The sequence below is a fragment of the Lepidochelys kempii genome, chromosome 1 (genome assembly GCF_965140265.1).
Source record: "Lepidochelys kempii isolate rLepKem1 chromosome 1, rLepKem1.hap2, whole genome shotgun sequence".
NCBI lineage: Eukaryota > Metazoa > Chordata > Testudines > Cheloniidae > Lepidochelys > Lepidochelys kempii.
In genome coordinates, this window is record NC_133256.1 from 219,352,873 (window position 1) to 219,424,961 (window position 72,089).

A 72,089-nucleotide genomic window follows, 5' to 3' on the forward strand; every position below is an offset into this window, starting at 1 on the left:
CTGGTTTTGCCTGATTTCTGAATAAAACCACTATATTTCATAAACTTTCTCTCCGAAACCATAAATCAGCCCCAGACTCCATATTTACTCTAAATTTAACTCAGAATTTCTGGAAATGTGAGCCCATTTCCTTCACTACTGAGCTCAAGTTCCTCAGAAAATACAAGACCTTCAGTGAACCTAACTTGAGATTCAAGCTTGTAACTAAATCTGAACAAAGATGAATTTTGTCTGGTTTTGAGTTTTATTCTGAGGCTGCTCCCATCTCTTCTTATATTTACCTTTGGTCAAGGCACTAGAGTTCAGGTCTCTCTTGACTAGCCTCTTATAGTCTATATAGATCATCAGCAGTTCCTTAGCTATTTAGTCAGGTTATTTGTCTTGATACTAGCAACCCACATCCTCATGCTTCAGTCTTACAAACCCCACTGATCTTGGGTAGCGTTCATGTGGCTGACGTGGTCTGCTGTGTTCAGAGCAATGACTCTCAATCCAGATGGTTGCAAGTTTAACAAGGAACTTATTCAGAGCTATGTACAAATCATATTGTTGTCTCTTAGATGGAATGGAATCAACAACAGCATAATTGCAAACCCACCCACCTACATTCCAGCGCTGCATGGTCACCAGGGAGGATCACAGAATGTCCACCTGTCACACACAGCTCTGCCATGCTACCTAATTTTATAGCCTGTAGCAAGTAGAGATAAGATATTATTATTTTATGTAATAATACCTAGCTCTTATATAGTTCTTCTTATCAGCAGATCTCAAAGCAGGTCAGGAGGCCAGTATCAATAGCCCCATCTCAAAGATGGGGAAACTGAGGCACAGAGAAACAAAGTGACTTGCCTAAAGTCACACAGCAAGCAAATGGCAGGAGCTAGGAATAGAACCCAAGTCTTCTGAGTACCAGTCCAGGGCAATAGCTGCTAGGCCAGTGGTTTTCAAACGTTTTTTCTGGGGACCCAGTGGAAGAAAATTGTTGATGTCCATGACCCAACAGAGCTGGGAATGAGGGGTTTGGAGTGTGGGAGGGGCTCAGGGCTAGGGCAGAGGGTTGGGGTGAGGGCTGCAGGGTGGGGCCAGGAATGAGAGGTTCAGGGTGTGGAACAGGGCTCAGGGCTGGGGCAGGGCATTAGGGTGCAGGAGGGGGTCAGCGCTCTGGGCTGGGGGTGCAGGCTCTGGGGTGGAGCCAGGGATTAGGGTGCTGGGGTGCATGAAGGGATTCTGGGTTGGGGGGGTTCGGGGCTGGGACAGGCGGTTGGGGTGCAGGAGGGGGTCAGGGGTCTGGGCTGCGGGTGCAGGCTCTGGGGTGGGGACAGGAATGAGGGGTTCAGGGTGTGGAACGGGGTCAGGGCTGGGGCAGGGCATTAGGATGCAGGAGGGGGTCAGGGCTCTGGGGTGGGTCCAGGGATGAGGGATTTGGGGTGCAGGAAGAGGTTGCAGGTTTGGGAGGGCTCAGGCCTAGGGCAGGGGATTGGGGCACAGGGTTGGGGTGCGGACTTACCTCTGGTGGCTCCTGGTCAGCAGCGAGCCATGGTTCAGAGGCAGGCTTCCTGCCTCTCCTGGCATTGCGAACCGCACTGCGCCACGAAAGCGGCCAGCAGTGGGTCCCGCTCCTAGGCAGAGGCGCGCAAGTGGCTTTGCATGACTCTTACCTGCAGGCACCGCCCCCCACCCTCCAGCTCCCATTGACCAGTTCCCGGCCAATGGGAGTGCGGAGGCAGTGCTTGGGGCAGAGGCAGCACAAGGAGCCCTGTGGCCCTCCTGCCTAGAAGCCAGACCCACTGCTGGCCACTTCCAGGGTGCAGCGCGGTGTCGGAACAGGTAAGCACTAGCCTGCCTTAGCTGGGCAGCACCGCCGACAGGACTTTTAACATCCTGGTCGGCGGTGCTGACCAGAGCAAGGTGACCCAGTACCTGACATGTTGCGACCCAAAACTGGGTTGCAACCCACGGATTGAAAAACACTTTGCTAGGCAGCACTGACTTCCCATGTAGCAGTTTTTCTACGTAGATCTCCAAGCCCTTTACAAAGGTAGACAAGTATCATTATTTCCATTTTCCAGTTGTGGAAACTGAGGGATAGAAAACTAAAATAACTTTCCCAAGGTCTGTGATCAAATCTCTTGACTCTTAGCCCCAATACCCTCCCCACTGGACTATGCTGCAAAAATAATTTGAGATAATAATTCCATTACTGTATTTTTTTCCTCTTTTTCTTTCCCAACAAAGTTGTCGTGAGTTGCTTCAGGTTTTCTCAGGTGTGTTATTTATTTTATTTGAAATTTAGTTACTGAAGGATTTTTCTGCATTATTTTTGAGCTCTGAGATGCTCATCAGTAGGTAACTATGTGCCTCCAACATGTGGTGTACCTCATCCCAGGCACTAAATGCCCCAGTAACAACTATCTGGGTGAAATCAGACAATCACTACATTCTCGAATGAACTCACACAGGAAAGCGTTAAAAGACAAAAGTACGCCATCACCTGTGAGTGAACACTTTTCACAAATGACAGGTTTCAGGGTAGCAGCCATGTTAGTCTGTATTCGCAGAATGAAAAGGAGTACTCGTGGCACCTTAGAGACTAACCAATTTATTTGAGCAAATAAATTGGTTAGCCTCTAAGGTGCCACGAGTACTCCTTTACTTTTCACAAAACAGTCACTCCATATCTGAGACCTCTGCCCTCATTCTCAAAAGAAACCTGAACAACACCTTCAAAAGTCAAGCCTGGGAGCTTAAATTCATAATTTTGCTAGACACTAAAAATCATGGACTAATAGATATACAGGATTTATGGCTTATTCCATGAATCTATAACTAACCCTCCCGCACCCCGCACCCCTCTTCCCCCCATGACTGGAGAGGTGTTAGCGAGCCACTTTGCCTTGAATGGGCCCTTGAAATGTGTAACTACTTATGTCAGTTCCAATCTATTCCACCTTGTATTTAGCTGTGACAGAGTACATTTGCCAGACCTGAAGAAGAGCTCTGTGTAAGCTTGGAAGCTTCTCTCTTTCACCAACAAAAATTGATCCAATAAAAGATATTACCTCATCCACTTTCTTTACCATGTTGTGTTTCTGATGCCCAACTATAAGTCTAAGGCCACGTCTACACTACCGCTTATGTTAGCAAAACTTATGTCGCTCAGGGGTGTGAAAAAACACACCCCCTGAGCAACATAACTGATGCCGGCATAAATGGTAGTGTGCACAGTGCTGTTGGGGGGAGAGCTTCTACCCCAGATATAGCTACCGCAACTCATGGAGGTGGTTTTATTATGTCGACGGGAGAGCTCTCTCCCATCGGTATAGAGCGGCTACACGGGTGAGCTTAGAGCAGCATCGGTGTAGCTGTGCCGCTGTAAGCTGGCTAGTGTAGACATAGCCTCAGACTTTGATTTTTCTGGAATGAACAGCCTCATATAGGTTTAAAATGTACTTTCGGTCAATGTTCTGTAATATTCACTTTGCATACACTCCGTCTCTGAATACTAAATGTGGTGTTTTTAATAAATGAGCTAATTTATAAAGGCTAGAAGCAGAGAGCCTGATCCAAACCCATTGAAGTCAATGGCAGGCTTTCTAATGGCTTTAATGAATTTTGGATCAGACCCATTTTCAAAGCAAATGTCCTTTTTATACAGGTGAATATTTGTGAGAAATGGTTTGTGGTAGAAACCCAGCTCTGGCAAGAACTCATCTGTTGTTTGGTAAACCGTGATATTTCAGCTGTGTCCATAACAAAATCATCTACTCTTTGGAAACCAGTGTCTGTCCACAATAAGAAGGGGTTGAAAAAATAAAGAGTGAACAGCTTGTAAGTGCTGCTGGCCCACTTTGGAACATGGGCAAAAATTGTCTCGGCCTGAGTTCATCATCTCCATTGAGCTGCCTGGGTAGAGAAGCTAATGCCAAGTTGTGTATGCATCCCACTCACCAGACTGAAATTCTCTTGGGACTGGGTACACCAGCATCAATTATTTTTTCAGAGAAATTCTATTTTCCTACTGTTGAAATCAAAACCAAGAATTCTGTGGGAAAAGGTTAATTGCACATAGCAGGAAGAAAATTTGGAGTTTCCTGGCACTTGTTTGGTCAATTTCAAATTCTGAGGGCAGTTCTGTGTTACCTTCCAATGAGGAATTTGAAGGATTTAAAGAAATAATAATAGTGTGTGGAATCACATAGAGAGAATGCGAAATGCAGAATTGTACTGTGCTATGAATTCTGTTGAGAAACTTAGACCATATCCTTTACTGTGGTATAGAGGCCCAGATCCTGAAAGGTATTTAGGCTCCTAACTCTCATTGATTTCCATGGGAGTTAGGCACCTGAATATCTGTAAGGATCTGGGCCAGAGCACTTTTCAGTAATGCATTAAGTGATGTGGCGTTCACCCCACACTAGCCCTGAGTGTGTTTCATGTGGGCCAGAAGGGGACAATTAGCCTTATATGCTGTACCTGGAGGGCAGCCAAAGATTGATCAGGCCTAATTTCAGATGAAGCCCACCTGTGGGAGACCTGGGATAGGAATATAAAGTCAGGAAATGCTAGCAGGAGGAGACTAAAATAGTGCAAACAGGTATCTCTGTAACGATAGAATGGATTCTGGCACATATTGGAATACCTGGAAATGAGATTGCTGACAAAGCAGCACAACGTGCTATAAAACATGAGGAGGTGGATATTAAGATACCCTTAAGTGGACAGGAAGTTAAATGTGTGAGCAGCAGGGAGCTAGCAAAGGAATAGCAGGGACTAAGGAAACAAAAGGGCAAAGGTTCTGTGATGTATGCTCAACAATCGGAGGTAATACTATACTCCACAGTCATGAGAAAAAAAGTGAAGTAGTCATTTTCAGAGTGTTAGAAGGTCATTGTGCCTTAAATGACAAGCTAAACCTTCTAAAAAGACATATAGATGGGCTGTGTACTATGTGCAAAACCAAAGAAACTGTTGATCATGTTTTTATGGCATTGTGGGAATATTCTTTGTGGGAATATTCATTGTGGGAAAGAAAGCTTCTTTCAGAAAAATTGAGTCTGCTTGGAATTGAAGATTATTTTTTCCCCCCTAACAGGCCTACTCACAATGTCAGGGAAATGGAATAGTTGAAAACAGCCTTGCTATGTTTCCTTAAGGATACTAGACTGAGTGAAAAACAAAAACAAAAAACTTGTCTAAAAATTAATGAAGTAGCAGTCATAGCCTCATATGATGAGGCTGCTGTGCCACAACCAAAGACAAAGGAGGAGACTATGGGAAAGGGAGGCAGTCCAGGACAAGGAGGACGTCCAGGGGGAGAGTGAGCCCTTGGATCCTGCCCTAGACTAGGGTGTCTGGCAAGATGCCAAGAGGAGTGAAGTAGTCACTGAGAACAGAAGAAGTTCTAGTAGCAAACCCAGAGATATACTGGGAGATAGAGAGGTGGGGTAGAAAGGAGCCCAGGGAAACAGCAACCAGGACTGAGGCAGAGCAGACCTGGATTGCTAGTCATATAGTCCCTGAGCTGAAACCCGCAGTAGGGGGCCTATCTTCAGGACCTAGAGGTGGGACGGAAGACTGTCTGAGGTGGCATCTGGACTGCTTGTCCAGTGGGACTTTGATACACTGGAACGTGAGATTTGATACACTGGCCAAAGGACTGTGTCTTGAAGAGGGAGCACGTTGAGTCACAAAGAGAGAGGGATCACAGTATGAGCAACTGGTAGCAGGGGGAGCCATAAGGGGTGAAAAGTAATTCCCAGACCTAACCACAAGGAGGTGCACCTGTGCTGTGTGGAGCCCTCAAAAGATACTACCTTGTCCTCACTCCCCTTGTGTGTCATTTGACACCTTCCTTCCTTCCTTCCTTCCTTCCCCTGGATGAAAATGGCATGAGTAGTTAACAAAGAAACAAACTATGCTTGTTGTGCTATGTGTTTTTATCCGTGAAAGCAGGTCCAAGTGGTGCAACTTTTCTCATACAGACGAAGCCTTACCAATGTTACTTTTTAGTCTTATTATAAAGCTAACACAATAGATTTTTGTCACTACAGACATGACTCTGAATACACACATGGAGCAGTAAGTTTTCATTTTTACATAATAAAGCTTTTAATTTTGTTTAAAGGAGGGGGATTACTATTTATTTATTTTTTTAAGGTTTCCTCTTTTTTTTTTTTTTTTTAAACTTCGAAATGTCATGGACCCCATTCTGTTATATACTCACATTTCAGACCAGAACCATACTTCAATTCTTTGAGTTTCACAAGATGCCTGTGAGATAGGTACGTATTATTACACCCATTTTAAAATGGCTAAACTGAGGCACAAGTGGTTGCTGTCCCACAACTGAGTCACATAAGTGGCTGACCAAGGCAGGTCTAAATGTACACCCAGTCAGGAGCACAGATGTGAGTAGGGCCAGGTCTTGGGATCAACACAAGGGCAGGTGAGCTCTGTGAACATGTGAAACCAGGTCAATCTTGCAATAGGCTACTTCCGATCAAAACAATACTGGGGGAGGGGAAGCAACAGCAGCCCTTGCAGCACACACAAAGTTAGATGAACTTAGCGTGAAACCTAGACAAAGTGATGGGCCAGGAGCAGCACCACAGGTTGTGCTTGACCCATAATATGTGACATACATTCTTCCCCTCCTTCCCTCCATTACAGATTGTGTACGGTGGAGATACTGCCATATTTTCCGAAGGAAGGTGTTTTGTGTCCTCAATGTGACTGGTGGCCGTCTCCTCACTTGTGTATATGGCAGCTGTTCCTTCGTTGCACATTTGTGGATGGTTATTAAACGCTGTCTCTGGGTATTTTGTGCAGGGCGTCTCTATGTATTTCTGTTTCCATAACACTGTGGCAGGATGTTCTGCTCTAGGTAAAAGTCTTCAGAATATGTTTATACAGCTCGTGCACTAATGGTACTTGAACCCACAGTGCATTCAGCTATTGCCCTGTTGTTGTCATGGTTCTGTGCCAATAACAACGGCGTGAGCCACACTTCAGTGAGGTGTGAATTTCAGTTGCTATGACTGGCCTCCAGCTGTCATGCTTTCTCAGCCCCCTTTCTCACCTGACCGACTGCATTCTCGTTGATACCCATCTGTGTCTGGTTCTCTGTAACAAGTACATAACTTTACATGGATCATCACTCTGGATGTCCTTTTGCAAGTACATTGCTTGGCCCTAGGGCTATATCCCACCCTGGCTCTGGAAGTTAGCTGATGTCACAATTTTTGCTTGGATCAGCATCACTAGCCATCAATGAACATGGTTTTACGTTGTTTGTGCTGTCAATCTATGCCCTTTTTTCAGCAGTGGCATTCTTCCTTAAAGTCCCCCTATATTATCTGCCTTACATGACCAAGCACATTTTCAGGGGACAGTAGGGTTTAAGACGCATTCCCCTCTCTTGTGTTTTGGAGTGACTCTGTTTGCCTTATGCCTTTTTTTCTGTTACAGGACATAAGCTAACAGTTTACATATTCCCAGATATCAGGGATGTGTGCAAATGCACACCTGTGCTCTCTCACACTCTCACGCACACTAATTTAAATGGTGTTAGTAAGTCACACACCATTCCTCACACACCATTCTGAACTAGCATTGTTTTAGCTCATCTCTAGGTCTGATTAGCTGGAAAACAAAACTGATAATTAGTTGAAAATCAGAAAACAAATGAAGCCAGAAGGAAGTTATGTATAGAGTCATTGTTTGTTTAATACATTTTCATTTGAATCCTTTGACAGCTGTAGCCATATGGGTCTGGATTCAGCACTGAGACTGGTATTAATTGGGAGTAACTTCACTGAAACCAATGGAAATGTGAATGGGAGCTGAATCAAGCACCTGTTTATGCTCCTAAACATTCAAGCACCAATCCTACCACCCTTATTCACTCTGAGTAGCACCCACCTCTGAAAGTAGCCCCATAAATGTCTTTGTGATAGGGCGGTAGAGCTAAGCCCTCATATGGGCCTTGATCCAGAAAAGTAGGTGCTTACCTTTAAGCCTGGCAGCAGTCCCATTGGCTTCAGCGGATGGCTCACGTGCTTAATGTTAAGCACCTGCTTAGGAGCTCTGCGGTAGTTGGACCAGTGTTTATATGGAAATAAAGAGTTCGACAACTGGAGGTTCAAATTTCAGTGTAAGTATATATGTTTTAAACCATCACATTAAAACAATACCCTGGCCCTTTAGGTAAACAGGATTGTTTTATGATTATATGTACTATTTTCCCGCTTTCCTAACAGTGACTTCTATATATAATATATACTGAGTCCCCTGTCTCCTCAAGCAGAGTAAATGCTCTTGTGTGTCAGCCTTACCCAACGGGTTTGGATTGGTTTATACAAATAACATTGCTGGGATGGTGAAAATGGCTGAACTGTAAAGGGATAAGGATCAGCCTGCAGAAGTCCTTTTCCAAGAAGCACGTTGACGGGCTGATGCAGAACAGGAACTTGTTGTTTACACAGTTCACCATCTGTATCACAATGGCAGAATCCCACGGCATGTGTACGTAAACAGGGAGGCTGCTGCCTTGGTTAGCTATGCACTCTCCTTATTAACGAGTTATGCCCTTTGAAAATCTTCCACTATATTTTCCCCCACAAGCTGAAACCCTGAAGGATTTTTTCCCCAGGGAAAGTGACTTAACCTGGCAGAGCTGGTTGCAATAACTAACGCTGAAAGGATCAGGAGAAGAAAGAATATATAGAAGTGAAGGGCCATTCAGGATACACAGGGAAGAACTAGGGAAATTAAATATTGCATGTGGCAATTGCCTCATGCTGAAAGCACACACCTCCAAGAGTATCAGTGGCACAACTGGGCAGAAGTTCCCAACAGCTTGGAGTAGAGAGAGAGGCTTGTCAGTAATTAGCAGGCCTGTTAAGTTGCTTCTCAACCCTGACCAAGCTGCGTTCAAGCTCACTGCTCTCTTTGGAGTAGCTTCCTTGCCAGTATCTGGGATTCAATCACAAGGTCAACCGCCTGCAGGTTATGTAATTTGGGATTTGCCACCCCAGGGTACACAGAGTCCCATGCTAGCGAGGGTCATCTTGTACTGTTGCCATGATAGGCGCACTGCAGCTGCTGTTAGAGCTGGCCTCCCCACTTCTTCGATAGGGAAGGTGCTGGTGAGGAGATTAAAACCCTGCATTTCCTTGTTGTTGTTCAGGCTGGGGAGCTGGGATTCATGAGTGAGAGGCATGTAGATGGATGTCCCCCAAGAACAGGGGAGCCAGGAGTGGGAGCTAATTCGGTGCTGGGTTGCAGTAAGCACAGCCACCAGTGAATCCAACACTGACAGCTAGGATTGCTATGAAAACCATCCAGCATTTAATTACCTCACTAGCATCTTTCTCACCTTCTAGAAATGTGCTGTATAAACAATAAACAAACACCCACTGGAGATGAGGAAACTCAGGAAGCATAAGAAACCTGCAGGAGGTTTTCTTGATCTGGGATGAAGCAGGAGAGAGTCTTATACTACCCAATTACAGCTGTATCCTCAAATGAACTATATGATGCCCCTTCCACCTTTCATTATGCTGCCATATCTTCCTGCAGGTAGTTCACTGGCATCTCCTGTGGCATCAGCTTTGCTCTTCTTACAAGTAAAATGTACGATTGGGGATTGGTCCTGCTTTGAGCAGGGGTTGGACTAGATGACCTCCTGAGGTCCCTTCCAACCCTGATATTCTATGATTCTATGCATCATTTCACTTCTCCTTCATCTGTTTCAGCTCTCTGCAAGGCAAACATATCCTTCACACTGCTACTCACAAGCTGTCTGCAGCACTGGCTGGACAAATAGAGATGATTAGCATGAATCTACAAGATGGGGCAAATCATCCTGCTCTTCTGGGGCATGGTTATGGTGTGTTTATGAGATGAGGCAAATTCTGCTCATCCCCCATATGGGGAACTGTACCTTTAAGAGACTCTGACATGTGCCAGACATGGAGGATCCTGTGAACAGTGGAACCTGTGAGAGTTGGTTGAAAGTAGTTGGAATTTTTATAACTGAAAATTTTCATTTAAAAATAAAGGGAAAAGATCTGACACCCCCCCCCTTTTTTTGAGAATTTCCCTTGCTCCCCTCATCCCCACTTTTAACAGGTCTACAAGTGGCTTAATTTTTCTACATGCAGGGGGACAGGATTTGTGGAGCCAATGCAAGGAGTGTGCAACCTCTGTATGTTCTCTGATTCTGCGAAGTTACCTTTGTGTCACAGCAAATAGGGAATTTGAAGGTGGTGGAAGCAGGGATACATAGAGCCCTGCACCGATACAAAATGTGTACCCGCATCCGATCTGCAGACATGGTTTGCAGATATCTGCAGATTTGCAGGGCTCTAGAGATAGGGCCAGTGGATGCAAAGGTAATTCCCCTCAGTGAAAGAGGATAAAGGAATAGATAGCACAAAGGTTACTTCAGCCTTGAAGCCATGAGTGTGGCCTGGGACAAAAGATTATTTTGCCCAAGATTCTGAGTCAATCTTCTTCATACAGGCCAGCTGCTGAGGTTGATTCTGGAGGCAGGATACAGAGCTAAGTGAACAAATCCATGCAAGGGTATCAAACTGTTAGTTGTCTCTTTTTCTTGGTTCAGAGTATCCAGCCAGCAACACTATTCCTGACAGAACCATGTTAACACATCCCACGCAGCACACCGTACAACAGTGTATGTACCAGTGTATTCTAGGACACTTGAAGCATCTACATCCTGGTGCCCAGCACAGTTATTGAGAATTAAGTCAGGCTTTAAATTTTCCTCCAAATATTTACTCCCATCTACTGGGAGAGTTGTGGGGGATTCTGGGAGTTTTGTGTGACATTCCAGAATTCCCCACCCCCAGTCAACCTCACTACAGTTTGTCAGCTTGAATCTTGGACTGAACCAGACTGGAGTAGTCATGCTGGCTCTTTACGCTAGCAGCCAGTCTCACAAGAGATTGGTGGGCCTGGGAAAGTCATGCAACTGATGATGGTCAGCATTAGTAATACGTGGAATCCAGGTTATATTAAAAAGTTCAATATAATAGGACTGAACTATGGTGTATAGGGCACTGCCTCAGAGAAGCCTAAGGAGGAGCAGTGGTTCCAGTGGTCTGATATTAATGCTGCCCTACCCATGTCCTGGAATGTCTTGTCTTAATGGAGCACTCACTTTGAACCACAGCCTCAAACTCTACTCAAAAGCGGGATGATATAGTCCTGGGAGTGGCTACAGAATGTCCAAATGAAGGATATCTTGAGCTTTCTCTGTATGCATCTTGGACCTACCTAAGAGCAAGAGACTATCCCAATGAAAGTTTCATTCTTCATACACAAGGCAAGAGTCATTGCTTTGTGAACACTAGTTACAAATACACAGCATTACTTCCTGGCACACGGGGTGTGGGCAAGTGTATAGTAGGGTGAATGCTGTGGAGAAGCCTAAGAACACTTGTTTGTATGAGAAGAGACAGAAAGTGGGACACCTTTCCATCATGCACCAGGAATATTCATGGGGTCTCAGTTTCTATGGGGATCTGTGCAATCCTGCCAGGCCTTTTGTTTTCTTGAAGTAGTCTGGATAAGTTTCAATAGCCAACAAGGGCTAAGAAAGGCAGATTTCAAGTTTTAAAAGGCTCCTTAGTTCTTCAGAAAGGAGCAGTAAAGGACAAAAGTACTTTAAAAAAATTGTACTTTACCTTTATTGCACGTATTACACTAAAGAACATTGTCTAAACCCAGAGCCAAGGTGACACTTCAGCCACTGAAATCCAGGTGTAAGGAAAAAGATGTTAGTCTCAGCCAGACACCAAAGGCAGAGTGAATCGCTACGTTTCAAGGAGATATAAAAAATCTGTATGAAAAATGCAGAGTAATGTTTATTTTTAAAGGAAAGACATCCCCCCTCCCCGCCCCCAATAGAATCACAGAAATGTAGGCCTGAAAGGGAGCTCAAGAGGTCATCTTAGCCATCCCCTCCACACTCAGAGGAAAGATTTAAGTATACTATATTTTGTTCATGGTACAAAATGAAATACAGTGCAAATTTTTCACATTTGTGTGGTACCACAGCGTATGTTCTTTTGCTGAAGTAGGGAAAATGTGGATATGGCACATTAGGCATCACATAAAGATGCCCCTTAAAATACAGGACAGGTGGTCAAAATGCTCATGTCAAATGCAATTGTGCAGCGAAGCTGATGGACAAATCCTGGATTTTGCCACAGAAATGTTGCTTTCTGCTCTTGAGCTTCTCCTCCCATCAGTTTGCTTTCCTCACCCTCTTATTTTGTCTGTTTTTTGGTTTTCCCCACTAGGAAGAGTTTGGATTTCCTGTGCCTGCTTCTGTACATCTTCCTTAACAGGACAAAGTGGGAGAGAGAACCTTCCATCCTAAGGACTAAAGCTGATCCAGAACTTGGTTCTCTGCAAATTTCAATTTTTGGAGGAAATTCAAAACACTGAAAAAATTGATATGAAAACCAAAATATTTTTATTCTGAAATGTTGCTGCAGGGCCTAATGGGAATTCTAGTTCAGGTGCCCCACTCACCTCGATAGGCTGGGCTTTCTGGTCAGACTACATCTCCCATGATACACCATGGTCTTCCCTCTTGGAGATGGGAGATGGTGCATCATGGGAGTCCCTGGCTATGGGGCATCATGAGAGATGATGTTCAGCCAGGGAGCCCAGCCCATAGAAGACAATGGGGACAAGAGGCAACTGAATGACAACTACCATGAGGCACCATGGCAGAATTTCAAAGTCAAAATATTTTGGTTTTATAGCATTCAGTTTTTCAGTGTTTACATGGAAAAACAACAAGGAGTCCGGTGCACCTTAAAGACTAACAGATTTATTTGAGCATAAGCTTTAGTGGGTAAAAACCTCACTTCTTCAGATGCATGGAAAAAGTTTGAGCAGCTCTTTTTGAGGACATCATGTATCACACAAACCTTCTTTCAGGGATGACTTGGGGAATGTCTGTGTTTAACTTAGCATCCAGGCTTGTCTGAAGGAAAACAAGCTACTGAACTACTCTCCTGCAGACCTTAGGAAATCCACATTAGGGGAGACTGTGTATCCGGTTCTAGTGGTGAAGGAACACGGGCAGAAGAGACTATAGTATTTGTGTGGCAGTTACCATACAATGCTCCCATAAACACATAATTTCCAGTTTGATGCACAATTAATCAAAAGATTATTACAAGACTCCTTCCATTTTGAAACATTTAAGTTTCATGCCTCACAAGTCTTCACTAGAAACTTATACTATAGAAGACTGGAAGGGACCCTGAGATGTCATCTTGTCCAGCCCCCCGTGCTGAGGTAGGACAAAGTAAACCTAGACAATCCTTGACAGGTGTTTGTCTAGCCTGTTCTTAAAAACCTCCTATGACGGGGGTTCTACAACCTCCCTTGGAAGCCTATTCCAGAGCTTAACTACCCTTGTAGTTAGAAAATTTTTCCTAATATTTAACCTAAATCTCTCTTGCTGCAAATTAAGCTGATAACTTCTAGTTCTACCTTCAGTGTACATGGAAAATAATTGATCACAGTCCTCTTCATAACAGCCCTTAACATATTTGAAGACTGTTAGGTCCTAATCCAGCCCTCTTTTCTCAAGACTAAACATGCCCAGTTTTTTAATATTTCCTCATAGGTCAAGGTTTTCCAAACCTTTTACAATTTTTGTTTTTCTATTCTGGACTCCCTCCACTTTGTCCACATCTTCCTTAAAGTGTAGCACCCAGAACTGGACACAGTACTCCAGATGAGGCTTCACCACTGCTGAATAGAGTGGGACAGTTACCTCCTGGGTCTTACATATGACACTCCTATAAAAACATCCCAGAATGATATTAGCTTTTTTCGTAAGCCCATCACATTGTTGGTGCATATCCAATTTGTGATCTGCTACAACCCCCAGAGCCTTTTCAATAATACTTCTGCCTAGCCAGTTATTCCCCATTTTGTAGTTGTGCAGATGATGTTTCCTTCCTGAGTGTAGTACTTTGCATTTGTCTCTGTTGAATTTTATCTTGTTGAATTCAGACCAATTCTTCAATTGTCAAGGTCATTTTGAACTCTAATCCTGTCTTCCAAAGGGATTGCAACCCCTCCCAGCATGATCTCATCTGCAAATTTCAATTAGTTTTGCACTCACCTTATAGTAATTTCATCTAGACCACATTTCTCTAGTTTGCTTATGTGAATGATTCAGACATATTACTAGGCCAGTAACCCTGTCAAAGATGGAAATGAGGTTGGTTTGGCATGATTTGTTCTTGACAAAGCCATGCTATTTATTTATTTATATAATAGCCATGCTATTATAACTCTACTATCCTCTTGGCACTTACAAACAGATTGTTTAATAATTTGTTCCACTATCTTTCTAGGTGACTAGTCTATAATTTCTTAGTCCTCCTTGTTCCCCTTTTTAAAGATATGTACTATAATTACTTGACTCCATCTTTTGGGACCTCACCTATCCTCCATGAGTTATCAAAGATAATTGCTAATGGTTCTGAGATTGCTTCAGGTGGTTCCTTAAGTACTCAAGGATGAATTCCATCAGGCCCTGCCAACTTGAATACATCTAACTTATCTAAATATCCTTTCCCTATTTTGTCTTGCATTCCTTTCCCCTTGTTGTTAATATTGTGTTAAGAATCTGGTATTGGAACAATTTACCAAGGGTCATGGTGGATTCTCCATTACTGACAATATTTAAATCAAGAGTGGATGTTGCTCTAAAAGATCGGCTCTAGGAATTATTTTGTGGAAGTTCCATGGCATATACTATAAGGGGATCAGACTAGATGATCACAATTGTCCCTTCTGGCCCTTCTGGCCTTAGATTCATAGATTCTATGGTCCCCATTAATGTTTTTAATGAAGAATGAAGCAAAATAGGCATTAAACACCTCATCTTTCTTGATGTCACTGTTGTTAACTTTCCTTCCCCACTAAATGGACAACCTGGTCTTGGTCTTTCTCTTGCTCCTAATCAGGGCTGGATTATGACATTCTGAGGCCCTAAATTATGTCAAGTGTAAGAGGCCCCGTACCATAAAAATATTGAATTTATTATTTTCACAGAAAGTACATTGACTATATAAACACAAAAGTTTTATATCTGCGTATATACAAAGGCAAAGTTGTAAAAATAGAATAATCTAACTAAAACATGTCATGCAATATGCCTGTTTGCATTATAAAGTAGTTTCAAATTAACATATTTTCGTCTGAGTTCTTAATTAGTAGATGTGAAAGCTTTATATCTACAGCAACACAAAAGCAGTCACAGTTACACAGACCAGCTTACCTAATGGAAGCAGTACTACCTGCAGTATGTCTGTTTGCACATCACATTAATTTTAACAGTGAAATTCAGAACATTTTCTCTCATGATTTTTGAAAGGCAAAATCATTGATGATGTCCTCAAATGCTAAGCTACGGAGTTTGTCACTTTCAATACACAGAATGCTTAGGGCAGATAGCTTTTCTTGCAGCATTTTCTAGGCAGAGATCTCTCTTCGTGTTTGCTTCTCTATCCTCTGTATCCCCCAGGATCACTAATTAATCTTGAGTAAACAGCTCGGACACACAGAATGACAACAAACTATACATGCGAAAGAGAGAGAGAATTTACCAGAAAAAAACTGGTAATCTCTAGTCAGGCATTGATAAAGTGAGAAAAACTAGTCTATATTCAAGCAAATATATTGCATATTAGAGGCTTTAATAGCCTATAAATCATATATGCACATAGTTTGAAATAACTTGCTCACCAAGTACTCAGAATATTTGGATATATATGTATATCTTCCTTCACTTCTCTCAATACCCTCTATTTATCCTTTCATCAGCATTCTCTGATATTTACTGTGAAGGTTCCCGAAACTGTTGGAGGGAAGCGAACACACATTTATCCTCCTCAAGAGCCACTCGATCCAAGTCCGTAAGACGATCACCTGCAAACTCAATCACGTGAAGCATGGATAGTGCATGAAGCGGAGAGCGGCGTGCACACTAAAATACAAAATTGTATATATGTACAGATCAAAAGAAGAAAGAACACACTAACACTTAAGAAAACAAAGAAAAGCAGGAGCGAAGGCACTATACGACTGAGCATGCTATACTGTAAACAAAAGATGGCGGTCTTCTGGCTATTACCAGCTAAGGGGGACACTATACATGACGTCAGTCCTAGGATGAGTCCCATATGAGTATGAGCTTGGTAGGATTGCTTCACGACACTGCCGTGTCCGAACTCACATTTTTCCCGATTTTATCGGCAGTAAGATCAATTATTTATTTCTTTAAATAAATTATGAAGGCATGGTCAGAATTTTACCAGTAGCAGGTGGCCAAAAAATCGCTGCCTTAGGAGACTGATAGCAGACTTATCGTAGAAATACTAATTTTACAAGTGCAATTATCATTTTTTTCTCAGTCCTGATCCTCCCACCTGTCAATAATGAACAATTAGCGAAGGGTAAGGGTAGGGTAATGGTATTTGTGTAGCCAAATGTGTGTATTTTTTGTCATATTTGAATGAAAATGTCTGTATTTAGAGAGAATCTTCTTTCCCCATATCTCCTTTATTTATCAACTGATTTTGATAAAATTGGAAATGGAGTCAATTTTTTTCATTTTTAGAGGCTCCTCATATTGCGAGGCCCTAAAATGTAGCTTAGTTAGCTCATGCCTTAATCCAGCCCTGCTCCTAATGTAATTATAGAACCTCTTCTTCTTGTCTTTTATGTCCCACACTTGGTATTACTCATTTTGTGCTTTAGCTTTTCTGATTTTGTCCCTACATGTTTGTGTGCTATTCTTTGCACTCATCTTTAGCAACTTGTCCAGGTTTCCACTTTTTGTAGGATTCCTTTCTGATATTCTGGTCAGTAAAGAGCTCCTGATGCAGCCATATTGGTGTTTTACTATTCTCCCTATCTTTTCTTTGCATTGGCATAGTTTGCTGTTGCACCTTTAATATTGTCTCTATGAGAAGCTGCCAGCTCTCCGGAATGCCTTTTTCCCAAAGATGTTCTTCCCCTGGGACCTTTCCCACTGAAAGTTTGGGTTTGTTCCAATCTGAGTTTGTTCCAATCTGCTTTTTTGAAGTCCATTGTCTATATTCTGCTGTTCTAACTCCTTCCTTTCCTTAAAATCACTAAATCTATCATTTAATGAACACTTTCACCCAGAGTGCCTTCTACCGTCAGATTCTCAACCAATTCCTTCCTGTTAGTTAGAATCAGGTCTAAAAAGGCTGTCTTCTTGGTTATTTCCTTCATCTTTTGAAACAAAAAGTTGCCCCCAATGCATTCCCAGAACTTATTGGAAATTTTGTGTTTTGCCGTATTATTTTTCCAACAGATGTCTGCGTTGTTAAAGTCCCCCATCCCTACCAGGTTTTGTGTTTTGGATATTTCTGTTATTTGTTCTATAAATGCCTCATCACCTTCAACTGATTTTATAGTTTATAGAAGACCGCTACTTTGACATGGCCCCTGTCCCCACCCTTTTATCTTTACCAAGAGACTTTCAGCTGGTCTGTTTCTCACCTCCTTCTGGACCTCAGAACAAGTGTATACATTTCTGATGTATAATGCTATACCTTCTCCCTTTTTTCCCCTGCCTGTCCTTCTTGAACAAGTTATTCCTGTCATGAGATTTATCCCATAGAGTCTCTGTGATGCCAAGTAAATCATATTTTTTCTTTCGTACTAATACTTCCAGTTCTTCCTGTTTATTCCCTATATTCCTTGCATTTGTGTGTAAACATCTAAGAGGTTGAGCAGATTCCCCACTGTTATCACCCTTGTTCTTGTATGTCCCTATTGTAATTTTCTGCTTCCCCCCAACATTTAGTCCTCTGTTAAGCTCACCTTTTTAAACCTAACTTTCGACTTTTGTGTCCTGCCCCTTTTGAACCTAGTTTAAAGCCTACCCCTAAGTTGGTGAGTGGTGTGTGAAGATGCTGTTCCCCTTCTTGGTTAGGTGGACCCCATCTCTTCCCGGCACTCCTTCTTCCTGGAACTGAATCCCATGGTCAAAGAAGCTGTCACAGTTCCCTCCCCACTCTGAACTCTAGGGTACAGATGTGGGGACCCGCATGAGAGACCCCCCCCAAGCTTATTTCTACCAGCTTAGGTTAAAAACTCCCCAAGGCACAAATTCTCCCTTGTACCTTGGATTAGGTAATGCTGCCACCACCAAGTGAGTTAGACAAACTCAGGGAAAGGACCACTTGGAGTTCCTACTCCCCTCTAATATCCCCCCAAGCCCCGCACCTTCTTTACTGGGGAAGCTTGAGAATAAACAAGATGAGCACAGACCAACCTTGGGTTTTTTTAGGACACACAAAAAATCCCCAATCAGATTCTAAAAGAAACAGAACTTTATTAGAAAGAAAAAAGGTAAAAGAAGCACCTCTGTAAAATTGGAATGGAAGATAATCTTACAGGGCAATCAGATTCAAAAACACAGAGGATTTCCCTCTGGGCCGAACTTTAAAGTTACAAAAAGAAGACCAGGAATACACCTTCCTCTCAGCACAGAGAAAATCACAAGCCAAAACAAAAATAAGCTAATGCATTCCCTTGCTAGTACTTACTAATTCTAATGGCGTTGGATTGCTTGCTTCCTTGATCTGTGTCTGGCAAGCATACAGAACAGACAGACTCAAACCTCCCACGCTCTCCCCCGCCTCACCCCGCCCCAGATTTGAAAGTATCTTGTCCCCTTGTTGGTCCTTTTGGTCAGATGCCAGCCAGGTTACCTGAGCTTCTTAACCCTTTACAGGTAAAAGGATTTTGTGCCTCTGGCCAAGAGGGATTTTATAGTATTGTATACAGGAAGGTTGTTACCCTTCCCTTTATATTTATGACAGAAGCTGAAACCCACCCAGCAATACCATCTGTGCAGCCATGCATTCATCTCCAGGGTACATGTGTCCCTCTGTGGATCCTCACCCACAAGCAGGAGGATGGACAAGAATACCACCTGTGCCCCGGACTCCTTCAACAGTGCTCCCCAAGCCTTGTAGTCACTGCAGATCTGCTCATGCTGCGACCTGGCAGCATCATTAGTGTCCACATGGATGAGCAGCATGGGGTAGTGTTCAGGGAGACAGATGAACCTTGGAAATCTTTTCATACTGTTTCAGATGTGGATTCTAGGAAGCCAGCACAGCTCCCAGGACAACATGTCACATCAGCAGATGGAGCCTCTGTCCCCCTCAGAAGGGAGTCACAGACCACCACCACTCTAAGTCTTCTCCTCTTGGGTGTGGTGTTAGAAACACCACCGCAAGGAGTCACATTAGCTAACCCAACATTAAGCATGACTTTGCATTTCAATGTAGATAGGGACAAGTTGTGTTTAGCATCATCTCAGCTGGTTGTGGTTAAACCAGTAGAGGTTCCAGTAGAGGTTAATCCAACCAGTGGACACAACATTAAATACTACAGTCAAGATTTTCAAAAGGGACAAGTGAGTTTGGGTTCCTGAATGTTTAGATACCCAACTGGAGACACCTTAAAGGAGCCTGATTTGCAAACATCACTGAGCACTGCTTTCTAAAAAGGCCTCTTTATGGTCCCTCAGATAAGGCATCAAAACATGGATGTCAACTTCTCTCTGACTACAGTGACTACAAAGCTGGGTTAAACATTGTGTTAGCTAGGGTCCAACATGACATAATTATTTTAGTTCAGACAACTCCATATTCTTTCACTACAACAGGGCAAGTCTGGCCCTATTCAATGGTCTTATGGTTACTAGTTGGGTTAAGAAGTTCTTCCAACTGGAAGGTTAACTGCAAAAGGGGAGAGAGAGAGAGAGAGAGAGAGGCCAAAGAGAAGGAAGAAAATTACTGGTGTCCACTACATCTCCTTTTTAAAAATCCTCTCTCCCCTGGATTAATAAGAAGAGCCCTACCAAATTCACTGTCCATTTTGGTCAATTTCACAGTTATAGGATTTTTAAAATAATAAACGTAATGATTTCAGCTATTTTAAACCTGAAATTTCACAGTATTGTAATTGTAGGGGTCCTGACCCAAAAAGGATTTGTGTGGGCTGGTCACAAAGTTATTGTAGCAGGGTTGCGGTACTGCTACCCTTACTTCTGGGCTGCTGCTGACGTCAGGGCTGTTTTCAGAGCTTGGCAGCTGGAGAATGGCGGCTGCTGGCCAGGAGCCCAGCTCTGAAGGCAGAGCCGCTGCCAGCAGCAGCAAAGAAATAAGGATTGCAATACCATGCTGCTGCTGGCGGGGCACTGCCTTCAGAGCTGGGCAGTGCAAAAGTAAAGGTGGAAATAATGCGACCAATGTTCCCCCTAATTTTTTCCATCCATGTGTGGAATAGATTTTTGTTATGTAATATAGAAGCTGTTTTGTGCTGGCTTCGTAAATCTTAGTATTGGAATATCCGCCAGGTTTGTCTACCCCGTTCTGTTTGAAGTTCACCAAAACTGAGGGTATGTCTAAACTATGAAGTTAGGTTGATTTTATAGAAGTCGATCTTTAGAAATTGATTTTATATAGTCGATTGTGTATGTCCCCACTAAGCACATTAAGTCGGTGGAGTGCGTCCTCAATACCGTGGCTAGCATCGACTCACGGAGCAGTGCACTGTGGGTAGCTATCCCACAGTTCCCACGGTCTCCACTGCCCATTGGAATTCTGGGTTAAGCTCCCAATGCCTGATGGGGCAAAAACATTGTCACGGGTGGTTTTGGGTACATGTCATCAGTCTCCCCTTCCTCCCTCCGTGAAAGCAACTGCAGACAATTGTTTTTCACCTTTTTTCCTGGGTTACCCATGCAGACACCATAGCATGGCAAGCATGGAGCCTGCTTAGCTCACCGCTGCTGTTGTGGGCATTGTAAACACCTCGTGCATTATCCTGGAGTATGTACAGAACCTGGCTAAGAGACGCCAGCATGAGGACGATTGTGAGGAGGACATGGACACAGACATTCCTGAAAGCACGGGATGTGGCAATTGGCACATCATGATGGCAGTGGGGCTGGTTGATACAGTGGAATGCTGATTCTGGGCCAGGCAACAAGCACAGACTGGTGGGACCGCATAGTGTTGCGGGTATGGGATGATTCACAGTGGCTGAGAAACTTTCACATGCGTAAGCATACTTTCCTGGAACTTTGTGAGTTGCTTTCCCCCGCCTTGAAGCACAGGAATACCAAGATGAGAGCTGCCCTGGCAGTTGAGAAACGAGTGGTGATAGCCCTGTGGAAGCTTGCAACGCTTGACTACTACCGGTCAGTCGGGAATCAATTTGGAGTGGGCAAATCTACTGTGGGGACTGCTGTGATCCAAGTAGCCAATGCTATCACTGAGGTTCTGTTATCAAGGGTAGTGACTCTGGGAAATGTGCAGGTCATACTGGATGGCTTTGCTGCAATGGGGTTCCCTAACTGTGATGGGGTGATAGACAAAACACATATCCCTATCTTGGCACCGGACCACCTTGCCAACCAGTACGCAAACCACAAGGAGTACTTCTCAATGGTGCTGCAAGCACTGGTGGATCACAAGGGACGTTTCACCGACATCAACATGGGATGGCAGGGAAAGGTGCATGATGCTCGCATCTTTAGGAACTCCGGGCTGTTTGAGCAGCTGCAAGAAGGGACTTACTTCCCAGACCAGAAACTTACCATTAGGGATGTTGAAATGCCAACAGTCATCCTTGGGGACCCAACCTACCCCTTGATCCCATGGCTCCTGAAGCCGTACACAAGCAGCCTGGACAGTAGTAAAGAATAATTCAACTATAGGCTGAGCAAGTGCAGAATGGTGGTAGAATGTGCCTTTGGACTTTTAAAAGCTCGCTAGCGCTGTTTGCTGACTAGGTTAGACCTCAGTGCAACCAATATTCCCATTGTTATTACTGCTTGTTGTGTGCTCCATAATATCTGTGAGAGAAAGGGGGAGACGTTTATGGCAGGGTGGGAGGTTGAGGCAAATCGCCTGGCGGCTGATTTGGAGCAGCCAGACACCAGGGCGATTAGAAGAGCACAGCTAGGTGCAATGCACATCAGAGAGGCTTTGAAAACCAGTTTCATGACTGGCCAGGCTACGGTGTGACAGTTGTCTGTGTTTCTCCTTGCTGCAAACCCACACCCTTTGTTGATTTTAATTCCCTGTAAGGCAACCACCCTCCCCGCTTTGATCACAGCTGGCAAAGGAAATAAAATAACTATTGTTTTGAAACCATGCATTCTTTCTTTATTAATTTTTTTTTAAAAAAGTGAGATAACTGACAAGGTAGCCCGGGTGGGGTGGGGTGGGGGAGGAGGGAAGGACAAGGCCACATTGCTTATTGTAGCAACACTACAAATCAAAACTGTTTGAATGACAGCTTTCTGTTGCTTGGGCCATCCTCTGGAGTGGAGTGGCTGGGTGCCTGGAGCCTCCCCGCCCACGTTCTTGGGCGTCTGGGTGAGGAGGATATGGAACGCGGGGAGGAGGGCAGGCGGTTATACAATGGATGCAGCGGGGTCTGTGCTCTTGTTGGCTTTCCTGCAGCTCCACCAGATGCCTCATTATATCTGTTTGCTCCCCCATTAGCATGAGCATCGCCGCCAGTCACTTAATGCTTTTCTGGCCTCTGCCGTTGAATGCCTCCATGCATTCAGCTGTTCCCTATCAGTGCGGGAGGACTGCATGAGCTCAGAAAACACGTCAGCGCGAGTGTGGTTTTCTTGCCTTCTAATCTGCCATAACCTGAGGGATGGAGATGATAGGGGGAGCATAGAAACATTTGCACCTGCGGTGGGATAAAAAAGGAGAGTAAAATTTAAGATGATACATTTCTGAGAACAAAAGGGAGACTTTCTCAGTGAATCAAGCAATTCACAGCAGACAGCACATGTGCTTTAGGTACAAACTCGCATTTTGCCTTTTTATATTGAGCGTCTGCCGGTATGGTGACACATCACACATGGCTGGGCAACAGAATTTGGTTTCCAGGCAGCCACGGTAAGCCAAAGGGTACGTGGGTTTGGCTTCTTATGCCTTCATAACATGTGAGAATGGTTTCAAACTGCAGCGCCCTCCTTTTCCATAGCAAGCAATGCTGGTTGGGTTTCACATTTAAAAGGAGGGGCTGCGGTTTTCGGGTGGATGTGCAGCACACACCTCCCGCCACCCCTCCACGTGGCTATTTGGGATGATCCCTTCACCATTCCCCCAGCGGCGTGGCTATTCTCCGGAATGATCCCTTTTAGCCAAGCACAAACAACCCAGCATGAACAGAGTCCTTTTACTGTTCCCTTACAAAATTTCCCCTATTTCAACAAGGTGACCATGAATGATATCACTCTCCTGAGGCGAACTCAGAAAGATATAGACCGAATGTTGCTTGAATGCGACCAGAACCCAGGACCATTCGCTGCCATGCTTTGTGCTGCAATGATTCCAGACTACTTGCTACTGGCTTGGCATGGTAAAGTGTCCTGCTGTGGAGGACGAAATGAGGCAGCCCTCCCCAGAAACCTTCTGCAAAGGCTTCCAGAGTGCCTCCAGGAGAGCTTCAGGGAGATGTCCCTGGAGGATTCCTGCTCCATCCTGAGACACATTAACAGATTTTTCCAGTAGTTGTACTGGCCGCGAATGCATCCCAAGTCTTCAGGGAAAATCAAACGTTAATCACTATTGGTTTTAAACCCTGTACTGTAGTTACAAATGTGCACTCACCAGAGGTGCCTTCTCTGGCTTCAGGGTCGGGGATCCTGCCTTGGGAGGGTATTGGCTCCAGGGTGATTCAAAGGTTTTGGCTGCCGGGGAGAACGGATTCACCGCTTCTTTGCTGCACATTCTCCTCTTCCTCCTCCTCCACTTCCTCATCCAGAAAAGCCTCCTCCCAGTTGCATGACACTCCCCCCTTGCAGGTGTCCATGGACAGTGGTGGGGTAGTGGTAGGGTCCCCCCTTAGAATACAATGCAGCTGGTCATAGAAGTGGCATGTATGGGGCTTTGACCCGGAGCAACCGTTTGCCTCCTTTCTCTTTTGGTGGGCTTGCCTGAGCTCCTTAACTTTCACGCGGTACTGCTGTGTGTCCTTGTTGTAGCCTCTCTCCACCATGCCCTGGGCGATTTTGGCAAAAATATTAGCATTTCTTCTTTTGATCAGAGTTTTGCCTGCAGAGATTCTTCTCCCCATACAGCAATCAGAACCACTGTCTCCCTTTCAATCCATGCTGGAGCTCGTTTGTGATACTGGGGGGACTGCATGGTCACCCGTGCTCCTGACCTTACCATGGTGACCAAACAGGAAATTAAATTCAAAATTTCCCAGGGCTTTTCCTGTATACCTGTCTTGTGCATTAGAGTTCCAAGTGCTGTCCAGAGCGGTAACATTGGAGCACTCTGGGAAAACTCCCAGAGACAAATATCATCAAACTGCATCTGCACTACCCCAAATTCGACCCAGCAAGGTCGATTTAAGTGCAACTCCCCTCACCAGGGAGGAGTGCAACAGTTGATTTTAAGAGCCCTTCACGTCGATGGAACGGGGTGGGTTATGTAGACACATTCATTTTAAAATCGACCTAATGCAGATAAATTCAACCTAACCCCGCAGTGTAGACTAGGGCTGAGTGACCTCAGCTGGCTTTGTCACAGTGGTCTCAGCTGAGGTGGTATCACGCTCTAGTGACAACTCAGAAAGAAAGGAGCAGGTACCACACTACAGCAGACCAGGCTTGAGAATATGTGAATCGATATCACTACTTCTCCCATGCTCTTCCATTTCAGTGAAATTCCCCAACCTATCTGGAGCCTCCCAGGCACCACAAGGGGAAGAAGGGCTAGATGGACCACTGGTTTCACCCAGAAGGGCCGTTCTTATCTTCGCCACTTTCCTCTAACCCAAGCAAAGCCAGGAGCAGGCCCAGCTTAGGAACTCTAGCAGGGCTCACACAGGCTCCCTGGCCCCTGGCACAGGATACAGCAAAACGACCCTGCCTCCGCCAGGATAGACACCCGCAGACTCACCGTTCCTGACCAACACAGCCCTGCCCCGCTTTGGCTTTCTCCAAGCTGTCGGTGTGCTCTGCTCTACGGCTGCCGTGCTGGCTGAGATCAGGAGGCTGTGTGGTGCCACGGTCTCAGCTGAGGAGGTATCACGTGCCCCTCCCCCTCCCCCCGCCTATCTCCTCATTCCCTTCATGAAGCCTTCGGATGGGAGTAATTCTGTATTTGAGTGGCACTCCCTCCCAGCCAATCAGCTTTGTGTAGACTAGCAGGCAGGGAGGGGGAAAGGGATCCCGCTCTAGTGACAGCTCAGCAAGAAAGGGGCAGATCCCCCACTACAGAGGAGCAGGCTGGAGGATATGAGTATCCATCTCACTACTTATCCCATGCTCTTCCATGTGCGCTAATTTCCACTAACCTGTCTCCAGCCTCCAAGACAGCGCAAGGGCGAGAAGGGCCGGGGATGAAGAGCTTTCTGCTCGGCAAGGGCTGGCTTTTTGGGAGGCCAAGCGGGCAGAGGGATGGAGGCCACCGGAGGAGCTTAGCCCGCTGACTCTCAATGGCTTCTAAAAGAAGGGCAAGAGAAAGTACCATCGCTGTCTTGCCGCTGGAAAACACGGGCCTCGATCTCGCTGCCTCTCGCACGCAAAGCGAGGGCTCTACCACTTGAGCTAATTCTCCCGTTTGGCCTGTGCAGCTCTTGATCCAACCATGTTATACTGGATGCCACGCTGTCCTGGCGCCGGCTGGTGACTCCTTCCAAACGGGTCAGGCAAGCCAGTGCTTCCTGTGGGCTGGCTAGCTCAGCTGGTTAGAGCGTGGTGCTAATAACGCCAAGGTCATGGGTTCAAGCCCCATGCTGGCCACTCCATGTGCTGGATGCAGAGCATGGCTTGTGCTCTTTTGGCTGACTCCTAGGGGTCGGAGAGGCCAAAAGGAGATGGGCTGAGTGGCTTGCAGAGAGCAGGCAAGAGCCCTGCTGGGGGAAGGGACTGGCCTGCGCTGGCAGGGCGAGGCTCCAGCCATCTGCTTCCCTCCCCTCTCTGGGCTCCTTGCTCGGCCTGCTGGCTCAAAAGGAGAGGGACTTGGGCCCGGGGAGCGGAGGGGAAGGGTGAACCTGGCCAGCTGCCTTCCCAGCTCATAGGCAATGAGGCTTGAGCTGGCTGCCCAAGAAGCAAAAGCGTAGGGCTGCTGGCGCACCCCCATTGTCTTTAGCGGCTTGACCCGATGGCCCGAATTCTTGCCGGCCGCCATCTCCACCCAAATGTACCCGAGAGCAGATCATGCTCTCCAGCCCAAGCCCCAGAGGAAGGCTTAATACTCTGCACCCCAAGCTAGAGGAGAGGCTTCAGAGTCTGCCTGCGCAGGGTGAGCTTGGGATTCCCTGGATCCCATCCTCCCACAGGCAGCCCCGGAGCCCACAGCTCAGACAGGAAGGAGCAGGAGGAGCACTCTGCCAAGGGGCACCACCCCTCTAAATCAGCTCGACTTGCTTTCTCTTCTACCCCTTTTCTCCCAAAGTCTGCTGGCCTCACATTAGCCATCCCTGGGACATAGGGAAGACGCAGGTACGGAATTCTACCTAGCTGAAGCCAAACGCAAATGGCGAGAGGGAAGACGCAGGCACGGGACTCTACCTAGCTGAAGCCAAACGCTGGTGCTGAGAGGGAAGACGCAGGCACGGGACTCTACCTACCCGAAGCCAAACGCACATGCCGACAGGGAAGACGCAGGCACGGGACTCTACCTAGCTGAAGCCAAACGCTGGTGCTGAGAGGGAAGACGCAGGCACGGGACTCTACCTAGCCAAAGCCAAACGCGCATGCTATTGAGGCACTGTAGAAACCCCACTCGTACTCATTGACGTAGCTAAACGTTACTTCCAAGGGCCCGACGTGTACAGAAAGCCAACTTTCTTGTGAAAAACTCTCCTCTTTCGGCTAACCTTTCAAATGGCTCCAAATGGGAAAAAACGCACCCTGAAACACCCAAACTGTCCGAATGCTCCCAATCTCAAAAGAAAAGAAAGAAAAATATTTCTAAGAGGCCACCCTGCCCGAATTGTACAGCTCCGCAAAGGAAACCAGTGGGAGGGACATTACCCAGAAAGGGGGAATGGAAAGCTGCCCAAATCGAGATGATGTGGAAAGCTACAGCCCCATCACTACTCCTAGTCTTCACACTTCTTGCCACAGCTGACGTATTTCCAGGTGCTTTTCTCACCCGAGCCCACACCAGGGGAACACCTTGAGAAGCTCCCCTTGGGTTGCCTAGTTCAGCTGGTCAGAGCATGGCACTAACGGAGGCAGGTTGGTGCAAAGGAGCCCCAGGTGGCTGTGAGTCTGGGGAGGATGGCTTTTGATTCTCGGCCTGACTGCTACAGACAGCAAGGCTAGAAGTTGGCTGGCTGGCCGACCCGGAGCCCTTACTCAACTGCTTGGAGAATGTGGGCATAGACCCCACTACCTCTCACATGCAAAGCGAGCGCTCTACCGCTTGAGCTAATTCCCCACAGCTGGCCTGACTCCCAGGCACCAGGCACAGGCTCTGTGGCCTTAAGCAGAACACAGCCTGAGATGGGGGGGCTACCCAGAGTTGGGGAAGGGGCCCGAGTCCCAGCGACATTTCTCGGCACAAACACCAACACTCCCTCCCTGGAGTGTGTCGTGGGGGTGAGGGGTGAGAGTTAGCCCCTGGAACAAGCACCAAACTTCAGAAGACAACGCAGGGATAGATCACTTGATGATTGCCTGCTCTGGCCATTGTCTCTGAAGCACCTGGCATCGGCTACCATCAGAAGACATGATACTGGGCTAGATGGACCATTGGCCTCACCCAGAAGGGCCGTTCTTATCTTCGCCACTTTCCTCTAACCCAAGCAAAGCCAGGAGCAGGCCCAGCTTAGGAACTCTAGCAGGGCTCCCACAGGCTCCCTGGCCCCTGGCACAGGATACAGCAAAATGACCCTGCCTCCGCCAGGATAGACACCTGCAGACTCACCGTTCCTGACCAACGCAGCCCTTCCTCGCTTTGGCTTTCTCCAAGCTCTCGGTGTGCTCTGCTCCACGGCTGCCATGCTGGCTGAGATCAGGAGGCTGTGTGGTGCCACGGTCTCAGCTGAGGAGGTATCACGTGCCCCTCCCCCTACCCCCGCCTATCTCCTCATTCCCTTCATGGAGCCTTGGGATGGAGGTAATTCTGTATTTGAGTGGCACTCCCTCCCAGCCAATCAGCTTTGTGTAGACTAGCAGGCAGGGAGGGGGAAAGGGATCCCGCTCTAGTGACAGCTCAGCAAGAAAGGGGCAGGTCCCCCACTACAGAGGAGCAGGCTGGAGGATATGAGTATCCATCTCACTACTTATCCCATGCTATTCCATGTGCGCTAATTTCCACTAACCTGTCTCCAGCCTCCAAGACAGCGGAAGGGCGAGAAGGGCCGGGGACGAAGAGCTTTCTGCTCGGCAAGGGCTGGCTTTTTGGAAGGCCAAGCGGGGAGAGGGAGGGAGGCCACCGGAAGACCTTAGCCCGCTGACTCTCAATGGCTTCTAAAAGAAGGGCAAGAGAAAGTACCATCGCTGCCTTGCCGCTGGAAAACGCGGGCCTCGATTTCGCTGCCTCTCGCACGCAAATCAAGGGCTCTACCACTAGAACTATTTCCCCCGTTTGGCCTGTGAAGCTCTTGATCCAACCATGTTATACTGGATGCCACGCTGTCCTGGCGCCGGCCGGTGACTCCTTCCAAACGGGTCAGGCAAGCCAGTGCTTCTTGTGGGCCGGCTAGCTCAGCTGGTTAGAGCGTGGTGCTAATAACGCCAAGGTCATGGGTTCAAGCCCCATGCTGGCCACTCTGTGTGCTGGATGCAGAGTGTGGCTTGTGCTCTTTTGGCTGACTCCTAGGGGTCGGAGAGGCCAAAAGGAGATGGGCTGAGTGGCTTGCAGAGAGCAGGCAAGAGCCCTGCTGGGGAAAGGGACCAGCTTGCGCTGGGAGGGCAAGGCTCCGGCCACCTGCTTCCCTCCTCTCTCTGGGCTCCTTGCTCGGCCTGCTGGCTCAAAAGGAGAGGGACTTGGGCTCGGGGAGCGGAGGGGAAGGGTGAACCTGGCCAGCTGCCTTCCTAGCTCATAGGCGATGAAGCTTGAGCTGGCGGCCCAGGAAGCAAAAGCTCAGGGCTGCTGGCTCACCCGCATTTTCTTTAGCGGCTTGACCTGATGGCCCGAATTCTTGCTGGCCGCCATCTCCACCCAGATGTACCCGAGAGCAGATCATGCTCTCCAGCCCAAGCCCCAGAGGAAGGCTTAATACTCTGCACCCCAAGCTAGAGGAGAGGCTTCAGTGTCAGCCTGTGCAGGGTGAGCTTGGGATTCCCTGGATCCCATCCTCCCACAGGCAGCCCCGGAGCCCACAGCTCAGACAGGAAGCAGGAGGAGCACTCTGCCCAGGGGCACCGCCCCTCTAAATCAGCTTGATTTGCTTTCTCTTCTACCCCTTTTCTCCCAAAGTCTGCTGGCCTCACAGTAGCCATTCCTGGGACACAGGGAAGACACAGGCATGGGACACTACCTAGCCAAAGCCAAACGCGCATGCCAAGAGGGAAGACGCAGGCACGGGACTCTACCAAGCCGAAGCCAAACGAGCATGCTATTGTGGCACTGTAGAAACCCTACTCGTACTCATTCACGTAGCCAAAGGTTACTTCCAAGGGCCCGATGTGTGCAGAAAGCCAACTTTCTTGTGAAAAACTCTCCTCTTTCGGCTAACCTTTCAAATGGCTCCAAATGGGAAAAAATACACCCTGAAACAACCAAACTGATCGAATGCTCCCAATCTCAAAAGAAAAGAAAGGAAAAGATTTCTAAGTGGCCACCCTGCCCGAATTGTACATCTCCGCAAAGGAAACCAGTGGGAGGGACATTACGCAGAAACGGGGAATGGAAAGCTGCCCAAATTGAGATGACGTGGAAAGCTACAGCCCCGTCACTACTCCTAGTCTTCACACTTCTTGCCACAGCTGATGAACTTCCAGGTGTTCTTCTCACCCGAGCCCACGCCAGGGGAACATCTTTAGAAGCTCCCTGTGGGTTGCCTAGTTCAGCTGGTCAGAGCGTGGCACTAACGGAGGCAGGTTGGTGCAAAGGAGCCCCTGGGTGGCTGTGGGCCTGGGAAGGATGGCTTTTGATTCTTAGCCTGCCTGCTACAGACAGCAAGGCCAAAAGTCAGGTGGCTGACCCACCCAGAGCCCTTAGTCAACTGCTTGGAGAATGTGGGCATCGATCCCACTACCTCTCGCATGCAAAGCGAGCACTCTACCGCTTGAGCTAATTCCCCACAGCTGGCCTGACTCCCAGGCACCAGGCACAGACTCTGTGGCCTTAAGCAGAACACAGCCTGAGATGGGGGGGCTACCCAGAGTTGGGGAAGGGGCCCAAGTCCCAGCCACGCACTTCGACACAAACACCAACACTCCCTCCCTGGAGTGTGTCGTGGGGGTGAGGGGTGAGAGTTAGCCCCTGGAACAAGCACCAAACTTCAGAAGACAACGCAGGGATAGATCACTTGATGATTGCCTGCTCTGGCCATTGTTTCTGAAGCACCTGGCATCGGCTACCGTCAGAAGACATGATACTGGGCTAGATGGACCATTGGCCTCACCCAGAAGGGCCGTTCTTATCTTCGCCACTTTCCTCTAACCCAAGCAAAGCCAGGAGCAGGCCCAGCTCAGGAACTCTAGCAGGGCTCCCACAGGCTCCCTGGCCCCTGGCACAGGATACAGCAAAACGACCCTGCCTCCGCCAGGATAGACACCCGCAGACTCACCGTTCCTGACCAACGCAGCCCTGCCCCGCTTTGGCTTTCTCCAAGCTGTCGGTGTGCTCTGCTCCACGGCTGCCATGCTGGCTGGGATCAGGAGGCTGAGTGGTGTCACGGTCTCAGCTGAGGAGGTATCACGTGCCCCTCCCCCCATCCCCGCCCATCTCCTCATTCCCTTCACGGAGCCTTGGGATGGGAGTAATTCTGTATTTGAGTGGCACTCCCTCCCAGCCAATCAGCTTTGTGTAGACTAGCAGGCAGGGAGGGGGAAAGGGATCGCGCTCTAGTGACAGCTCAGCAAGAAAGGGGCAGGTCCCCCACTACAGCGGAGCAGGCTGGAGAATATGTGTATCCATCTCACTACTTATCCCATGCTCTTCCATGTGCGCTAATTTCCACCAACCTGTCTGCAGCCTCCAAGACAGCGCAAGGGCGAGAAGGGCCGGGGACGAAGAGCTTTCTGCTCGGCAAGGGCTGGCTTTTTGGAAGGCCAAGCGGGGAGAGGGATGGAGGCCACCGGAAGACCTTAGCCCTCTGACTCTCAGTGGCTTCTAAAAGAAGGGCAAGAGAAAGTACCATCGCTGCCTTGCCGCTGGAAAACGCGGGCCTCGATCTCGCTGCCTCTGGCACGCAAAGTGAGGGCTCTATCACTTGAACTAATTCCCCTGTTTGGCCTGTGAAGCTCTTGATCCAACCATGTTATACCGGATGCCACGCTGTCCTGGCGCCGGCCGGTGACTCCTTCCAAACGGGTCAGGCAAGCTAGTGCTTCTTGTGGGCCGGCTAGCTCAGCTGGTTAGAGCGTGGTGCTAATAACGCCAAGGTCATGGGTTCAAGCCCCATGCTGGCCACTCCGTGTGCTGGATGCAGAGCGTGGCTTGTGCTCTTTTGGCTGACTCCTAGGGGTCGGAGAGTCCAAAAGGAGATGGGCTGAGTGGCTTGCAGAGAGCAGGCAAGAGCCCTGCTGGGGAAAGGGACCAGCTTGCGCTGGGAGGGCGAGGCTCCAGCCATCTGCTTCCCTCCCCTCTCTGGGCTCCTTGCTCGGCCTGCTGGCTCAAAAGGAGAGGGACTTGGGCCCGGGGAGCGGAGGGGAAGGGTGAACCTGGCCAGCTGCCTTCCCAGCTCATAGGCAATGAGGCTTGAGCTGGCGGCCCAGGAAGCAAAAGCGCAGGGCTGCTGGCTCACCCCGATTGTCCCCAGCGGCTTGACCTGATTGCCCGAATTCTTGCTGGCCGCCATCTCCACCCAAATGTACCCGAGAGCAGATCATGCTCTCCAGCCCAAACCCCAGAGGAAGGCTTAATACTCGGCATCCCAAGCTAGAGGAGAGGCTTCAGAGTCAGCCTGCGCAGGGTGAGCTTGGGATTCTCTGGATCCCATCCTCCCACAGGCAGCCCCGGAGCCCACAGCTCAGACAGGAAGCAGGAGGAGCACTCTGCCCTGGGGCACTATCCCTGTAAATCAGCTCGAGTTGCTTTCTTTTCTACCCCGTTTTCTCCCAAAGTCTGCTGGCTTCACAGTAGCCATCCCTGGGACACAGGGATTTCGCAGGCACGGAACTCTACCTAGCTGAAGCGAAACGCTGGTGCTGAGAGGGAAGACGCAGGCACGGGACTCTACCTAGCCGAAGCCAAACGCGCATGCTATTGAGGCACTGTAGAAACCCCACTCGTACTCATTGACGTAGCTAAACGTTACTTCCAAGGGCCCGACGTGTACAGAAAGCCAACTTTCTTGTGAAAAACTCTCCTCTTTCGGCTAACCTTTCAAATGGCTCCAAATGGGAAAAAACGCACCCTGAAACACCCGAACTGTCCGAAAGCTCCCAATCTCAAAAGAAAAGAAAGGAAAAGATTTCTAAGAGGCCACCCTGCCCGAATTGTACAGCTCCGCAAAGGAAACCAGTGGGAGGGACATTACCCAGAAAGGGGGAATGGAAAGCTGCCCAAATCGAGATGATGTGGAAAGCTACAGCCCCATCACTACTCCTAGTCTTCACACTTCTTGCAACAGCTTATGTACTTCCAGGTGCTTTTCTCACCCGAGCCCACGCCAGGGGAACACCTTGAGAAGCTCCCCTTGGGTTGCCTAGTTCAGCTGGTCAGAGCATGGCACTAACGGAGGCAGGTTGGTGCAAAGGAGCCCCGGGTGCCTGTGAGTCTGGGGAGGATGGCTTTTGATTCTCGGCCTGACTGCTACAGACAGCAAGGCCAGAAGTCGGCTGGCTGGCTGACCCGGAGCCCTTACTCAACTGCTTGGAGAATGTGGGCATCGATCCCACTACCTCTCACATGCAAAGCGAGCGATCTACTGCTTGAACTAATTCCCCACAGCTGGCCTGACTCCCAGGCACCAGGCACAGGCTCTGTGGCCTTAAGCAGAACACAGCCTGAGATGGGGGGGCTACCCAGAGTTGGGGAAGGGGCCCGAGTCCCAGCCACATTTCTCGGCACAAACACCAACACTCCCTCCCTGGAGTGTGTCGGGGCGGTGGTGAGGGGTGAGAGTTAGCCCCTGGAACAAGCACCAAACTTCAGAAGACAACGCAGGGATAGATCACTTGATGATTGCCTCCTCTGGCCATTGTCTCTGAAGCACCTGGCATCGGCTACCATCAGAAGACATGATACTGTGCTAGATGGACCATTGGCCTCACCCAGAAGGGCCGTTCTTATCTTCGCCACTTTCCTCTAACCCAAGCAAAGCCAGGAGCAGACCCAGCTCAGGAACTCTAGAAGGGCTCCCACAGGCTCCCTGGCCCCTGGCACAGGATACAGCAAAACGACCCTGCCTCCGCCAGGATAGACACCCGCAGACTCACCGTTCCTGACCAACGCAGCCCTGCCCCGCTTTGGCTTTCTCCAAGCTGTCGGTGTGCTCTGCTCCACGGCTGCCATGCTGGCTGGGATCAGGAGGCTGAGTGGTGTCACGGTCTCAGCTGAGGAGGTATCACGTGCCCCTCCCCCCACCCCCGCCCATCTCCTCATTCCCTTCACGGAGCCTTGGGATGGGAGTAATTCTGTATTTGAGTGGCACTCCCTCCCAGCCAATCAGCTTTGTGTAGACTAGCAGGCAGGGAGGGGGAAAGGGATCGCGCTCTAGTGACAGCTCAGCAAGAAAGGGGCAGGTCCCCCACTACAGCGGAGCAGGCTGGAGGATATGTGTATCCATCTCACTACTTATCCCATGCTCTTCCATGTGCGCTAATTTCCACCAACCTGTCTGCAGCCTCCAAGACAGCGCAAGGGCGAGAAGGGCCGGGGACGAAGAGCTTTCTGTTCGGCGAGGCCTGGCTTTTTGGAAAGCCAAGCGGGGAGAGGGATGGAGGCCACCGGAAGACCTTAGCCCACTGACTCTCAATGGCTTCTAAAAGAAGGACAAGAGAAAGTACCATCGCTGCCTTGCCGCTGGAAAACGCGGGCCTCGATCTCGCTGCCTCTGGCACGCAAAGTGAGGGCTCTATCACTTGAACTAATTCCCCTGTTTGGCCTGTGAAGCTCTTGATCCAACCATGTTATACCGGATGCTACGCTGTCCTGGCGCCGGCCGGTGACTCCTTCCAAACGGGTCAGGCAAGCCAGTGCTTCTTGTGGGCCGGCTAGCTCAGCTGGTTAGAGCGTGGTGCTAATAACGCCAAGGTCATGGGTTCAAGCCCCATGCTGGCCACTCCGTGTGCTGGATGCAGAGCGTGGCTTGTGCTCTTTTGGCTGACTCCTAGGGGTCGAAGAGGCCAAAAGGAGATGGGCTGAGTGGCTTGCAGAGAGCAGGCAAGAGCCCTGCTGGGGGAAGGGACCAGTCTGCGCTGGCAGGGCGAGGCTCCAGCCATCTGCTTCCCTTCCCTCTCTGGGCTCCTTGCTCGGTCTGCTGGCTCAAAAGGAGAGGGACTTGGGCCCGGGGAGCGGAGGGGAAGGGTGAACCTCGCCAGCTGTCTTCCTAGCTCATAGGCGATGAAGCTTGAGCTGGCGGCCCAGGAAGCAAAAGCACAGGGCTGCTGGCTCACCCGCATTGTCTTTAGCAGCTTGACCTGATGGCCCGAATTCTTGCCGGCCGCCATCTCCACCCAAATGTACCCGAGAGCGGATCATGCTCTCCAGCCCAAGCCCCAGAGGAAGGCTTAATACTCTGCACCCCAAGCTAGAGGAGAGCCTTCAGAGTCAGCCTGTGCAGGGTGAGCTTGGGATTCCCTGGATCCCATCCTCCCACAGGCAGCCCCGGAGCCCACAGCTCAGACAGGAAGGAGCAGGAGGAGCACTCTGCCCAGGGGCACCACCCCTCTAAATCAGCTCGATTTGCTTTCTCTTCTACCCCTTTTCTCCCAAAGTCTGCTGGCCTCACAGTAGCCATTCCTGGGACACAGGGAAGACACAGGCATGGGACTCTACCTAGCCAAAGCCAAACGCGCATGCCGAGAGGGAAGACGCAGGCACGGGACTCTACCATGCCGAAGCCAAACGAGCATGCTATTGAGGCACTGTAGAAACCCCACTCGTACTCATTGACGTAGCTAAACGTTACTTCCAAGGGCCCGACGTGTACAGAAAGCCAACTTTCTTGTGAAAAACTCTCCTCTTTCGGCTAACCTTTCAAATGGCTCCAAATGGGAAAAAACGCACCCTGAAACACCCAAACTGTCCGAATGCTCCCAATCTCAAAAGAAAAGAAAGGAAAAGATTTCTAAGAGGCCACCCTGCCCGAATTGTACATCTCCGCAAAGGAAACCAGTGGGAGGGACATTACACAGAAAGGGGGAATGGAAAGCTGCCCAAATCGAGATGATGTGGAAAGCTACAGCCCCATCACTACTCCTAGTCTTCACACTTCTTGCAACAGCTGATGTACTTCCAGGTGCTTTTCTCACCCGAGCCCACGCCAGGGGAACACCTTGAGAAGCTCCCTGTGGGTTGCCTAGTTCAGCTGGTCAGAGCGTGGCACTAACGGAGGCAGGTTGGTGCAAAGGAGCCCCTGGGTGGCTGTGGGCCTGGGGAGGATGGCTTTTGATTGTCGGCCTGACTGCTACGGACAGCAAGGCCAAAAGTTGGCTGGCTGGCCCACCCACCCACCATTCTCTTCAGGAGCCCTTAGTCAACTGGGAACACCGAGGTAATGTGTGCCACTAGTAGAAACAGAAAACCTAGATATAATATAGATTTTTAAATAGTTACCATATGGATAATTACTCCAGCCAGGATGGGTTAGGCATATTAGAACTCACTCTTCAAATAGTTCAATTTAAGTATAAGAGAGATTTAAAAATTATAAAATGCATAGACCAGTTAAAAATCTAAGAGAACACTCTTTGAAAGAATAAAATTACAGATAATATATGTGCATTGCAGTAAGTACTAGGAAGTATAAACAAACAAAAATAACACAAGTAGGTTTTGGAATGTGAGTTTTCAATACTCTATGTGTGTGTGTGTAGACACAGACATGGGCGACGACTTCTATGGCCCGTGGTGCCTGGGCTCCAGGAATATCCTGGCCCGGAGCTCAGCTCCAGCAATATCTGATTCCGGGTCTCTCCCTTGGACCCGCCTTCTTTGGGTGCTCCCCCCCCGCCCGTCCTCTGGGCGATTTAAAACGGCCCAGGGCCGCCACCCAACATCGGCAGTGCAGCGGAGTTGAGCGGCTCCCTGCCTGCTCGCTCCACGTGGCTTCTGGCCCCTCCCTGCGGCCCTTGGGTGGGGTGGGTCTGTGTCTACGCGCACTGCTCCCGCCTCAAGCACCCCTGTAGCCAATAGGAAGCTGCGGGGGCAGTGACTGCGGGTAGCAGCACACAGAGGACAATCGGCCTAGGATCCCCAGGTAAGCGCTACCACCTCCACTCCCTCCCAGAGCCCGCACCCCAGCCCCTTTCCCCCACCCCCACTCCCTCCCCCAAACTCCCACCCAGAGCCCGCACCCCAGCCACTTTCCCCCACCCCCACTCCCTCCCCCAAACTCCCTCCCAGAGCCCGCACACCAGCCCCTTTCCCACCCCCGCTCCCTCCCCCAAACTCCCTCCCACAGCCCGCACCCCAGCCCCTTTCCCACCCCCCCGCTCCCTCCCCCAAACTCCCTCCCACAGCCCGCACCCCAGCCCCTTCCCACCCCCCCGCTCCCTCCCCCAAACTCCCTCCCACAGCCCGCACCCCAGCCACTTTCCCCCACCCCCGCTCCCTCCCCCAAACTCCCTCCCAGAGCCCGCACCCCAGCCCCTTTCCCCCACCCCCGCTCCCTCCCCCAAACTCCCTCCCAGAGCCCGCACCCCAGCCCCTTTCCCACCCCCCGCTCCCTCCCCCAAACTCCCTCCCAGAGCCCGCACCCCAGCCCCTTTCCCACCCCCCGCTCCCTCCCCCAAACTCCCTCCCACAGCCCGCACCCCAGCCCCTTTCCCCCACCCCCGCTCCCTCCCCCAAACACCCACCCAGAGCCCGCACCCCAGCCACTTTCCCCCACCCCCGCTCCCTCCCCCAAACACCCACCCAGAGCCCGCACCCCAGCCACTTTCCCCCACCTCCGCTCCCTCCCCCAAAGTCCCTCCCAGAGCCCGCACCCCAGCCCCTTCCCACCCCCGCTCCCTCCCCCAAACTCCCTCCCACAGCCCGCACCCCAGCCCCTTTCCCCCACCCCCGCTCCCTCCCCCAAACTCCCTCCCACAGCCCGCACCCCAGCCCCTTTCCCCCACCCCCGCTCCCTCCCCCAAACTCCCTCCCAGAGCCCGCACCCCAGCCCCTTTCCCACCCCCCGCTCCCTCCCCCAAACTCCCTCCCACAGCCCGCACCCCAGCCCCTTTCCCACCCCCCGCTCCCTCCCCCAAACTCCCTCCCACAGCCCGCACCCCAGCCCCTTTCCCACCCCCCCGCTCCCTCCCCCAAACTCCCTCCCACAGCCCGCACCCCAGCCACTTTCCCCCACCCCCGCTCCCTCCCCCAAACTCCCTCCCAGAGCCCGCACCCCAGCCCCTTTCCCCCACCCCCGCTCCCTCCCCCAAACTCCCTCCCAGAGCCCGCACCCCAGCCCCTTTCCCACCCCCCGCTCCCTCCCCCAAACTCCCTCCCACAGCCCGCACCCCAGCCCCTTTCCCCCATCCCCGCTCCCTCCCCCAAACACCCACCCAGAGCCCGCACCCCAGCCACTTTCCCCCACCCCCGCTCCCTCCCCCAAACACCCACCCAGAGCCCGCACCCCAGCCACTTTCCCCCACCTCCGCTCCCTCCCCCAAAGTCCCTCCCAGAGCCCGCACCCCAGCCCCTTCCCACCCCCCCGCTCCCTCCCCCAAACTCCCTCCCACAGCCCGCACCCCAGCCCCTTTCCCCCACCCCCGCTCCCTCCCCCAAACTCCCTCCCACAGCCCGCACCCCAGCCCCTTTCCCCCACCCCCGCTCCCTCCCCCAAACTCCCTCCCAGAGCCCGCACCCCAGCCCCTTTCCCACCCCCCGCTCCCTCCCCCAAACTCCCTCCCACAGCCCGCACCCCAGCCCCTTTCCCACCCCCCGCTCCCTCCCCCAAACTCCCTCCCACAGCCCGCACCCCAGCCCCTTTCCCACCCCCCCGCTCCCTCCCCCAAACTCCCTCCCACAGCCCGCACCCCAGCCACTTTCCCCCACCCCCCGCTCCCTCCCCCAAACTCCCTCCCAGAGCCCGCACCCCAGCCCCTTTCCCCCACCCCCGCTCCCTCCCCCAAACTCCCTCCCAGAGCCCGCACCCCAGCCCCTTTCCCACCCCCCGCTCCCTCCCCCAAACTCCCTCCCACAGCCCGCACCCCAGCCCCTTTCCCCCATCCCCGCTCCCTCCCCCAAACACCCACCCAGAGCCCGCACCCCAGCCACTTTCCCCCACCCCCGCTCCCTCCCCCAAACACCCACCCAGAGCCCGCACCCCAGCCACTTTCCCCCACCTCCGCTCCCTCCCCCAAAGTCCCTCCCAGAGCCCGCACCCCAGCCCCTTCCCACCCCCCCGCTCCCTCCCCCAAACTCCCTCCCACAGCCCGCACCCCAGCCCCTTTCCCCCACCCCCGCTCCCTCCCCCAAACTCCCTCTCACAGCCCGCACCCCAGCCCCTTTCCCCCACCCCCGCTCCCTCCCCCAAACTCCCTCCCAGAGCCCGCACCCCAGCCCCTTTCCCACCCCCCGCTCCCTCCCCCAAACTCCCTCCCACAGCCCGCACCCCAGCCCCTTTCCCACCCCCCGCTCCCTCCCCCAAACTCCCTCCCACAGCCCGCACCCCAGCCCCTTTCCCACCCCCCCGCTCCCTCCCCCAAACTCCCTCCCACAGCCCGCACCCCAGCCCCTTCCCACCCCCCCGCTCCCTCCCCCAAACTCCCTCCCCCAGCCCGCACCCCAGCCCCTTTCCCCCACCCCCGCTCCCTCCCCCAAACTCCCTCCCACAGCCCGCACCCCAGCCCCTTTCCCCCACCCCCGCTCCCTCCCCCAAACTCCCTCCCAGAGCCCGCACCCCAGCCCCTTTCCCACCCCCCCGCTCCCTCCCCCAAACTCCCTCCCAGAGCCCGCACCCCAGCCCCTTTCCCACCCCCCCGCTCCCTCCCCCAAACTCCCTCCCACAGCCCGCACCCCAGCCCCTTTCCTACCCCCCCGCTCCCTCCCCCAAACTCCCTCCCACAGCCCGCACCCCAGCCCCTTTCCCACCCCCCCGCTCCCTCCCCCAAACTCCCTCCCACAGCCCGCACCCCAGCCCCTTTCCCACCCCCCCGCTCCCTCCCCCAAACTCCCTCCCACAGCCCGCACCCCAGCCCCTTTCCCCCACCCCCGCTTCCTCCCCCAAACTCCCTCCCAGAACCCGCACCCCAGCCCCTTTCCCCCACCCCCGCTCCCTCCCCCAAACTCCCTCCCAGAGCCCGCACCCCAGCCCCCTTCCCCCACCCCCACTCCCTCCCCCAAACTCCCTCCCAGAGCCCGCACCCCAGCCCCTTTCCCCCACCCTCGCTCCCTCCCCCAAACTCCCTCCCAGAGCCCGCACCCCAGCCCCTTTCCCACACCCCCGCTCCCTCCCCCCAAACTCCCTCCCAGAGCCTGCACCCCAGCCCCTTTCCCACACCCCCGCTCCCTCCCCCAAACTCCCTCCCAGAGCCTGCACCCCAGCCCCTTTCCCACACCCCCGCTCCCTCCCCCAAACTCCCTCCCAGAGCCTGCACCCCAGCCCTCCGCACTCCCTCCCAGAGCCTGCACCCAAACTCCCTCCTAGAAACTGCACCCCTCATCTCCTCCTATACCCCCACCCACCCCCTGCCCCAGCCCAGAGCCTGCACCCAGCACCCAAACTCCATCCCAGAGCCTGCAACCCAGACCCGCTCCCCCACCCAAACTCCCTCCCAGAGCCTTAGGCAGGTGTGGGCGGGGGGAGTTTGGGGTGCGGAGTTGAGGTGGGGGACAGGCTCTGGGCATTCTGGACACCACCAAAATGTTTACAAACCTGCCACCCCTGGACACAGAGACACAGACTGTGTGTGTACAGACTCTGTGTGTGTGTGTGTAGAGAGAGTGTTTGTGTAGAGACACAGACTCTGTGTGTGTGTGAGAGAGAGAGAGAGGAGACAGACAGACAAGAGACTGTGTGTGCTGGAGAAGTCTCTGAAAGACCATGTGTTGTCTCTTTAAGTTAAAGGCACTCACTCCTCCTGGAACAGTGTTCAGACTTCAGACCCTTGGGGCTATCCCCTCTCCCCTGCTGGGGTACAGGGGTAGGGGGATACCTGACATCAGTATCCCTTCCCCCCCCTCCCCCGCACAGCCAGCAGGAGGGTCCCAGGAGCAGCAGGGGCTCCAAGGCAAAGGACAGGAAGTGTCTGCAAAGCAGCGGGGGAGGGGCACCTGAATACACACCATCTGTAGGATGTGAGAGGCTCTGCTAATCAACTGTGTGGCACTTCAATCACTCCTGGATGCCGCTCCAGCACGCAGCTTAAAGGGAACACAGAGTGCGACTCCCCTAAAATAACCTAGCTACCACCTTCTGCAACTCCCTTTTGGGTCAGGAGCCCCAGTTGGAAAAACTCTGGTCTCCCCTGTGAAATCTGGTCTTTTGTTTACTTTTATCCTGTATTATACAGATTTCACAGTCTGTGACATGTTTTTTATGGCCACGAATTTGGTAGGGCTCTACTAATAAGTGTGCTCATTTCCCTGACATTCAATTGGAAGGTGACAGCCACTTCTATAGACAGAAGGCACAGCTCCCGTGGTGAAACAGAGCACCAGTTACAGTGTTGCATTTGCTATGTGTGCTAAGGCCCAAATGACAATTCTGATGGAAACCAAGGAAGAGATCTTCATATGTAGAGTTCTACTTCTTTGATTCATCCTGTCCCTCACGATACCTTCCTCTCCTTGGTTGAGTCTCTGATTTCCACCAGTGATTCAGGGAGCGGGCGGAGCTTTGGTTCTGCCTCTCAGTGCACCAACCCGTGTAGCCTGAGCTAGCGTGGTGGCTGTTGTAACTTGCTGCTGGCCTATGGCATCACAAATTGTTCCTCACTCTGAGAGCAAGGGGGACCAGTTCCTTCCCTGTGCTGTTCCTGGGGTAGCACTGCTTGGTGATGCTTCAAGTACAGTGGGTATGGCACCGCCATTCTCTAACCTTGAAAGATGTGACCAATCAGTAAGCTGGAAAATTGTTCATACAAATGATATGGCAGATATTTCAAACTATATTTGCATAGCTCAATCTGTGAACACTTTGCAAGGAGAACAAAGTCTTTATTCACAAACAGTTAGTTTGACCGTCTTGCCCATCTGATACATTAATATTATACATTTTTATCTTGCCAGCAGCTTAATCCACTGCTTTGGTTTGACAGGAGTCATACTTGCTTAGAAGAAGTTCTACATGTGTTGTGATGGAAATTATGCAGGGCAGGTCAAAAGCACCAGAAATCCAAGCACATGTTAATTCGGCCTGCAGAAAAATCATAATTTGCCAGGAATCAGATGGGTTTGTTTAACCTTTCCCTGAGGACTCTGAGAGCAATGCATGCTACCAGGGACTGGAGTGGTGCACACCCTCTTGGGAATCAGATACACATGTATCCTGCCAGCATTTATGAGTTTATTTAGCATGAAATACAACCCCTACTCTACTGTATATTTCTCTTGCCAGAATAAGTCAGAGGTTTGCCCTATTGGCAATTCTTCCCTATGTCTGTGTTGCTAACAATTAAATAGGGATGTCCTATTCCCTGTGGGGAATGTAATCCCCATATGCTTGTCAAGCCAGGAATGAACCCTAGGCCCTTTGTCCTGCCAAGACCTGCTGGCCCCTCCCTGCAGCCCTTGAGTGGGATGGGTTTGTGTCTACGCACACTGCTCCCGCCTCAGGCACCCCTGTAGCCAATAGGAAGCTGCGGGGGGAGGTAGCAGCATACAGATCCCTGCCTAGGATCCACAGGTAAGCACCACCACCTCCACACCCTCCCAGAGTCTGCACCCCAACCCTTTTGGGTGTCCCTCGCCAGAAATTCAATGTGTATGCTCTTTCTGCCAAGGATGTCATCCCCTGTGGTGTCCCAGTGAAGACTCTAAGCTCTGCGCTTGTCATGCCAGGAATGCTGAAGCTTTCTCTTGCCAAATTCAAATATATACATTTGTCCTGTTCTGGACTGAACCCTTTAAAAAAATTGTCCTGTGTATAATCCTAAAGTCTACATCTGCCATAGAATCAACAGAAATCTCCATGTTGCATCCATGTCCCTACCAAATTCAGGCAACTTGGCCACCATCAAAGGGTTAATGTTCATTTTACAATAAACTCAATCAGATTTGTGTGTTAAAAAATAATCCCCACACCAATGTGAAAAAGTCAGTTACCATTGTCCTTGTTATCAAGGGTTGTTATGAATAAACTGGAAAAACATACAAACATGATCATGCTTGGAGATTGTCATCAGTTCTGTCCAGCTACTACTGTATCAACAACCCTTTCAGCTACATATGCTCACAGCACTGCCTCAGAAATTTACAAAGCTGCTCTGATTGATGCTGATGAAGGGTGTCCTGGGTCAATTTTACTTTCCTGATTATTTTGCAGAAATGCATAAAAATAATAATACATGTCAGCCTGATTCAGATGCTGTTGAGGATGTGTGCCCCATACCAATTCCTCAATTAATGGCATACTAAAGAGTGAGAGCCTCATCCATCACTATGTTAGTCCAGTTTTACACTGCTGTAAGTCTTCTGAAATCAATGGAGTTACACCGGCTTGATAGCAGGGAAAAACAGTAGTGAATCAGGCCCTGGAATTTTAAGGCTCACAAGATTTAAAGCTAAAATTTTAATCACACAAAGGTCAGAAAAATCAAAGGGTTGTACATCAAATACAGCTCTATCCTCTTGTGTGTATACATAATGTAACACATATGAGTTGTTGGGTTAAATGTGTGTGTGCTGGGTGGTGGTGGTGGCCTGTGATACACAGCAGGTGAGACTAGATGATCTGCTGGGCCCTTCTAGCCTTAAACTTTATGATTCCATATGCTATACCCCAACCCAACCTAGATCTTTCCTGGATAAGATCAAGATGATGTTTTGGGTTGCTCCTCAATTGCCTGAGCAAAAAAGTGAGGCAATGTAATAGGACGGGAGCCTAGTTTGACAAATAACAGAGGTGAGCTCTGAATTGAGGAGGGGACCAAATTCTCCTTACGTGTGTCTGGTTTTATTTTGCTGGTTTAAAAAGAGCAAAAGGAAGTATTTCTTCACACAGTGTGAACCTGTGGAACTCTTTGCCAGAGGATGTTGTGAAGGCCAAGGCTATGACGGGGTTCAAAAAAGAACTAGATAAGTTCATGGAGGATAGGTCCATCAATGGCTATTAGTAGAGATGCAAAACCATGTTCTGGGTGTCCCTAGCCTCTGATTGCCAGAAGCTGGGAATGGGTGACAGAGTATGGATCACTTGATGATTATCTGTTCCGTTCATTCCCTCTGAAGCACCTGGCATTGGCCACTGTCAGAGGACAGGATACTGGGCTAGATGGACCATTGGTCTGACCCAGTATGGCCTTCTTATAATCTTATGCTGATATAAATGCTAATCTTTTTGTAATATGGCTGCTTTGATAGACATAGAACCAATTTTTTTAGTAAACTAGCCATAATGAGACAGACTTCTTGGGCATGCTAGCCTCATTGTACAAGGCTAGGTCATGCCATTTCAGCATAGTCATGTATTGGGGGTTTTGTGGAGCTGCCCCACCCCAAGGGGAACACCAGAAGCACTTTGCCTCCCAAAATTCCCCAGTGTACAGGGCGGTGCGTTAACTTCTACCCCCCTGAAGGTGTACATCATGGGGATTTCAGCAGAGGAGGATAGCAGGCAGAAGGGTGCATGGAGATTGCTGAGAAGATGGTTTGTAGCCATAATGTGGTGAGAAAGGGGAATTCAGGGGGAAAGATGACGTTAGGATTATGGATGGTAGAGACAAGTGTGAGCTCTGAGTTAACGAGGGAAGCTGCATAGGAGCATCCTCGTGCCCTGTCCACTTGCTCTAGAAAATATTTTTTTCTTGGAGACATTTAGCTGACCACATATCTTGGTCAAGGCAGGCAGAGTGTGTCAAAAGGTGCCTGTACATTTGAGGATCATCCGTGTAAAAGTTGTGCTACTGCAAAAGTGGGAGATAAAAGACATGGACTTCAATGGAGCTATGCTGAGAAGGCCCAGAGTGCCCAAGGAGCAAGTACAGGTTGGGATTGGGCAAGGGGAAGTTTTTAAGAGTAAAATTGTGAGATTTTAAATAGTGAAAAATGGTAAAGGGAAGGAAGTGATAGGCATTGATGCAGGCACAAATATGGGGAGACAGAACCAAATGACAAAAGAGGAACAGGATTAAAGGTGGCGTGGTGTCTAGAAATACTAAGGAATGTAAAAGTTCATCATAGGCGGTAAGCCACCTGCTAAGTAACACAGGATACTGTGAACACATCACTGTGATGCTCCTCTTTCTGCACAGGCTTCCGATTGAATACGGAGTCCAAAGCCCTCCATAGGATTAGCCCTAGTTAGCTGAGAGATCACGTCTCCCTCCACAACCATGACCACACACAGTGGCTACAACCTACTGGAACAATGAAACTATCTACCAGCAGGGGGAAGATGGTGAGTGCAGGAGACAGAACTTTCACAGAGCTGAAACTAGACTATGGTACTCACTACTGCAAGAGAGAAGAATGACGTCAGGTCTCAACACATTGAGACCTAAATGCAAATCTCATTTCTTTAATTACATTTTTCTCAATAGGTCCTTCTCACACACAGCCAACCAGTGAACCATTATTAATCTTACAGACTAATCAAACTATGTCCTCTGCAGGCTGGGAAGAGAGAGAGAGAGAGAGAGATTGAAGTTTATTGCTATTTCAAGTTTTAAGTAAAACCTCAGAGTTAGGAACCTGTTTCAAGTTTTAAGTAAAACCTCAGAGTTAGGAACACCAGAGTGAGGAACTGACCTGTCAACCACACATCTCATTTGGAACTAGAAGAATGCAATCAGGCAGTAGCTGAGACAAAAAAAAACAAACAAACCAAATACAGTACAGTACCTTGTTAAACATAAGCTACTAAAAAAAAAAAAAAGGAAAGTTTAAAAAAAAGATTTGACAAGGTAAGGAAACTGTTTTTGTGCTTGTTTCGTTTAAATTAAAATGGTTTAAAGCAGCATTTTTCTTCTGCATAGTAAAGTTTCAAAGGTGTATTAAGTCCATGTTCAGTTGTGAACTTTTGAAAGAATAACCAGAGTTTTGTTCAGAGTTACTAACATTTAAGAGTTATGAACAACCTCCATTCCCAAGGTGTTCGTAACTCTGAAGTTCTACTCTATTTTTGTAATATATGAAAACTATATTAGAACATTAAAGTTGCAAAGTCAAGTACTCGAAAGTTAGGAAATGCCGTAATTAAGAGTACTTTAATTCTGCTGTCCCTCTTGTGCTTATGCATTATGATATAAAGCCCGCTGCTCAGCTGGTCTAATTGTAAGTGGCTAAGAATCTGCCTCACAGTGTTTAATTATATAATTGCATACTATTTTTCCAACATGGCTTGTTAGCAGGGTTTGAACTCAGAACCTTCCCCAGCACAGAGCTCTTCTTTGATCCGTAATACGGGTTGTGAACTGCAGAGACATTAATTCCAGTTAATTGAAGACATTGCACCAAAATGTGTACTCTTCCAGCCTGGTGCACCTTCCATTAGGCCAAATGGTATTTTGGGTAGGGAGTCTCTCTCAATATAAATATAGATATGTGTCTCTGTGTGTGACATTTCACTTGAGATGCGTGCAGTTGTACCATGGCTGCCAAATACACAAATGTCCTCCTAGATTATTAACACTTCACAAATCTACTAAAAAGAGGCAGAAGAAAGGGGAGGTAAAGAAGAAGAAATTCTTGGAAGGGAAGGGTGTGCAGGAGGTGCAGAGAACATTCTTAGGCTGAATGAAAGAAGTACCACCATTTTTGTGTATAGAGTTGCCCACAAATACAAACTTTGTCTCTTGCAGTCATTTCTTGGAGGGAAATTAGAGATGAAACACAGCGCTTTGTATACTTGGAGTGGAGTAAGCCCATAAAAATCCACAACCCCCAACAGCACCAAGTACAAACACCTCAGGCACATTAACACCCTTAACACGAGTCACAGATAGTCCCTTTGTGTACTCCAGTTTGTCTTGCCACCCAGGTAAGTGTATCTCTGTGACAGATGGCCCCTTATGCAAAGAATCACAGCAAATTTCAGGTAACTCCTAATCCTGAAGGAGCAGTTACGTAGCCCAGGTCAATTGTGCTTTAGGTCTCACACCAAAGACAACTCGTGTAGCCAATCCTATAGTAAACTATATGAAGCTTTATTAAATATGAAAAGGAAATTAGAGAGTTATTTACAAGGTTAAAGCAAGCAAACATAGACACATAATTGACTTTCAGAAGATAATATAGGCTTCCATAATCAGCAAGTTCTATTTGTCCTTTAAGGGCTAAGCCAGGCTAAGCAGCTGGGATCTCTTCCCCCACGGAGTCCAAGCAGCATAGACATTCTTAGTTTCTTTAATCTGGGGGGTTTTATCCCGATCCTGCCATGTGCTGTGAGCTGCACACTCAGCTGATGGAAGGAATCCACTTGCATGACTCATCTCTATGGGGAGGAGAGCAGAACATCAATAAGACTCTTTAGTCCTTTCGTTGACGGTTTCTCAGTCCAGATGTAGGGAGTTTCCATTTTTAAGATCTAGCCAGAGCCTGTCTGGTATCTATGGGTCTCCTCTTTCAGAAGGGGGATAACAATTTCTGTCGCAGAGCAGCTCTTCATACTAAATGATGTCCCTATCCTGTATCGTGATTTATACAGTCGCAGAGGCTCACAGTACAACTGCTCAAATATTACATTACAATACGGAGCACAGATATTACAAGTAAGATTAATGCATGGAGCAGCTTGCAAGCATTCAGTTGAGTCCAAACACTGAACACTTTCTTATAATTTCAATACCTATTTTATCAATGTTAACCCACAAGTGAGCCAGACAGATTTCAGCCATGTATCTGTCAGTGTCCAGTTGAGAAAACTGGATCTTGGCATGAGCTGGCCCCAGGCCAGCCAGCATCACAGTGTGAATGTTCTTTTAACTATGGAACTTTTTAGTGCATGTCAGCTGAGTCCATGTGGATCCTGAGTGTGCAGCAGGCTAGTAAGGAGTAGATTTACATGCACCAAGTATTCATATAGACAAGCCCTGTATAGTTTATGGATACAGCTACATTGCTCCATTGGGATCCATCTTGCCTTATATAGTTTTCAGTATATATTGTTGAAGTGTTCCCTTTTAAGACAATGTATTGTACAATTACTAACAGTGTGATTATTATTTATAATGATTACTTATTAACAATTGCTAATCCCAGTCAGTGTGCTGCATGGTGTAAAAAAAGAGATCAGAATAAAGTAGTTCTAAAAGCCAAACAGCTTAAAATTGGAAGACCCAATCCTGTTCTCACTGAAGCTAAAGGACAAACTGTAATTTATTTTAATAGGAGCAGAACACATGGTTTGCAGAAATAGTGTATGTACAGCAACAAAATGTTTGAAACAATTTCCCACGTGTTATGTAATCCACAAGTTTACTGGTGTGTTTCAAGGACACCCCCCCACACACACACCCCAAAAAGCCCTTAAAATGCTAAAACAATCATGCAAAAATTCCCTTTCCAGTTTATTTTATTAACAGATTAGGACAGATGATAACTTTACAGAAAGTTGCAAATGTGGGAACAGCTTGTGCTGGACGCTTGGGAAGTTAGGTTATAAATGTCTTTACCTGTCTTCGGAGCTTTGAACCTCAAAGGTGCCTTTGAGCCCCTTGGACTGGGATCAAATTGTCTTCCAGATGGGAAGAACTCACTACATCAGCAAGAAATGTACACCTGGATCAAATTGAGTACAGGCCACACAGCCATAAGACGACAGGTCAGAGGAGCAAGTGATGGGCCATACATAATATCTTTCCAAAACACATGCATGTACCAAAGGTGTTTGTTACTTCAAAGGTGACTTTTATATGGATTCAACATTGCATACCCTTATGCTGCTCATGCTCTCATAAGATTCCAAATCATTACCTCTGAAGATTTTATTCTGTAGAGATTTACACCCCCACACATGTTCAGTTTTGTCAAACACAAATGCAGTGCTTTCACTCATCTTATATTCTTTGAAATCCAGAGTCTCCCACCTAATCAATTTTCTGCCACTCAAGAAGATAGTCAGCTTCTGTGTGATGTGGTGTATGGAATTCAGGTACTGTAACACCTTTTGGTTTTGTGATCTACAATGGTAAATTTCAAAGAATGCTACCTGCGTGTAGAGATAGCAGCCCTTTTTGTTTTCTGAAGAGATGCACACACTGGGTTCTCATGGAGACTTTACTTTTGTTCTTTCTTTTAGACTGAAAATAAATGGTTGTCCTTTATGTATGGAGAAACGTAACACAGATGGGCCAAAGAGCACAAGGAATGTGGAAATAAAGGAGAAATCCTCTTGCATAGGAAAGTTACACATAGTCACAAGGAACTGCAAAACTTATATTATTTTCCAAAGATTTTGGTTCATGGGAAAATTTGCCGCTAAGCATTGTTAACTTGCCTGACTGACACTTAAATGGCCTAAATCAAGGTGACAGAGATGTTAGCAGCATTATGTGAGGAGCTGTTCCTTAAGGTTGAGCTGTTCTTTAGAGTATTAAGCTTAAATGGATTTAACATGAAGCTCACATGTCATTTTGTTCCAACTATTTTTATATGCTATGACTAATGCAAGAATACCCCTCATCTCTATTTAAGACTGAATTCTTCATTGTCCTTCATCCAGCATCCTAGAACAGAGTCTTGTTGCAAAATAGCATTCACCTTCTGTCCCATCACTCCACTTCATTCCTCCAGTTCCATAAAACAACCTGTAGTGCACAGGGCCCTTTTGCATCAATGCTTCTATCTACTGGGCATGTCAATTGGATTCCCTGACCTTAACAACAATATCTACCGCTTTTTATCAGAAGAACTCAAAATGTTTTACAAAGGAGATCAGTATCCTTTCCCCCATTTTACAGATGAGGAAACTGAGGTAGCAAGAGGCAAAGTGACTTGCCCAAGGTCACCTAGTAGGTCAGTGAAAGAGTCGGGAATAGAATCCTGGTCTCCTGTGTCCCAGTCCAGTGCTCTACCCAGTAGGCAACATTGCTCTGTTATTTAGTCTATGAACACTGAGCATTTATATGACTATGAGATTGATTAGGCGTGGAATGTTCCTTTCCGGGGATGTGGTATTTGCAAACTTAGAACTAGATTGGGCAAAACACCAGTAAAGATATTGTAGAGAAGAGTTCTGCATTGGCCCCAGAGATGGAGTGACTGACTACGAGGTCATTTTCATCTCTAAATTCTATGGTTCAAATTTATTTGTATTGTTAAAGGGTCATTTAATTGCCATGAAACTAGCAATAGGGCAAAGTTTTTTAGCAAACTTTAAGGAGAAGGGTATCTGAGAGGACGGATGGACTGTTGGTTGGGGGGAAGAGATGAGAAGTTGATGGTCGCAGTCAATGAGTCCCATTTGAATGAGGAGTTCTAAGGGTAGAAGCTATTCTGAGTGCAGTGAGTTAGAGATATGTAGATAAAGGATGTGTCTACGCTACAGTTTTTGCCTGTATTTTAACTCGAGTTAATCTATTGCCCGTTAATCCAAATGAGCTAACAAATTTGTAAATGCTGGTCTAAACATTCCAAAACTGATTGTTCCAGGTCATACACATTTGTGGAGTGTCCAGACTAGCACTCAAGTTAATTGGCAATCAGTTGACTTGAGCTACAGCAGGAGCAAAGACTTCTTTCTGGAAATGCCCAGCCTGAGAGCCAGATTTAGGTATGAGGCCTGGATTCAGCAAGGTACTTGAGCACATGTCCAACTTTATGCACATGAGTCATTCCAGTGAATCAAGGGACTATTCAGATGCTTAAAAAAGAGCTCTGTGTAAGCTTGGAAGCTTGTCTGTCTTACCAGCAGAAGTTGGTAAGATGTTACCTCACCCACCATATCTCTCTAATGCTTAAAATTAGGTACGTTGTTAAATACCTTGCTTAACTGAGTCAGTAACTATTCCTCAGCACCTCTGCACTCTGATTGGCTGAGAGTATTCCATTTCAGAATAATGCTTTCCTTAAGTTTGCTAAATCCAATGTATTTAATATGAAGGAATTGTCTTGAGGGATGAGAAGCATTAGTCTTTGTTTAATCCCATCACTCCTGGATTCATTTAATGTATATTCAGAACATTTGAAACTCTGAAACCTGAAACACAGGAAATGTTTTCCCCTCAGAGAAAAAGAAAAGATAAAAAAAGGTGATCCTGGCAATTCTAAATTTCAAAGAGAAAAGAAAAGTCTGTGAAAATCAGAGGATAATGAAACGGTCAGCAATAAACTGTAGTTAATAATGATAATAAATAATGATAATTAATAATCATTCCAGACAAAGGTGAGGAGTCCCTTGTCCTGCAAATACTTTTAACTTTAATTATGTGAGTATTCATATTCACACTGGTGGGACTACTCATGTGCTTAAGGTTAAATACATGTGTAAATATTTGTGGTACTGAAGTTTTCTTGAATGAAGGGAATGCAGCAGATCTGAGTTGTAATGAAGCGTTTGATAGAAGTGGCCAAATTCAAAGATGATGTGTAAGGATATGTAATTCATATGTTGGTAAGTGCATGTGCGTCTGGATTTGGAGTCTGCGTTTCCATTTAAGTGGGTGTCAGTGTAAGGGAGTCTCATTTGGTGCACTTTACATAGCATGAAGTATGGATAAGTTGTAAGAGTCTGTAAATAAAAGCTCAGGTGGTCCTGAAATCTGTGGTAATTTACAGGTTCTTAGGAGCTCAAATGATCTTATCCAGAGCCTCACAGGGTGGCTGCAGGTTTTAGTTGAAGAAAGTCATATTTTTGATAAAATTTATATACACAACAAGAAAGACTAAGGTGCCTTTTTTATTTTAATCACAGCTACTAAGGTTTTCTACTGGTAAAGGAAAGACAAACCAGAACAAAGGGTCAAAGTTAAGGTTGATGTAATTACAATTAAGTAATTCTACACTTTGGTTTTCTTGAACTACTGATACAATGCTCTAATTTTTTGACTTGGAAACCATTGCTATTTTTAAATAACTATAGCATTTGAAGACTGTTCTTTCCCATTAAATGTATGTTCAGGAGATCTGGGTTTGGTTCCGATTTCTGCCACAGATTCTTTGTTTGACATTAAGTCACTTAAACTCTATATTCCTCAGTAATCACAATACTTTCATTTCTCCACCCATTGTCTGTCTTGTCTATTTAGACTGTAAACTTTTCAGGATGGGGAGTGTTGGGTCACTTGGGATGTCTAGACACTACAGTAAAACAAACTGATAATAATAGCAACCTCAGAGTAATGTTACAAATAAGTAAGTAAAGAAATGACTTGTCCTTAGCACCACAAAATATCCAAATATTCCTGAGTAAAACTCACAGTTATCATGGGATGGGAGCTTGTGTATAAAACCTTTCTCTTCTGGGGAAAAGAGGAGATTGCTTCAAAGAGAAACCTGAGGTAAAAAACATCATCTTGATGAACTGAAAGGAGCTCTTCCTAAGCAGAGAAATAAAGATGTAGCCAGCCAAGCATGATTATGTATATCTCTTTTTTTCCCCCTCATGAGCTTCTATTACTTCCCTTGGGATTTTCTGATTCTGAGGTCCAAATCTTGCAGAGTGTTTAAGAAATGTCTTTCCTCTTAACCCTGAAAGTAAATCTTGCAGGCTACAAAATTTAGATTCCTTTGTTCTAGGTCTGAAAGCTCTCTGGGTTTGTTCAACATCAATAAGAAGGGATTCTTGCTTCTGGACAAAATAAATCTCACCCTTTCCATCTCCTGGCATACCAGTTACTCTAATATTTGATTTATAGTTCTGTCTTCAAAATCTTCAGTCATCTACAATACAAAAAAAAGTCCTTGCTCAAATGAGCAGGTTCTTAGGTTGATGAAACGAGAGTATTTCCAAATCACTGTGTAGCTATTCCACGTTGTTCATTCTAATGCTGAAGACGTCCATCCTGGATCTCTGTAAGGTCCAGCATGTATTACAGCTACTTTGTTTCAACTTATTAAATTAGGATTTTATCCGAGATGATGCAGAGCTGAGGCTCCTCACTCTTGAGCTATTCCCTCATGACCTATGAGGCATACTTTACCTTTGGTACAGTTCTGTTTGCAATCATGTGCTAGGGGTCAGACCAATTCCCACATAAGTTAATGGAAGGGATCCCAATGACTTCAGTGGCAGCTAGATGAGGCCCTATATATTTAAAATGTATAAATACCTAACAAAGGGTCTAAAACTCGTGAGTAAAAGATCAGGTTTCAATGTCTTCTTCCTTCACATAATACATGAAGTATTTGAGAGGGCGTATCTGAGGGAAACCCAATGATATTGTTGCCCCACATCTTAAGATGAGATAAAGAAATAGTAGATCTTTGGATACATCCTCAGTTGTATGTGTTTGAACTTCTGTATCCTGTATATTGAAAGATGATCAGGGAATCCATCCAACACATGCATGCTCACAAGAGGTTTCCTGTCATTCTGATGACAAGTAGCTAAGGATGTGGTTTGTGATTTTAGTTCACAACAAGCATCTGGTATTCTGCCATCTGCCCCACAAATGGAGTGAAATTAGAATATCACACACATACTGAGGATGGGCCAGATACTGTGAGCTTCTGAGCACCTTCAATTCCCATGGAAGTCAATTGGAGTTTGAGGTGCACAGTGCTTTGAAAGACACATTCAGCATGATAAGATGATCAGATCTTGTATCAGACATGTCCATGAGTGTGTAGTTCATAATGAGAAACACTGAATCCTTGGGAAAGGAGGCATAAATCCCATAGGACTGTGAGAACTGTCAACTCCTGTATATCTGTACTTCAGTGCAAAGTGGAACTACCATTCCACATGGACACAAAGTATTGATTATCAGATAAATTAATCCTGTATTCCCAATTTGAAATTTGATCAGTTTATTTTTGTATTGGTTTCAGCACACACAAGAAGATGAAGAAAATTAGTGTCTTCATTTTTTCCGATGATGTTGGATTAAAAAAAAATACACAGGAAACAATCAGGAGCAAGAAGTCAACCAAATATTCGCTATTATAGTGATGTGCAAAAAACACACTATGGAGAGTGTCCCAAATCAGAATTCCAGATTTGAAGCATATGAACTTCAGTCGTGTTTGGAATCTGAATGCCCAGGAACTTTGGGCGTGTTTGAAATCCAAACCTATAAATATAAAACTAAAACTTATAAATATAAAACTAAAGATGAGCCCATATCAGAACCTCAGATCCAAATACCTCTGAACTTCAGGGTGCTTGAAATCTGGATCCAAATCTAGATTTTGTACCTTGAGCCCATCTCTAAAACAGCTCAATGGATTATTGAGCCTTTGTACAATAAGTTAAAACCAGGCACTTCCTTAATTTGCTCAGAAAAGAGCTATCACTGAGAGTCACAGATATTAGAAAAGATCTAATAGGTCACCAATACATCTGTTTGTGGCACCAGTCACTTTGGTATAGAGGCATCTACTTAGTATTGTCCTGGGAAAGTGAGAGGGACTAAAGGAGAATTGTGCTTTCCAATATACTCTCCAGAGCCTTTTTACAGTCTTGTTTCAAGGGAGTTATGCATGAAGCTTTTACCATATCATTCATCATATCATACCTACTCTGTGATAAGGACCAGACTCTAATAGTGGCCACAACAGTATGAATCCAGATTAATCCCATTAAGATCAGCTCCTTCTGTGAAGCACTGGAATGGGTTACCTAGGGAGGTGGTAGAATATCTCCATTCTAAGAGGTTTTTAAGGCCTGGCTTGACAAAACCAGATGATTTAGTTGGGGTTGGTCCTGCTTTGAGCAGGGGGTTGGACTAGATGACCTCCCGAGGTCTCTTCCAACCCTAAACTTCTATGATTCTATGATTCCTTGAAGTCAATGGAGTCACTCCCTAGTTATATGAGGGTAGCTGAGATTAGCTTTTTGTCTCATTGTGGGGGAGACTGGGCATTTTCCACAGTTTGTTCCATAAGTGAGGGAGGAGATGGAAGTTTTCTTCCCACTTTCCTCCACTATGGAATGAGAAGGGGGTTCTGCCCCCCAAGCTCTATGAATACCTGAGATCAACATAGATTGCAAGAGATCCACTCAAAGTGGCACCCATCAATGTAAGGATATCTGCCTGTACACCAGCTCCAAGACTTTCCTCTACCATATTCTGGGGATCTACATGTTGGCAGGGATCAAGGGACAGCACCAGAGAGGAAGCACTGCCCCTTCTGGAGGTAATCTGTGAGTGGAGGGTCCCTTCATGCATGGATCCTGGTGGGATAATCTCTGACAAAGGTGGGGACATTTTAAAAGAGCACATGTAATATATTTGTTTTGTTCATTTCTGAAACGTGATCTGAATGTTTGCAGGTCTGGTTGTTTCAATGCTACCCTTTTGTGGATGGAAGGTGCATCGCGGACCCCATCCTGCACTCTGTGTGTACCCAAAACTCTCATGGAACTTTTGTAATGATTGGGAAGCCCTTAGGGTATGTCTACACTGCAATGAAACATCTACAGCTGGCCCTTGTCGGACTCATGGGGCTCAGGCTGTGGGGCTATAAAATTGCAGTGTAGATGTTCAGGGTCAGGCTGGAGCCCGCAGTCCCAGAGCCCAGGCTTCAACCCAAGCCCAAACATCTACACTGCAATTTTATAGCCTCACAGTCTGACCCCTGTGAGTCCAAGTCAGTGGGGACAGGCCAGCCGTGGGTGTCTTAATGCAGTGTAGACGTACCCTATGACACTATGGGATGAAGGCCAGAGAGACTGGATTAGTTAGATAGATATATCACAATCTCTAAGAGCCACAAGTGGCTTGTGAGAAGAAGGGCACCTTGGGAAGTATCCCAAGGGAAGCCTATATATTCTCTAAAGGTGACATCCACTCCATTGGAGAGGACAAGCACAAAGCCTTCAGCACCACTTAAGCGCCACGTAAACACCACATTAAAGACTGTAGGAGAGCTACATGGTGCCGAGGGCCTGACAAATGCCCCTATGTACTGGAGTGGACATCATCATAAATAGTTTAGAACCCCATCCTCCTGGCAATCAGTGTTCAATATCCCCACTAGCCTGTAAACATTTGAAACCGATGACATGACAGCCTCAGCAATCTGACATACTTCAGATGTGCCATGCCTCATGGGAGGAATACATTATTAGAGTTACCGTACCTTGCCACTGGAGGAATGGTGAATGAGCTTCTCACTCTCAGTAAGCTTGATCTTGTCTAGTTTTTATAGCTAAGCAAGTCTGGGCTTGCTTGCCGGTGTTCCAGGTTTGTTCCTTGTTAATAGCAATGATTGCTATACAGTATGTTTTTTTTATTTTGTTTTTTAAATTAGAGGCCAGACCCTCAGCTGGTGTAAATCAACGTTGCTCTATTAAGATCGACAGAGCTATGCCAATGTACGCCAGCTGAGAGCCTGATCCCAAGATTTTGTTTCGAATGATTTCGTACATGGGGGATAAGCGGGAGGGGGAATGGTGCACGTTTTATGTTGACTTACAACTTGTGCAACCCCACTGACTTCAGTGAGGTAGCACAGGGTGTAACTCAGGGCAGAATTTGGCCCTGGAGGCCTACTCTGGAGGATGTAGTTGTCAGGGGTGTCATTTCAGAAAAATTCTGGGGGGACAAATTTGTCTCAGCATATAGAACATTATATCCTGCAAAGTCAAGGGTTGCAGGTGGAGGGTATGCAAAAAGTGGAGCATATAGACCTATGAAAAGCCAGGGTGAGACAACTGCCCCCCTTGCCTCATAGAAAATGACACCCCTGCTCGTGGTTTTCTTCTCTCTGTAGTATCAGGAGACATTTACATTTCATTTCTGAGCCAGGGTGGACAGGGATTGTGTCCCTAACCTCTCTTTGCCAGAAGCTGGGAATGTGTGACGGGATGGATCACTTGATGATTACCTCTGGGGCACCTGGCATTGGCCACTGTCGCAAAACAGAATACTGGGCTAGATGGACCTTTGGTCTGACCCAGTATGGCCGTTCTTATGTTACCTTCCTCCTGAGGCCTTTGAATGACATAACAAAAAAACAAAAAACATATATCCTGCAGCCATCCCACTATGGGCTTGTAAAGCCTCATAAACCAAGGCTGGGTCCTGTCTGCACTTCTTAGGGTGATATAAGGACAAAAGGAGTTTGTAATATGTGCGTACATCTATTGCACCAGATTGCAGCGCCTATTTCATCCCTTATAGAACTCCTTCTGTAGCTGCGGTTATTGATTTTTATTATTACTATTAGTCTAGGGGTTGTTTTTTTAAAAAAAAAACCCTCAAAATTAAATGTACAGGTTTGAGACTTTAATCACAAAAATGACACTACATTCAAAGTTAGTATCACCTATAACTGGTTGAATATTGAAGAACAAAAGATTCACTAACAGCAGTGAATACTGGGAATGATTCCATTTTGATCCACTGCTATTTCTGGGTCGCACCATTCAGCATGATCATACGATTCAATGAAGCTTTCTAGAAGAACTGCTCTAGCTCAAGCAAGATAAGGGTTTGATGCAGGAATTACTGGATGAAATTCTATGGCCTGTTTTCTGCAGGAGGTCAGATTAGATTATCATAATGGTCCCTTCTGGCTTTAAAATCTATGAATCGGTATTCAGAAATATTCAGGCTACCCCTGGTATGCCAAAAATCTTGAAAGTGCTACAAATATTTTGTTTGTTTGCTGTTTGTCATGCACCTCTCACCAAGTGTTTGCTCCTGAGTGGATGACTGAAATAATATCCCGTTGCAGTGAATAGTTCACATACCACCCAAAGGTTGAAAATTATCCATTTACGTTATTAATGCAATGGAGAATTGGATCCATATTTTGTATTACTCCCCTTAATATGCTTTGAAACTGAATTTTAATACCATTTCTTTAATAAGACTGTAAATAACTTAAATTTCATGCTGTTAATTGGTGTTTGAATTGTACCTTCTTCTATAACCATGGAGGCAGATCTATAGCATTTGGGATTATCGCACCTATGTGGTGTGATCATGTAAAAAACAGCAACAGCAACAACAACAAAGCTGTTGCATGCAAGCAAGGGGACAGAATGCAAAATGGAAAGCCTGACTCTGTATTTCCTCACTCTTATTCAAATAATATCTAAAGCGTAGTATTTTAGTAATATTTTGCGTGGTGTTCAACCTAACTTTTATGGAATGTTGCATGCATGCAGATTTTATTGTGAACAAGCTAATTAACTTACTTGCATTTCATATTATCCATAAAGAATTTTAAAAGTTGTCATTAATAATATTGTCTCTGCTCATTAATCATAGGTTTCTATTAGATTTACATCACTGAGCAATAGTAGAGTCCTCTGGTGATCACAATAATACAGGTAAACGTTCCATGCGTATTAATTAAAACTAGGTAGCCTGTTTAACTAAGAATATATTATACGTGTTCCACTATCAACCTGCTCATGTTAAAATCCATCAGACATTTTGTAGCTCACCCTGTAATGTGGTTGAATCTTTCTGAAGGTGTCTTTAGCAAAGATTATGACTCCAGGGTTTGGTTGGTTTTTTGGGGATTTTTTTTTTTTTAATGTTTAGCCTTCTCCTCCAAAAGACAGAAAAAACTGTTCTGGGTTAGAGCACTGCCCTAAGATTCAGAAGACCTGTGTTTAATTCCCCCTTCTGCCACAGACTTCCTGTCTGACCTTGGGCAAGTCACTGAGGCCTGGATGCACAAAAGGAGTTAGGCACTGTGATGCTTAGTATCACAAGACTTAACTTTTAGGCACCCGGAAGATCACTGCAACTCACAAAGCCTGAGTTAGGCACCTCAGCTTCAATACAATGAATAGGGATGGATGGGTGCCATTGAATATGTCTACACCATTGAATATGTCTCAAACTGGGGTCCGCAGACCAGCAGTGGTCCGTGAGAACCACTGGTCTATACTGCAAAGAAAAACCTGCAGCACAGAGTCTCAGAGCCCAGGTCGATTGACTTTGGCTTGTGGGGCTTGGGCTGTGGGGCTAAAATAGCAATGTAGATGCTCGGGCTTCGAGACTCCCCCCTCTCTTGTTTTGGTGTGACCTGGGACAATCCTGAAACATGCAGGCCTGAGACAAGGTACATGTTGGGATAGATGGTCAGAGTCCTGTAGTTTTACAGATGTTTGCAGAGTGAAATGTGGAGAAGGTAAATATATACAAAGGTCAACTATATGCTCTACAGGGGGACCCAAGCTACTACTGAGAGTTACAAGGTACCTTAATGTGGCTTTGATGTTGATGGTCTTAGAGGATGGGCTGTGAAAGCTGAAACAGCGTTGCTTGCGTCAGCTGCCCAAGAGTTCCTCATAACAGAAGCAGACCTAGAAGCCAAAGCTATTGATAGAGGAGAGTGCATAACCCCTTGATGCTGGGCCTGAGGTGTTCTGGAAATTTTAGTTTAGGAGTCCAGTTGCTATTTTGCCATTTGTGTCTATTTGCAATTGATTAAGTTAAATAAACTCAATATTGCCAAGAATTATTTTTTGTGCATTTGTTTGGGGTGGTCAGGTTGCATCCCATAGGAATAAAGGGGTTGTTAGTTGTAACAAAGAGGAAACGTGTATGGGTACGATCCTCCTATAAAATGCACTGAGCCAGCTGTACAGCTGCCAGAACCTTTCCAGCAGAGCACATGCCTGTCCAGAAGGAATGTGCGAGCAAGCAGAAAGCCTGCTCCTCGTTGCGAGTACTGGGCTATATAAGATCATTGTGACTCAGTTGCTAGGGAACTCAACTGGTTGGTTGGTTGTATACTTTGCTAAAGTTCTTATTTTAAAAAAGAATAAAAATCTGGTTGTACAGTTTTCCCCAGTTCCTCAGGGAAGGGTTCCAACCTCTTGCAGAGACATAAAGAAGACTGAAAACATTGTTGAATTAGCTATAAGTATGTTTTTAAAGAAGGATGATTCTCTTCTCAAGCCTATGAAACATACAAATCGCTGATCAAGTGGGCAGGAAACTTTTTTTCTCCATTAGTGTAATTAAAGGGGTGGTCGAGCAAACCACATACTCCTCTTTCCCCACCAACTCCTTTACACCTGCCTGGTGTTCCACAGCCTCCTTAGTCACTTGGGGCCAGATTTATGAAGGTAGTTAGGTACCTAAGCACTTTTGAAAATCCCAGTAGGTATCTGCCTGCCTTTTTAGATGCCTAAATACCTCTGTAAATCTGGGTCTTTAGCAGCAGTGATATGAGTCCCACATTTTGAATAAAAGCATATTTTGCACACAGGGCCATCCCTAGGGGCGTGCGGGGCCCGGGACAAATCAGCCTCCCTGCTAGTCTCCTCACTGCCCACCACTAACCTCCCTGCTAGTCTCCTCACTGTCTGTCCAGCGCGCCTCCCCCCCATCCACCTGCCTGCCCGCCGCTCGCCTCCTCGCTGTCCACCCTCCCGCCTGCTTCCTAACTTCTCTTCCACCTGCCACTTGCCTCCCTGTTGGACTCCTCACCCTGCTCGTCCAGCCGTCTCACCTCCCTGCCTGCCTCCTCACCTGAATATCAGGACAAATGGCATCTCGATTGTATATCGGTCAGGACATGAGACCAAGGGCTAAATATTGGGACAGTCCCAATTTTATCGAAGTGCGGGGTCCAGGGCCAGGGCTGTCCCTAGCTATTCTGGGGCCCTATGCAGCCCCCCCATGGGGGGGCAGGCCTCCATGGGGGGGAAGGGCCCCAGGCCTCTGCAGGAGGAGCGGGGCTGGCTTGGGGGTCAGGGGGGAATCACCCCCCAGCACTCACCGGTGGTGCACCTGGGGCCAGGCTGCTGCACTTCCTGCTGCCAGCGAGCGCAGGCCCGGCCCTGCTGCAGTCCTCACGGGAGTGGGGGCGGGGCTGGGGCAGAGCAGGGGCGGGGGCCATGGGGAAGAGATGGAGCAGGGGCTGAAGCAGCACACAGCTGCGTACTTTGCATATGGGTAAGGACGGCTCTGTACGGGACAGTCACCCCAATTTGCCCTAGCCAAGGGACGGCTCTGTCTGCACTATATGTTAGCCTGTGAGTCCTCCCAGGCTAAGGGCTAGATTCACTGAAGCTGGCACAAGGAGGTGGGACTAACCCCTTTCTGTGCCATTCAGAGCTTCTGTGCTGCAGGAAGGTGTGACCCTCTGCCACATATTCTTCATAGAGATATGCTTATGATATGAATATGGCATAACTAAGATATGGTTTGTGCAAGATGGGTCATGTGAGGTATCATTGGAGAGGTTATAATTTACTGAATGTGATTATCCAATTGTATGCATGTATCATTTCTGTATCTGAAGTTAGAAATACTGACTATGTAACAATTACAACTGTGTTTTCACCTGGGGAATGCCCTCCAGACAGCATGCAAACAGCCTGGATGGGCTATTAGGAAGGACAATAGGACTGTGAAGATGCTAATCTCCCTCCTTCCTGAGAAGTTTCCTGGTATGCTGCTTTGACACTGCAGGGTCAGGTGAACGTGTCACCTGGTACTAGACCCCATGGAGGACAACTAGTGTTTTTCCATTAAGAGAGGGTGGGGTTAAAACTGAGAAACAAAGGATTCCCGCCATATGCAAATCCTATTTAAGTCTGGGAAGTGAGTTAATCCAGGCTCTTCTGCACTGCCTCCCCACCCAAGAGGGAAGACTGCTGAAAACGCCTGAAGAAACAAAGGAACTCAGCTGGGGGAGGTAGGGGCTGAGCCCAGGCAAGAAAGGTCAGCCTGTGAAGGGGATACCTGGAAATTTAAGCTGCAAGCAGTGCAGTTTACCTTCAAGAAACTCTGCAACCTGCATAAAACAACATTATGGGTGAGAAATTACTGAGCAAATAAAACAAAACATGCAAACTAGGCTTAACACATTAAAGAAATTGGCTACAAATAGTAATCTGCTTTGTTCTGTTTGCTGTCCCTTCTAATCACTTAAAATTTACCTTTTGTGGTTAATAAACTTGTTTTTTGTTTATTCTAAAACCCAGTTTGTGCAATTCATAACTGGGGGCAAAAAGCTGTGCATATTTTCCTTCACATTGAGGGAGGGGGGCGAATTTCATGAGCTTACACTATATAGATCTCTATACTGTGCAAGCCAATACAATTTTGGGTTTACTCTCTAGAGGGAGGGTGCACTTGAGTACTGGGCAATCCCTGATCTGAGTCCTCCCACAGAGAGCTGATCGCAGACTCTGTGAGAGTCTACAGCGGGGTGTGTCCCTACCTGTGTGTGTGCTGGAAGGGGGCTTGAGAGCCTGTCACAGCAGCACAGGGTGAGGGGAACCCAGGCTGGTGGCACAGGCGGGCTCAGGGGGACCCCAGCACATCAGGTGCCACGCCAGAAGGGGGGCGTCCAACCCATCACAGAGGGATTCATCATTCCTGAGTCACGGCAGTTGGAGATGCCATTGCTGTCTCCCTCAGGGGTTTCTGCCTGCAGGAGTAGCTTCACATTACGACTGAGGCTCCACAGACTTCTTGTCACTAGAGGTTATATACTAGATGTACTGAATCAATAGATCATGCCACCCTGCAGTCACTGGAAGATTGCAGCTGCTTTCCATCATTGCAACTTTTCTCTTGAAGAGCTTTCCACCCCTGAAGATCCACAGCCAGAATCTCCACTGCTATACATTCTGGACTGAATCTCGCCATAAGTCTGGCCTGACATAACAATCTTTCCTGCGCCATTTTGAACGTCCTTCTCAGAAACATCTTAGATGTGATAGGACTCTAAAACTCCATCATATCCTTAGAGGAATGTCTTATCTAACCTAGTATTTCCAACCAAGTGGTTTTTGAGAGAGTCAGGGGGAAAATGAGTGAGGGCTGGTTGAAGAAGGGGTGGGAGAGTTTTTTTTTTATCCAGCTGTTAACTAGGCACCTCCATGCTAGGTTAATGCTATTTTTAGGGCTTTGTGGTAGGACCCCATTGTTGGTGAGTTGACCAGTAACATAACAGCAGTGATTGGTATTAAAAAGACTTTAGATTGGTAAGACCAAGCATAAATCTTTCCCAAATGTTTAAATATTCTTACTAGATCCCACCCCATCCACACTACAGTGCTTCCCACCAACTACTACTTCACCTTTGAGACCAAAAGAATTTTAGGTGCTGCAAAATCCTACTTTGGGGGCTAGAGAAACAGAACAGCTAGCCCTTGATTCTCAACCTTTGCTTCCTGTAGAGCAACTGAAGATGTATTAATGTTCTTACACAGACCTCTGCATCTGTGTTTCACTGACTCATTCCCTCGATCCTCTCCCAGCCCTTGCCTTGGCTGCCATAACATCCTTTGATGAGATTAGTACTTTATATACGGCTGAGATAAGCTCCTTATATTGGAGGCCAGGGAACCTCTGATATTTTCCAAAGGGGAAAAGGCTAAAGCAATGTCTGGCTCACCTGGTAGTTTTTCTAGTGATGGTTTGACATGGTAGGAGCTCTGTAAAGAAGTTGCCTGAGGTAAATGAAATAAGTGTGGTAGTTGCATCAGTGACTGAATAACACCTATTCCAGCCATGTCCTGGCCTTTTACACAGCTACAATTTTTGGAAGGCCCAGGAGATATTTTGCCTCGGGACTTGTTGTTACTCATTTTCATTTCAAGTTAAATAGTAATGTAATGAGATCACTGGCCAATTAGGAACTTCCCAGTTATCACTATACTGTGTACTGTAGTCATTTGGCACTTTAATAAGTACGGAGTTCATATTTTCTCACTCCAAAGGCCCAGGAGCTAAAGGTAATGTCCATGGGTTGTTAGTACAGGGCCTTTTACACCCAATTGAGAAGTTCTGACTCCATCCAGTAGAGGGCAGAAGTACACAGTATCCAGTTCATTCTTGCATCCCATCAAAGTCAATGAAACAACTTACGTGCATGAAGTTAAGCACGTGCATATATTTTTATAGGATTTGGATCTTAGTTAACAGCTTTCTCATTCCCTGACTCTAAAGAAAACTATTTTATGCATCCAAGTAGCTTTGTATAGTAATCTCAGCAGCATGCTGACTGACAGATACTGACTTTTAATGGTGACAATTGGATTTTTCTTAAATCAAGTACTCCCCATCCTTCTGTATCATGAGGTGCTTACAATACTGAAAGTATAATCCCTAACTCTTTGCCATACCACACGAATCACATGACATTATCCATTATTTTGAAGCCTGTTTAAAATATTTCACTTGTAAATGTGTAGTTAATTTGTGGCACAACTACATTATCACAATTTGTATTTTCATCCCACAAGAGAGTTGTGACTTTCTCTGCGTAATTAATCAACATTACACTTAACTCCATATTTTTGCTATATTCCACAAGTCAGTGACATACACGATGGCACCTGTCAATTGCTGTTTTTCTATATATATTCTTTAGCATAACATAAACATACTGGTGTAAGTCTGGAGCCCCTCTATTGAGTTCAGGGTGGTTAGTCTGTGTTTATATCACTTTAACTGCAGAATCTGGCCCACTGTAAAAAGGTTGGACCAAAGTTAAACATTTTTAAGGCTGCAAACGGATTGTGTCTCTCTCAACCCTGTTGAATGGTTTCTTTGCACTGAAAGACATGAAAACAACTCGATAATCAGCCGGCCTCGCATACTCTATTAAATGCAGTAGGCTTCTCCTATTTTCTGTACATCCTACTTAAAAGGGAAAAGTCAAAATCTACTGAGTTAATCAAGAATGTTGCAGTCCTATCGTTGTCTTTGTCAAACTCCTCTCTACACCTTCAGTAAGCTCTTCAAGGTATCCTTACAGAGGTGAGTCTTTTTATAATACTTTTCAGTTGTCAAGCCTGCTTGATTAGTGGTTCTAGCTAATAATACCTAGCATAAGCATGATTTTGTGTGCACTGTTGCTGTCCACATGCTTTTCAGATTCAAAGGTATGTAGCTCTTGGTCCAGTTCCTTTTGCACTGTTCGAAATAGCTCATTTAATAAAGGCAAGCTTTGACTAACATGATTCCTGTGTGCATGCCATGATACACAGTGATGTCAGCTCAGTATAACAGTGCCCCATTCTTGCTCACCCGTAGGGTCTGATGTTCAGCACCAAACATATAGTTAATTTACCACTTGTGCTAATCCTTGCTGGCAATACTAGTATATTCTTATCCTCAGTGAGACCAGCCACTGGGAGGAGACATGGTCACACACACTTAGCCAGCGTGCTTTAAATGCAGTCTGAGCCTGGGATTTTGCTGATATCCAGATATTTTCAAGAATGAAAGAACCTAACTGGCCACTTTGGCAGAGTCTCTTCCAGGTGCAGTGTAAGTTTTTATTACTCAAGGGTGTCCACACTGAGGGCCCAAGGGTTAAAATACCAGGGGCCTAAGGGCTGGGCCAGTAGTATCTTGTTACTGCCTGTACTATCCTGACACATTGCTGATATAATAATAATAATATCTAGAAAGTTGCACACTTAATGCATTCTGTAGGCGAGCTCCTTGCAACCCTCCATTTCTCCCACAAGCTCTTTGTCAGCCATCCTCCCATCCCCGTCTATCCCAGGGACCCCATTGCAACTCCCCCTGTCATGATCTCTGTGTGCCCCCGTTCTTCCCTCCTCCCATACCAGAGCCCCTGTTCCCACTTCCCTCCATGTCCTCCTTCCCCGACAGGAGAGGCTTGGTGTTCACCCCACCCCCCATATCAGGGTCCCCCAATTCCCCACCACCAGGGGTTCTGTGTGCCCTCCCATTCTTCTCTTTCCTCCCCTTTCCCAACATAGCAAGGTCCCCTATCTTCCCCCACACAAGGAGTTCTGGATGCACTCCCATTTCCCTTTCCACCAAAGCAGGGTCCCCAATGTTCCCTATGCCAGGAGATCTCTGTGTCCTTCCTTCCCTCCCCACCCCCCGATACCAGGCTTCCTCAGTTCCCCCACCAAAGGGTGTGTTTGCCCTCCTATTCCTGTTTCTCTCTATTCTCCCTTCCCCCAAACCAGCATCTCCCTAATGTCCTCCTCCTGCCAGTAGTTCTCTGTGCCTTCTCATTCCCCCTTCTCCCATTCCAAAGTCCTCCATTTTTCTCTCATGGCAGGGGCTCTGTGTGCACCCCCATTTCCTTCTTGTTCTATGTCTCCCATTTCCCCCTTCACCCTATACCAGGATATCTATTGTTTACCCCCCATACTCCATATTAGCTGCTTCTTATTCCCTTCCTTCCCCATGCCACAAGCTCTGTGTGCCCCTTTCCTTCTATATCAGGGTCTCTCATTCTCATCCCCAGGCCAGGGCTGTGTACACACTCCCATTCTCACCTTCCCTACGCCTCACCATTATTATTTGCCTAAGAGATAAATCAAACAGGGTGTCAGGGGTTGACATGTTAAACTCTATTGGGAGGATGAGCAGAGAGATGAGATGGGGTATTGTTATGCTGGAAGGCATTAGCAGGTGCCATCAACAAGTTGTTTGATATGTAGACAATTGAAGAGGTGCTTGGAGCTGTGGCAGTGCTAACCAGATGGCCTATTTTGTCCCCATCATGTGCCCCTCATTTTTCCGCCCTTTCCATTTGCTGATTTCCCCCCAAAATTAATAGGGTTCTGGCCACTGATGCCTAGGATATTCGCTGAAATTTTGAAATTGATTGGATGCAGCATTCAAAAATTAAGCAGGTAAATACATCCTCGCAGGACTGGGGGTAAAGCAAAGACCTCATTTGGTGGCCCAATATTTGTACCTTCTTTGCTGGGTAAATAGGAGTTGCTTTTTGTTTGAGTTCACCAGCAATAACCTGCCCTTGATTAGATTCGACCAGCAGCTAAACACAGTGCTAGGCTGCAGGCTGCATTTCAGGAGTTTGCTTTGGCTCTCCCTGCTGTGAGCATATCTGTAACAGCGCTGTTCGTTTGCACAGGCACTGTGATAACTGTGAGGGCTGATCAGTTTTGCTCACGTCTGCTGTGATGTCCCCTTCAAAGGCTTTTAATACATTCCAGATTTTCTAAAAATTAAATTAGTCTGAATTATGGATGTTGCCACTTACATCATTTTGCTCTAAGAGCGTGCTGACAAATAGCTGGGGAAAACCTTTTCTGTTTGAACGGTCCTTTAGTCCTTACCCAGGCAAAAATCCTGTGGAAGTAAATGAGTAAGGGAAGAGTAAAATGGACTTCAGGATTTGGTCTTAAGTGATTTGCTGGCATAGAATGCTAATGGGCACAACGGTCAACTGTTCTCAGAACTGCTTGACTTTTTAAAGTCTGTCATCTGTTCCCTCTTAAGCTCAGTTCTTGTCTGTAGTCAGTAGGCATTTGCCTTGCATCTGTCATACCACAGCACTGAAAGTCACACATCTTACGTGAGAAGACTCTTTTCCTTTAAACCTAGACTGCCAATGGGGATAGGCCCCAGTTATTTTCTCTCTTCTTGGAGATCAAAAGCTTTCCTTCCCCAGCATAGTGTGCCTGAAATTCCCAAACAGCCTAAGACTCAAGTGGTCTAGATAAAACAAAGTCTACTAAGAACAGAGAAAGACCAGATTTAAACATGCAGTGGTCAGTGGCCATAGAGGAAGAGCATAGTTTCTTGGGGCGGGGGAGGTCTATGGTGGAGGTGCTTATTTTAGGGGTATGCGGTGTTATGTATTGTTTGTTATTTGCCACCAAAACAGCTGGGTTTGATTTACATATATGCCCACCAACCATTCTGGGCCTACTACCATACAATTGTTTTGTCTAAAAAACAAAACAGACATTCATATGTGTGGTGTTTAGATGTTGCTTGTAATTATTAGAATTGGGAGCACTGGCTGTTGGGAGTCTGAAAGGACAGGAAACAGGAAGGAGGGGGAAGGAGTTGAGAGGCTGGGAGAAAGCTACAGAGGGTGCAGCAGCAGCTTGGTAAAGAGGTTTCCACTTTGAAAATAAAGTCCTGTTGAAGCTTGTTAGTACCTTGCCTGGTTGATACAACATTTTGGTGATGAGGATGGATCTTCTGCCTCTGAACCCACCTGTACCCTTTCTGCAAAGCCCAGGTGAGCCTCCAATTGCTTTTACTACCTGGATCCATATGTTTGAGACTTATCTGCTTGCAATCAGTGCTACAGAGATTTCTGAAGTAAGAAAGCGTACTCTGCTAATCCACTGCCTTGGAGCAGAAGGGCAGCATATATTTTACACTTTTCCCCTTGCAGATGATAAATATGAGACTGCACTCACTGCATTAAAGAATTTTTTTGTGCCAAAAGTGAATGTAGTAGCTAATTGCTACAGATTTCACCAGAGTGGGCAGAAACCAGGGGAAACTATAATGCAGTATATTGCTTCCCTGAGGAGTCTGATTGTAATTTGTGACTTTGGGAATATGGCAGATGAGATGATTAGAGACCAGCTCATTGAGAAAACAACCATGCTTCATGTAAGAGAACGCTTACTTCTAGAACCACAACTTACACTAGAAAAAGCAATAACCATTGGTACTCAGATTGAGTCAGCTACAGCTGAAGCCAAAATAATGAGCATGAATAAAGGAGGCACAGTCCCGGCTGTGACTCTTTTGCAGAAAAGTTCACTACCACTGCAGACACACAATTGCAAGAGGAAAACTAATGAAAAACCATCGAATCAGCAAATTCAAAATACAGTAAAAGCATGTTTTTGCTGTGGATCCCCACAACACCTTGCAAACTACACAGGATGTCTGGTAAAAGTAGCTCAGTGCAATCATTGCAAAAAGATTGGGTATTTTGCTAAAGTATGTCGCAGTAGCCAGTTCAATGAACAGGTGCATGCAGTTACAATACCAGATGTTACTGTGCTGAGCTTGGACAAAATCACTACTGCACATATTCCAGAACAGATAAAGTGCACTGTAAACGTTTCCGCCCTACCCTCAGGCAAACAACACTCTATTCAGCTAATGTTGGACACTGGCTCAGCAGTATCTATACTACCTGATTCCATCTATCTGCATTACTTTAAAGATGTGCCTCTTACTGAACCCAAACTTCACTTGGTGAGCTATTTGAAAAATCATATTCCAGTACATGGCTGCCTGCCAATAATAGTTACTTTTGGTGATTGCTGTGTAACTGCAGAGCTCTACATTGTCCACAAAGGCACTCCTATCCTTGGCAGAGATTTATTGGCTGCTTTAAATCTCAGGGTAGTTAATGGACGAATTGATCTTCCTCAGCAAAGCACTCTTGCGGTACACACACCAGTTTCAGCTGGGACCCAACACCAGATTGAGGAGAAACTTGGCTATGCTTATGGGTTTCTGCATATAGTTAAAATGCGGAATAATGTGATGCCTGTACGACAGAGGTTACGGTGGTTGCCATTTTCAGTCAGGGAAGCTGTTTCAGAGGAACTTAGAAAACTTGTTCAAAAGGACATTATTGAAGAGATTGACTCCTCGGAATGGGTTTCACCTATCGTAGTGATGCAGAAGAAGAGTGGAGGCATTCGCCTTTGTGTGGACTTAAGGGAGCCAAATCAAGCTAGTGTGATTGACAGCCATCCTCTTCCTCATATAGAAGTATTTGCAGAACTCTGTGGAGCAAAGATGTTTTCTACTCTTGATTTCCATACCACCAGGTTATGTTGCATGAAGATATCAGAGACCTCACAGCATTTATTACACGAGGGACTATTTCACTTTAAACATGTTTCATATGGTCTCGCATCTGCCCCAAGTGCCTTTCAAAAAATGATGTAATTGATTCTGAAGAATCAACATGGAGTTCAGTGCTATGTGGATGATATTATCGTGTTTGGAAATACTTCTGAGGAGTCTGACAATAACCTGCAGTCTGCACTAAACTGCATCAGCACAGCAGGCCTCCAGCTCAATAGGTCCAAATGCAAATTTAGACAAACTGAACTCTCCTTTCTGGGGCATACAATTTCACAGGCTGGACTAAAACCTGATCCAGATCATATCCTGGCAATTTCAAATGCTCCTCCTCCAACAGATTTTCAAACCTTACGTTCCTTCTTGGGCCTTACCTCCTGGTATGCAAAATTCATTCCCAATTATGCTTCTGTCATTGAACCATTATGGGAATTACTACGGAGAAGTTCAACCTTAGCGTGGACAACGGATGCACAAGCTAGTTTCAAAACGGTGAAAGACTTGATTGTACATAATCCAGTACTTGCACTATTCAGTCCTGCATTGCCCACAATTGTAACTACTGATGCTTCTGATTATGGACTTGGGGCTGTTCTCACACAGCTGCATGAGGACAACACAGAGAGGACTGTTGCATTTGCTTCAAGGACACTAAGTAATGCTGAGAGAAAATATTCTACAGTTGAAAAAGAAGCACTTGCTTGTGTCTGAGCTACTGAAAAATGGAGAACTTACCTGTGGGGCCGCACGTTCAAGTTGCGCATGGACCACAGCCCTTTGACGACGTTGCTCACCACAAAAGGAATGGGAAGAGCGGGATACCGTATTGCTCGGTGGTCTGCAAGACTACTCTCTTTCAATTATGAACTGGAGTATAAGCCTGGAAACCAAAATGTGGTCGCTGATTGCCTTTCTCGCCTGCCTTTGCCTTCACCAGATGGTCCACCGGAGGATGAGGATGTAGTGGTTGCGCTTATTACAAGCACTCTTACTGCAGTTACAAGAGAACAATTTCAAGCTGCTCGTTCAGCGTGTCCAATTCAACAAAAACTACAGGAATTTCTGACAAAGAGATGGCCCAGTCACCCTAAAAACCTTGACCCAGTTTTGCTGCCTTATTTTACAGTTCGGGATGAACTTTCTTTGTTTGATGGCTGTGTGCTACGAGGTACACACCGGCTCCTTGTGCCAGAAGAATTACAGTCAAAACCCATACACCTGGCACACAATACTCATCAAGGAATTGTCCAAACCAAACAACGACTACAGGATCTGTATTGTTGGCCAGGGATGGACCCTCAAACTGAAGCACTCATAAAATCCTGTGTCACTTGCCAAATGCATGATAAGACAGCAGTGACATTTACCCCTCCATTACAGCCTGTTCCTCTTCCTGAATCTGCATGGGAAAAAGTGGCGATTGACATTGTAGGACCATTTGATACTGCTCCAATTGACTGCCATTATGTCACCACTTCAACAGACTATTTCAGTAAATGGCCTGAGGTATCATTTACGTCACAAATCTCTTCTGCTACAGTAATTAAGTTCCTCTCTTCAGTTTTTAGCAGGGAAGGTAACCCAAAAGAACTGGTTTCAGATAATGGTAGTCAATTTACTTCCCTGGAGTTTGAAACTTTTCTAGGAACATTTTACACAGAAGGTCATCCCTATATTACCCTCAAGCCAATGGGGAAATCGAACGGTTTAACAGAAGTTTGAAAGAGAGTTTGCAAATGGCTAAACTGGAAGGGCGATTGTGGATACCCTTCACTACTGATTTCTTGCAAGCATACCGGGCTACAGGACATGACATAATGCAAAGATCACCCGCAGAGTTACAGCATGGGAAACAGATGAATACTAAACTGATCGTTGCTGGATTGTTAAAGGCATGACCTGAGGCCCCAACCAAGGATGATGTGAGAAAAGCAGTTGAACAGAACCAAGCAAAGTCTAAGGCTTTCACAGACAAGCGGCGGGGTGCTAAGGAACCAAAGGTTGAGTGTGGTTCCTTCATTAGAATACAAAAACCTGGAATTTTACGCAAAGGGGACCATAAATTCACAGCTCCTCTTAAAATCATAGAGAAGAAGGGACCTTATACCTATGGACTTTCTGATGGGCGGGTATGGAATGCTGCTTATCTTGCACCTGCCTATGCACCAAGAGGAGATTATGCCAACACCCGGTCTGCTTTGGATGACTTCACCATAGTACCAAAACAACAAGACATTGCACTGGAACCGGGGCTTGAGAGACGGCCTGTCAGACCCAGACGACCGCCTGTCTGGACTAGAGACTCTGTTATGTAGTATCTACAGTGTTTTCAGTGTAATATTTCTGCCAGCAGTATAGTGTCTGGTTTCATATTTGTTCCTGTGGTTAGAACAATAATGTTTATTTTAATTGGGAGAGTTTCTTAAGAGAGGAGGGAATGTGGTGTTTAGATGTTGCTTGTAATTATTAGAATTGGGAGCACTGGCTGTTGGGAGTCTGAAAGGACAGGAAACAGGAAGGACGGGGGAGGAGTTGAGAGGCTGGGAGAAAGCTACAGAGGGTGCAGCGCAGCTTGGTAAAGAGGTTTCCACTTTGAAAATAAAGTCCTGTTGAAGCTTGTTAATACCTTGCCCTGGTTGATACAACAATATGCCACAACGTTTCCAAGTTTTGTTTGCTAGTGTTTGCCTAGGATGTATTGTTCTATCAATGCCTCCACTACATCCTGAATTAGACATATGGATTCCTTAGGTACGGATACTGCCTCTGGGGCCGTGGGTCCTCCCTTTCAAGTGAATTCTGAGGGTCCATTTGACCACATTTCCCCCTTATGACAAGCACCCTCTACTAGTTATTGCTGCCCTGCTATTTAGTAACATGTCTTTTTTCACCCTTGCTATACTGATTTTTATCATGGGGCATCCCCAGCCATCCC

General features: G+C 47.1%; 5 non-coding genes across 5 annotated transcripts; 4 read left to right on the plus strand and 1 right to left on the minus strand.

Annotated features, from left to right (window-relative positions):
- The first annotated feature begins 25,826 nt into the window (after positions 1–25,826).
- TRNAI-AAU (transfer RNA isoleucine (anticodon AAU)) lies at positions 25,827–25,900 on the plus strand. Its single transcript has one exon. It is a non-coding gene; the product is annotated as a tRNA-Ile (tRNA).
- Positions 25,901–28,805: 2,905 nt separating this feature from the next.
- Positions 28,806–28,879, plus strand: TRNAI-AAU (transfer RNA isoleucine (anticodon AAU)). The gene has a single exon. It is a non-coding gene; the product is annotated as a tRNA-Ile (tRNA).
- Positions 28,880–30,284: 1,405 nt separating this feature from the next.
- On the minus strand, positions 30,285–30,357 carry TRNAA-UGC (transfer RNA alanine (anticodon UGC)). The gene has a single exon. It is a non-coding gene; the product is annotated as a tRNA-Ala (tRNA).
- Positions 30,358–31,617: 1,260 nt separating this feature from the next.
- TRNAI-AAU (transfer RNA isoleucine (anticodon AAU)) lies at positions 31,618–31,691 on the plus strand. Its single transcript has one exon. It is a non-coding gene; the product is annotated as a tRNA-Ile (tRNA).
- Positions 31,692–34,432: 2,741 nt separating this feature from the next.
- On the plus strand, positions 34,433–34,506 carry TRNAI-AAU (transfer RNA isoleucine (anticodon AAU)). Its single transcript has one exon. It is a non-coding gene; the product is annotated as a tRNA-Ile (tRNA).
- The last annotated feature ends 37,583 nt before the right edge of the window (positions 34,507–72,089 follow it).